Raw genomic sequence first — 72,089 nt, forward strand, 5'->3', positions numbered from 1 at the left:
AAGTCTTCTTTGTCGACATAGCTTTGGACATGAAGCCTTAACTTCCCAATCAAGGGAGTAACGGAGGCTTGCTGTCTCTGGAAAGAGACATCGGCAGTTACAACATCTCCCATCTCAAAAGTTTGAATGCCCAACTTGGTGGCCAACTCCATTAATATGAAGTTGAGAGTAGAACCAGGGTCAAACAAGATGAAGGCATCATGCTCCCTTACCTTTCCCCAAGCATAGGAGAGAGGTGATCCTTTGCAATGAGTATCCTCTTTTGGAGCTTTGATAGTGGAAGCTCTAGGAGTCTCATTGCGAGCATTTCTTTTGGGGCAAGAACGATAGCCATGTCCTTGCTCCCCACACTTAAAACATTTGTGATCCTTGCGAAAAGTTTCAAGCTCTTCAAGAGAGAGTTTATTTTTATCTTTGTAAACTCCTTTCTCCTTGAACCGATTGTTGTTGTTGTTGTTGGAATGGCCGTGGGAAAAATTTTGGGCATTAATTTTTTCCTTTGCATCACTTTTGTCTTTATTTTTCATGGGTTTGACATTCCGTCTAACCCCTTGTTGGAAATTGATGCCTTAAGCAACCATGGTATGGTGGTTTACTTCAATGATAGAGTCAGGCGGTTGAGAGTTGACATACTCGGCCATCTCTTCAGGTAATCCCACACAGAATTGTTGTTTTTGCTCAGCAAAGTCTATCTTTTGAAAGAGAGTAGCCTTGAGATGTAAATCCCAAAACTTGTCCACATATTTGTGGATAGACTCATCAGAGAGAAGCCTTAAACTCCGCCATTCGGTGAGTACTTTGTCCTTTGCATGCTTGCCAAGAATTGCTTCATGATGGAAACTCGTAGTTTTCCATGTCTTTGGGGCTTCGCCATTGCCACAAAGGCTAGCCCACCATTGACGAGCCAATTTTTGAAAGTGCATAGCTAAATGGCGTAGCTTGGAGGACTCCGTGAAGCCCTCGTCTCCAAAGGCCGCATCAAATTATTGGATGAAGGCCAATATTTTGTCGGTAGCACCAAAGGTGCCATCATAGGTGAGAAAAGAGATACTTTTTCCTTCCACTTTGAACTTCTTGAGCTTTTGTGACCTTCGCCATGAAGGGTAAGATTTGGGATGTCCTCCCCTCTTATATTCTCTAGGAGAATAGCTATAGCTTTCATCGGTAGAGGAGGAAGGTGAAGAAGAAAGAGAAGAGGATGACCTCTTTCTTGCCCTTTTCTTCCTTGGTTTCCTCTCTTCCCCTTTGGAGTGACGAGGAGAAGGACTATGGGTTAACCGTTTCCTCTTGGGAGGAGTGGGCGATCTTTTAGTCCGCCTTCTTCGTGGAGCCACATCTTCGGAGGAATTTAAGGATTCATTGCTTTCTTAATCTTTGGATTTCTCCTCTCGTATGGGAGAGAGTCTTCTTTTGGGGGTCTCTTCAAGAGGCCTCGTAAGGAAGAGAGTCTTCTTTTGGGGGTCTCTTCTTTGGGGGTCTCTTCAAGAGGCCTCGTAAGCTCTCTCTCCTCTTGGAGAGGAAAGGAAATCCCATAAGCACGAAGTTGTTGAGTAACTTTGGCTTGCAAAGTGGAGTTGCCCATAGCTTGTTGCAACATAGTGACAAGATAATTAACAAACATGGGGACATCATCATTGGCACCTTCATGTGCAAAATCAAAGTTATTAATGTTCCTTCTACTCTCTTGGTTATTGTCAACCATGTTAATTAAACTTATGTGTTTACTTAGTACATGCTTTGGCACTTCAAAACCTTAGTTGCTACTCCTCTTAGCCTTTGCAAATAGGCCTTGAGTATCTACACCCACGGCTCGAATTGGTTAATTATAGAGAGTAGTGGAGTGAGTCTAACATAGCGAAGTTGTCGAGGGGTAGCTCCTTTCGGACTTCTTATGGCTCAACAATGATAAAGCCGTAGGCAAATCTAAAAAGATTCCATTATTGAAACCAAAGCTCCCGAGGTGTGCACCATATCCCACATAGTGGGCTCAACAAAACCGATAATAGATCCCAGTCTCACTTACCCTAATATAATTAACAAATCAACCATTAATAGGCTACTTAAGGACCTCTCTCTTAAGCACAAAAAAAAAGAAACCAAATGCTCTGATACCAATGTAATGGAAATGGCCTATGAACTTTGAGAGTAGCGGAATTAAGAAATCAAGTGAAGCACTTTTGAGAGATTACTTTGTGAGCATAGCGGGTGAACTTAATTGATGGTAGCAACATAAACATGGTACTTAGTTAACTTGGCATGAACAATACTTTTGCAAGAGAGAGAGAGAGTTTAGAGAACAGGACAATAGTTGAGGACCGGATTCATATGGATCCGGTCCCCCCTCCAATAGGCATTTGTAGCCGGTCCCCCCTCCAATAGGCATTTGTATTATAGTTTCTCCCATCAAGAGAGACTTGGTACAATACAATCTTTGTGTTCCTTGTGACCTACATGATGCAATGAAGATGGAAAGCTTCATGCATCACAAGCATAACATAAACTTGTAGAAAGCATTAACTATCCCAAGCCTCAGTCCTAAGGCCTCAAACACCTTCAAAGGTGGAGAGAGCTAGCGGGGAATGCGGGTAGGGAAGAGAAAGAAGAAACATTCCCTAGGAGAAAGAAATAGTTCTTCACTTATCATTACTCTTCTTGCTAGCATACATAATAGCATAGTAATGGAAATAGAGAAGATGGAAAGCTTAAGCATTGAAGCATGGCTCTTTGTTGGATTTGCATTCCATAGCCAAGAGTGTTCCTCAACTTTCACCACGTGAGAATCCCTTGCAAGTGAGTGTGTGTGTGGAGTATATCCCCCTAGCACTCCCCTCTCCTTGCTTTGGGCGAGTGGTGACTTTTCTAATGCTGCAAGCTCATTGGACCCCCCTCCCCCTAGCCAATCACATGCAGCATGCAATCAAGTACATAGGTAGTCTTTTGACAAGTGTACTCCTTACCCTTTAGAGAGAGAGAGAGAGAGAGAGAGAGAGAGATTAAAAATATATAGATATTTGTTGGATGGAAGTAGAAGCTCATTGGACCTCTCTTTAGCCCAACCAATAGCATTCAAGTACACCATGTGGTTAAGCTTAGTGAAAATCTGACATGTGTCCCATGTGCTCTTTGAAAAAGGGTGCCCCTTGGGTGAGTGGAAGGTTAGGTCAGAGATTTTTCTAACTTTGGAACTTTTATGCATAAGAAGCTTCTTAAGCAACTTCCTCATTAAGTGTGTAGGGCCTCTTTTTGACTCAAGCATCTTACCCCCGATGCATAGGAAGCTTCTCAAGCAACTTCCTCATTAAGTGTGTAGGGTCTCTTTTTTACTCAATCATCTTACTCCCCATGCATAGGATACTTCTCAAGCAACTTTCTCATTAAGTATGACGAGTATCTGAAGTACCTTAGTCATCAAGCATGACAAGCACCTTAGGTGGAGTTTTCACCTCAAGCTCAGCCTTAGCTTGCCTAAGGTCAAAAGGCAAGTTTAGATCGGGTTCCCACCTCAAGCACATTGTGGCTCGCACACAGTGTATCGGCAAGTTCCTTGCATTGACACGTGCGATAGACGTGCACAATTGACACCTATAAAACACATCCAAAGCTAACATATGTGATGTTTTGTTTGGATGCATGCAAGTGAGGACTCTATCCTTTCTTGGGTTTTTTTTCGCTTAAAGCAAATGCCTGTCCATGACTACACTTGCTCCTACTACTTGGGAAGTACTTCTACTACTTATCATGGCCTTTTCTCTAAAGCCAGTTGTCTTTTGAATGTTAAAGTTCAATTATGTCTTATTATTTAAGTAAAAACAACTACACACACGTCTTATACATAAGGTTTCTTCCATACTTTTTGGATAAACCAGGACGCTGGCTTTAGAAACTAGATTGAATCTTAGTTATAAGTTGGACCCACAGTCTATAATTCCTTCATTGGTTGGCTAATGTTAGGTGGTCCTTCATAGGCTAATGTTCTGGTTACCTGCTTATGGCTATAGTTTGCTTAAGATCAAAGACAAGTTTAGATCGGGTTCCCACCTCAGGCTCAACCCTAGCTTGCTTAAGGTCAAAGGACTTTGAACAATAACGATTGGAGATATTTAATGAAGCTAACCCTAAAGTCTTTTAAGCTCCATTAGTTAACCTTGCTCTTTGACATACCATCTCTCATTTGGGCCCCTTTACCATTAGTCCCGTGTTGAGATAGATCCGTAAACACATGTCCATATTCTAACCCTTGTTCTCGTTTATTATCCCACATTAAATGATCAGTTTAATATGAGAAAATCATTTGGGTTGGTTAGATATTAGATATTTAATGACATGCTCTTCACTCACTACTTTAAACCATGCTTTGATGTTTTGGTGCGATTAAGGTGCATAATTTGAATATCCAAAGACAATACCAAGGGTAGTAGTCATGAAAATTAGTAACTTTATCAAATACCGTGTGTCATGTATAGTCATATGTAACTATGCATTTCTTTGCAACTATGCTGAATTTGGTATAGTTGCACAAGGTATATGTACCGGCTACCAAATGTTCGCATGACCACATTCAAAGATGTGAGCACTATACTCACTACACATTTAAAAAGTTTAGCCACACCAGCTACATTTATTCCTTTCAAATGGAGCTCAGCAGTGAACGAACAATGCAATGGTACACACGTATTCACTCAAAAACCCACACTACTACAATACCAACCTTAGTAAACAGAGGTAGAAAACCTCATTGAATGCTTTATTATGCATGCAATGATCTAAAAGTATCCATTAACATATTGCAAAGAGCACTAAATTATTAGGTCTACGAGATGTTACAGTGCTTGCCCAAGACCTACACACCGACATAGCTCCTTTACCACTGGGCTACATCCCTATTCTCAATTGGTTGCTCTTGTGTTTCTAATACTTACATAAGGACAGGTTTTAGATTTTAAGATAAAGTGAAATTAGACATCTTGACACACAAACAAAACGACTCCTTTCAATTTTGCAACAAGAATCCTTCCATAGTTATCACTTTTATGGTACAAACTACGGATCTCTCTCTACATTTCCTTGATTCAGATCCCTCACTAAGCTTTTTCTTTCTCAAAGGTAATCTATTCACATTTGTATAGACCCAATTGCAGCCCTTGCCAAATTCACACACCAACATGCTACAACTTTCAAAACTCCTATGATAGACACTGCCACCTTGAATTACTTAAGAGGCAACTTGTTGACCCTCTGGAAACTTGGATGTGCGTGGGAGCTATGCCCATCTTATGATTGCTTATACATCACGTGAATCACTACTAGGAGCGATAGGCTTGACTCGGAGAATAAGACATATTCAGGTTAAAACATTTATAAGAGAAGAATTTTAGGTTTGCTGTGCTGCTATCAAATGAAGAAAAGCCAAAAATTATTCCCTGCTAGAGAGCTAAGGCTTCCAGTCATGTCTTCTCTTCCCTCAGTTTACACACATTTCTTCCCTTAGGGCATTGGAGCATTTCCAAAGCTCTTGATTACCCAACACAAAAAAGCCTGTTAGGCAAAGCATCTGGCTATGATTTGGAGTCTCCAAAAAATTTGAAGACTTGTGCTCTTTGATAAGCTAACTCACATGCCTAGACCAACAATCCTGTTAACATACACAAATTGCAGAGAAGAAATGATGCATTTGCCCTATCTCCAAACTTGACCTTTCACATCGCGCTCAAATACCTAGACTTCTGGCTCCAAACCAAAAAACATTACTATCTTCAATACACAACCCATATGAGCTCTACCGGAAAACCATTGTTATTTGGGTAAAGCATACAAGCACCAAAGCTTCCCTTCTCTTGTGAGTCAAAGACGACAACTCATTCAGGTTTCACAGCTTCTTCAATGCTTTCTTTGGACTTGTGCTTCTCAAAATCTATGCCTTCAAATGTAAGTTTCGAGTCCACATAATGTGCACCATGTGCAGCTCCAAATCCCCAGCCCAGGCCTACACCGACGCCACAACCTCCACCTACAACAAGCAGACAGATCCGGCAAGATCTAATTTATAGAGAGAAAACAACAGATAAAATAAGATACCTGATATGTGTGAGTGTAGATGCATGAAGCTTACCAACACCAAGACCAAGAAATTGCACAGAAGACCCTGCAAAAGCAAAAAATTACTCAATTTTTGGCAAGCACATGTGGTGCAAGAGTGAGATAACTCCGATGCCCCAAGTCTTTTTTACCTCCAAAGCCCCACCCGAACCCAAATCCACAGCCAACTCCGAATCCTACAACACAAGGCAGACCTTCAGAGCACCAAGCAATATAGTAACATGCTTAACACGCAACCATGTCCCAAGTGATTAAGGCTTACCAAATCCAACACCAGAGCCCTTGAAATTGGTGAGCACCATGACTACTTGAACTGGCTGTCCTCTCCTATGTGTTTAGTGTGTCCAACAGGCTGCTACAAACATCATGGCAGAATGACTATTGCATTTACATCATCTATACAAAGGAAGATGCAAGCATTGCGAGACAAAAGCAATTGCTATTGAAAGGTGGAGTATAAAGCGAAATTTTGAAGTCTTCATTGATTTATTACCGCAAACTTTGCCCAAGCAGTATCCACTCTATGGAAAACTATCGTAAGCCTGACACATAAACATGAGGACGAGGATGAAGGAATGAAGAGAGGAGAGCAGATAGAGGAGACAAACATTGAGAGAAGAAGAAGAAGAAGAGAGAGAGAGAGAGAGAGACATGAAAATGAAATGAAATGTAATATTAACGTCTTCAAAAGGCCAAAATGACCTATGAGACCAAAAGGTTGCATGTGGTGAATCTAATACCAGGTCTGGGTACAAAAAGTACAAAGAACTGAAAAGAAAATAGTGGGTAGGGGTGGGGTGAAAGCTGATACAAAGGGAATACAAAGGGTGAGCTGATACAATGGAGCTCTCTGGCAATTTGCAAAGGTGACCTAGAGGTGGGCAAAAAGTGGGGGGCCCTAAACTGAGACCAGATCTGAGGCGGCGCCCAACTAATAAGCCACCTCATCTAAACATGGGGCAATTGGACCAAAAAAAGTCAATTCACTAATAAAAGGTCCAAGACAATGATAATGGACCAGCATGGACTAAAATGCATATGCAAGGCCAATCTGGCCATGCATGACATGCAACCTAGAATGCCGCCAATTAGCGATGACATATTTGCAACATTTCCTCTGCAACGCCATATGGGTCATGCAACTCCACATGGCTAAAGAAAATAATCCACTCTAGGGCAAAGAAGAGGTTTGGTCAGAAGATGTCGATGGTGAGACAATAGTCCAATCTGTCCAACCATGCTGAGTGCAATCCCGAACAAAGTGGTAATGAACATCAATCGCTTAGTCGATGGTGAGACAATAGTCCAATCTGTCCAACCATGCTGAGTGCAATCCCGAACAAAGTGATAACGAACATCAATGTGCTTAGTCCGTCCACGAACACGACTCTGAGATTCTGAATAAATAGTTGCAGGAGTTGAAGGTGCAGTAGCAAGATGGTTTTACATGAAAGGGTTGGTCCACATGAAGATCCTCCTCTATATATCTAAGTGATAAATGCTCCAAACTATGAGTTTCCTCAATAGAAGACATCATAGCCACTATCCACTGAGGTTGAAACGTAGCCTCCTCTCCAAAATTGGGCTCAACAACCTGTGACATCAAACAATACTTCACCTCCACTGCACTTCCAGTAACACAACCAGTAGATTGTTGTCAAGTGCAACGGAATTGAAATGGTGAAGATCTAGGTTATACACTTCCACAAATCCTTTCCTTTCTTTCCTTGCGTTAACGATTCCTTTTAGCTTGAATGATGGTTCCTTTTCCCTTTGCCTGAAGAGAGGGAATGAGACAGTGCGGTAGAGATGTGGAGAGAGAGAGAGAGAGAGAGAGAGAGAAGAGGAGAATGACACCAGATGGGGTCCCAACCAACCCTCTCAAGGGCCCCCCACACCGTTTCTGATGTGGTATTAGCTTTAGATTGCGTAAATGGAGTGTACACACATGCAATATCTCAAGTGTAGACTCTCCAGACTTGAATGGTGAATGTCGCCGCGGTAACTCCTCAAGACCAGGCACCTCCGAGGCTAATTTGATGCACCTTTGGATCCTTCTCGATGTGGGATTGCTCTCAAGTGTTGTTGGTTTTGAAGAAACACAGATCTTGGAGGATGTGCATCGATTATAGAGCTCTCAACAAAATCACCATCAAGAATAGATTTCCGATTCCTAGGATCGATGATATACTCGACAGGTTACAAGGATCCTCGTGTTTTAGCAAGATTGACTTGAAGAGTGGATATCATCAGATCCGAATCGCGCCGAGAGACGTCTACAAAACAGCCTTTCGGACTACTTTTGGGTTATTTGAGTTTTTGGTGATGCCTTTCGGCTTAACCAATGCTCCTGCGACATTTAACCGGATGATGGACAGGATTTTTCGAGAGTACAAGCTATTTGTTGGCACTTTCTTTGACGACATCATTGTTATCTCCAAGAATGAGGCAGAACACAAAGATCATCTGCTTCAGGTCCTTTAGGCATTACGAGATCACAAGTTAGTGATTAATGCAAAGAAAAGTGAATTTTTCCTACCAGAGATGCACTTTTTGGGACACTGTCTTAGCAGCAAGAGTGCAAATGGTTCCGGCCAAGATAGAGACTATACATGATTTGCCCGATTTGAAGAATGTCCAGAGGTTGCTTCCCCTTTGCATGTCTTGACACAGAAAGGAGTCCCTTTCTCGTGGGAATCCACAGAGGTGACTGCCTTTCAAACATTGAAAGAGAAATTGACTACGGGACCAGTTTTGACTTTGCCAGATTTGCAGAAGTCATTTGAAGTATATTGTGATGCTTGTGGTCGTAGTCTGGGTGCGGTCTTGATGCAAGAAGGCCATGTCATTGCTTACGAGAGCCGATTGTTCTCTAGGCCGGAGATGACAGCACAGATATATGAGAAAGAGCTTTTGGCGGTTATCCATGCTCTTACTCAGTGGCGGCATTACCTACTCGGAGCGGAGTTTACTGTCTTTACAGACCATCAGAGTTTGCGCTACTTCTTGTCACAGAAGCAGCTTTCGGAAAAGCAAATGCGGTGGGCGAACATCTTGTCACAGTTTCACTTCCAGATTGTCCATGTGCAAGGACAGAAGAATGTGGTGGCAGATGCTTTGTCTCGGAAGCCGTTGGTTCTGGCTATTTCTACGATACATCATAGGAGCTTCGAGGATATAGTCGATCAGTATGCCACAGATACAAATTTTGCAGATATTTTCACGAGGATACGGGATGGGGAGACAGTAGCAGGATACTCCATTCGGGAAGGCTACTTGATGAGAAAGACTGTTGTGCGTTACACAACCATTGAGGGAAAAGGTTATGACTGAATGCCACTGTCCACCTTTTACGAGTCATCGTGGCATTGCTACCACCATGAAGGGGGTAGAGAGATACTTCTTTTGGCCGAGACTCAAAAAGAATGTGGAAGAGTTTGTGCGTAGTTGCTTAGTATGCCAGAAGGTCAAGTTCGACAGGCATAAGGCACAAGGATTGTTACAACCTTTACCCATACCCACCCGCCCCCGGGAAAGTATTGCGATGGATTTCATTTTTGATCTCCCAAGAACACAAAGTGGTCACGATGGTATCTCGACTGTTATTGACAGATTTAGCAAACAGGCTCATTTCATTCCAATGAAGAAAATAGTCAAGCCGGATCACTTAGCGAGACTGTTTGTGGCCTAGATCTTCAGATTCCATGGCATACCTGAGACGATTGTCTCCGACAAAGACCCCAGATTTACGAGTTTGTTTTGGAAGGCAATTTGAGAGAACATTGGCACGCCGTTGCAGTTCTCGTCATCGTTCCACCCGCAGACTGATGGGCAATCTGAGATTGCAAATTCAATGGTTCTAGATTTATTGAAGTCTTATATCTCTGATTAGAAGACTCAATGGGAAAAGTACTTACCTTTGGTGGAATTTGCCTACAATAACACAATACACTCTTCGACGGGGAAGGCGCCATTTGAGATTGTTGAAGGTGTTGCGAAGGTTCCACCCTTCCTAAGCACAAAAGATAAGATCTTTGAAGCGGATGAATATACGAGAGATTTGGATACGGCTTTTGCCAAGGTTCGCGAGACTTTGCACAAGTCTCAAGAACGACAGAAAAAGGTAGCGGATCGCCATCGTCGCGACTTGAAATGATTGGGTGCTCTTACGTTTTGAGAAGGCATGCCTAAGAAAGAAAAAGGGAAAGGAGAGGCTTTTTCCAAAGCTTAGTATGCGATACTACGGACCTTTCCAGATCACTGAAATGATAAATGATGTCTCCTTCCGATTGAAACTGCCAGATACTTGGAGGATTCACAATGTATTCCATGTGAGTCTCTTGAAACCTTTTTAAGGGTGATGTGCCTGATGATGGGGAGCCTGATGAGCAACCCGAAGTGGAAGAAAACGAGGAGATCCTTGTTCTTGAACAGATTTTGGTACATAAAGATACGAAGACAAAAGGTAAAGTCCGAAGGCGGTTCTTGGTTAAGTTCAAGAACTATCCTGCATTGGATGCGTAGTGGATGGAGGAGGAGGACCTAGCAGATACTCCTCAGATTATGAAACTTTACCTCGATGCTTTTGGTTTAGAATAGTCGACTCCAAACTGAACCCAGAATTCAGCTTGGCCGGAGATCTGGTGCAGTGGGATGCACAAGAGGGGAGTCGCTCCGCTCCTTTGTCAACAGATGCCTTGATTTAGATACTAGAGTCACTGATGTCTCTTTGAGCTTCAGGGATACTGAAAGCTGACAGTATTCTGCTGTATGACTTTAATGAAATGGAATTCCTGATTATGATACTGATTTGTTCTTGACTTCTCGTAAGTGCAGGAATTGATAGACGAAATGACTACAGCATTTTGGTCTGATTGATCTCAAATAGACATGGTTGCAATAGGGGTTAGTCAATCGGACATCGATGAGGTCCCGATTGGACCTAGATGAGATTGCTAGCTACATTGCCGATAAATCATGGTCTAAGATCCGAATGAATGTTGAATGTCCTGTGATGTCTAGTGATATCCTGTGATGTCGTGTGATGTGACTGTCGATTTGGTACATGTGCTAGATGTGCGTTCCTAGTATGTAGGTACTAACAGTCAGTGTCTGCTAAGACGGTTTATGGCTTTTGTCGGTTTTGCAGGCGTAATCGTGGTCGACCACAATGCTTTCAAGAGGGGGGTATGTCACAAAGTGATGACGTGGCTACCGACAACAAAAACCCTAATTTCTGCCAAAAGCCCTAATTTTCAGAAAACCCTAATTTCTGAAAACCCTAACCCTAACTGTTGGCTGGAAACCCTAATCAGGCGGGAAATGCCACGTGGCAACAGTTCCGGGATTTGCGGCGTGATTGACGGAAGTGGGAAAAAAGCCAGCGACGCAATTCTTGCTTTTTCCTTTACGCCTTGGCAAGAGAGAGAGAGAGAGAGAGAGAGAGAGAGAGAGAGAGAGAGAGATCAATTGCTTTATTTTGCTCTCATTGAGAGAGAGAGAGAGAGAAACTGCTTTTGACTGAAAGCTTTTGGGGCTCTGCTTTTGGGCATCGCTTGTAATTTTTATATACGCGGTGAGGGCCTCACTTCTCAGAGAATCTGGACACAGAGTCTGAGAGGGAAACCCTAACTTTGACATTGATTTAATACAAAAAGAAATACCGAAAGGGACGCCAGTCTATGGGGCCAATATCTCTAGGCACGGAACTCTACCGGGCCAGGCCAGTGCAAATCTATTGTGATCTGTGAAATTTTTTGAAGTGGTTATTTGGTGCTGTCGCGATTGATTCTTGACTTGGAGTATCCAAGTCTGTTACAAATAGCTCTAGGTCTGAGCATGTGCCTTTTATCAAATCTGTCCTTATTCTTCAACCTTGCATCTTTTAATCGTGCTATTGCAATCTCAATATCTTGAGGTCTTCTTACTAATTGTTGTATGCAAAGCAAGAAGGTCTTCCCTACTCATTCCATTTTCCCAAGACAATACATTCCATGTGGGAATTACATCCTCAATTGGCATTATAGGTTTCTGACCATACATCAACTCAAAAGGCATATAACCAGTTACTGAGCTATGAGTTGTGCGATCAGCCCATAAAGCATAAGGCAATAACCTAGGCCACTCTCCCATTTTACCTTTGCATGCCTTAGCCACAGCTTTAATGATAGGAGGATGCCCACGTTCTGATTTACCATTCCCTTCAGGATTGTATGCAGTAGTGAGAGCGAGTTTAATGCCCAATCTAGAGAAAAAATCCCTTGCTTTGTCACCATCCAACTCACCCTTATCCGCTGTTATTTTCCCAACACAACCATAACGGCTAGTTACATCATCCAAGAGGAACTTACATATCCCTTCTGTGCTTTTTGTTCTTAGAGCACGACCTTCAACCTGATCAGTTAAGTCTCCTCGTGCAAACACTATGTATCTCATTTGCCATAAACCCAATGGCATTGTAACCAGATCTACTACCCACTTGTAGTGCATGGCCAATGGGTAAGTAGGGTGCAACCCATCACGATGACGTACATTTTAATACATTTGACAAGTTTCACAAGACTCCACAAAGTGAGATACATCTTTATACATACCTTTCCACCAATACCTCTCTTTCATTTTAAATAAGGTGGCCCATACACCTCTACGTCCAGCATAAAGACTCTCATGAAACTTTTTCATAAGCTCATTTTGAGCATCCTTATCATTCACAACTCTAAACGGCATCCCATTTCTTTGTTTCAGATGTTTCCACAAGTATCCATCTTTCAAAAAGTATCCATAGGCTTCTCTGCGTATTCTTTTGAACTCTTGATCTGTCCACCCTTCTTGCTTTGTCAAAGTTCTCAAATAGCGTCCAATGAGCAACCAGTCACCTTGATATAGGTCCTCTGTAAATGACTCAAGTGCATTTGACAAGCAAACATGATCACCCTTTGCATAAGAGCTACAATAAAACCTTGTGCCTACATCATCACCCTCAATAACCATTTCTTCTTCATTTTCATACCTTGCTCTTGAAAGCATATCCGCAACTGGATTATCTTTCCCTGCAATATGCTTAAATTCTAGATTTAAGGACTTTATGTAGGCAATCTATCTCAATATAGCAATATCAGGAGTTGAGCAGCTTGTGATCATTCCAAGAAGAGGTAGACAATCAGTCTCCACTATTACATTTGCACCTATCAAATACTCTTTATCGCATTTCAGGGCCGTAATTGCTCCCCATAATTCCCTTTTCACCTGTGGATAATTGCGTTGACGAGCACTTAGGACTTTTGCTCCAAATATCACTACATATCGTTTACCATCTTCATCATCTTGGTCAATCGCCCATCCAATTCCTGTGGGGCTAGTGTCTACTGTCACAATCACATGTCTTCCACAATCATAGTTTACTTTCCTAAAAGTTGGTGACATAAGCAACAACGTCTTTAATTTCCTCATGGCATGTGTATGCATTTCTTCCCATTGAAACTTTTGGTTCTTTCTCAAAAGTTGATACAAAGGCTCTGCTACATGTGCATAATGTGGAATCCAGATAACATAAAACACGCATGTACCCAAGAACCTTCGAACCTCAGTGAATTTATGCATTTCTCTTTCATTCTTTGAATTACATCAATCTTTGCAGGACAAGGCCTTCTACCATATGGCCCACACATATGTCCTACAATAAGAACTTCATTCACACCAAACACTAACTTTTGGCCAGACAAGGTAAGGTTCACTTCTTCCAACCTTGACAAGATCTTATCACAATCATTGATATGGTTTGCCACATACTTGCGACACCCCCTCGAGTCCAGAGCCACATCTATATCACCTACATCACATCCTTTGATTGGCACATCATCAAGGAAAGGCATTGTAGTTTGAAGTATGAAGTTATGTAAGACTTTGTTCATACCATTCATCATATGTGCAATTGAATTAGTTGCTCCCTGAGGTAGGGTGCACAACCTTACCAGGCCCAAAGGTGTCCTCATGGTAGTCAGGTCCATGCTTTCCATTGCTAGTTGGAACTGATTATACCCTGAGTACAAATCTCCCATAGAATATATTGCCCTTCCTGCAAATGCCTCTGCAAATTCATCTACAACTGGCCCTGTATCCACATTTCTGATTGTCACCTTATTTACAAGTTGCATATCTTGAATAAAGCGTAAAGAACCATTTTTCTTTGGAACTATGAACCACCTGTTTGAATATGGAGCACAAGAAGGCTCCAAAATACCCATCTTCATCTTTTCATTAAGCAGCTCAATGAGTTTTGGCAAATGAGCCTTTGGAATTGGAATAGGCCTCAAGTTCCAAGGTACATGAGGGATAGTGAAGATCACCATTGGAGCAACAATGGATGGATCAACACATCCTATCTCATGCGCCTCGAATGCAAAAGCCTTTCCATGTTTGGCAAGCATTTCTTCAAAGCATACTCTTTCAACATTTGTCAAACTGTCCTTGCAACCAATTTTTAACTCCTTCAAAGTATCATGTGTAAACGTATGTCCAATCTTGCTCGGCTCACGAAGACTAGGTTGCAAAGCAGCTTGATCCATCTTATCCGTACAGTCTTTTGGTAGAGGTAATGCCACTACTCGTACATCAACACCTTGAGCATTTTTGAAATCCTCAATGACTTTATACATTTCTATTGAGCAAACTTTCACAACCTCACTTTCCATACGCAAATTGCAATCCGCTAAAGACTCCAAGTCTTGCATAGTATCCACAAACGAACACTCATCAAATACTCCTGTAATGCATTCATCATTTTCTAGCAAACCATTCATCTTCAAACCTCTTTGTACACTATTTACATATTGTCGTTCACCCCGCTTTAAGTCCTCACACTTTGTAAAAGCAATAGATCCATAGTCTGTTAATCCTACAAAACCTGAAGAAAATGTTTCCTTTGCATTACATCATGCGAGAACTTTTCTCTTCTTGTACCACTGCAATCCCGATCTACAATGGTACATGGCCAAAACCCTCATATCCCTGTAATCCTTGAATTCTTTGTTTGTCTTTGGCAAGGATTGCTCTCTAAGACTTTCACGGTTCCTTTCATGGTCCACACAAATAGTAAGGAATTGTACTACAGGCTTCCCATCCCTGCTCCTTATCCTAGCATAAGCTGACCCATCGTCCATTACCTTGGTTTCCATGCGAGTAGCAATGATGTATAGCTGCCCAAGGATAAGAGGGTATGTAGACATCTCCTGTACAAAGAAATTTTGGTAATCTTTCACATCTCCTATAGTCACCTTTACATTTGGACAAGCTCCGTACAACTCTCCTAATGAGTTGTTTGCTGCACAGATCATCCATCCATGATTTATATCAATTAGCCATTTTCCCTTTTGATATAAACTCTTTGACATAAGATTAATTTCTGACCCATGATCTATCAGCGCAATGTATGGCTCTTCTAAGTCTCCCACTTTCACTAGGGTCTCAGTAGTTGCTCTTGCCCAGTGACTCTTCAAGTAGTAACTCTTGTGAGTGGTCTCGACTTCATCTTCCTCATCCAAGAAGTGAACCTATTATACTCCTCCCCTAGACTTGTAACATCCAACAATAGTTTGGTCACCTTGCTCACCATAGACCTGTACTCCTTGTGTATTTAAAGTCTCTTCTTCACCCTATACATGGATAGATTCAGTAAGAGACTGTCGCTTCCTCTTGATGATATCCATTATCTCTTCATGGAACTCCCTTTTCATTATTGCAAGGACCTCACCCAACGTAAATTCCACCTTACTGTTCAAAATCCTCTCTTCCAAAATCTTTTTGAGGTCTGTTGCCACCTCTATTTCAGATTGGAGCTTGTAGGCCGGACCCTTTGCTTTGGATTTTGTTGCATCCTTCTTCTTTTCTTTAGAGGCTTCTTGCATAGGCACTTCGGGGACAGGCATCTGTTGCGGGGAAAGTGATCTAGGAGGCACTGTGTCATTTTTTCCCCCACTCCTCGTCGCCTGTTTTGAAGGCCCTTCATCCCCATTCTCACGCCTACATTTCTCTTCGACAACGGTCTCATTGGCTTGACATTTGGCAATGTATGCATGCATTGACAAAGAGTAATAGGGTCGTTCCAACCTGTTTCTAGCCGAATGCAGTCTCCAGCTTCATGTAAAACCTCTTTAGTCATTTTACCTTTCACAGTAGACTCTATTGCCCATGGCCACAGTTCTCCAATCCCATTAGATGCTTCTTCTCCAACCTTGACTCCTTTCTACTTAACAGGTTCCACCTTTAACCCATAGGCAGCTGCCTCAACCATTGAGATGGCACGGCTAGTAGCCATGTCCTCGATTAGCTTCTTCATTCCACCTTTGCCAAAGTTTGTACCCAAGAGCTTACCTCTTTCACTTAAATGAATTTTGCCATCTTTAAAGAAAACAAGCTCCTTTGTAAAAGCATCTTTGAAACTTTCACAATCCCTCCTTCCATGGTCAGTACTATCACACCATATGCATCTATTCACAAAACCTTCTCTGCTTTGAGGTCGTTGCACTGTAGATTGACCTGATGGTTGCCCCTTCTCTTCTAACCTTGTAAGCTTTAACTTCAATTCTTGCATTCCCTTAACAATATCATCGAGGATGGATTTGTCACTCTTTGGAACCACAATCACAGGCTTCATGGGACTCTTGGGAACACTTGGGACTTGACTAGGGTTGATGATCATCTTGTCTCTTCGTCGTTGTCGCTTGGCTAGCAATGAAATTGCATCTTCGACCTCATTCCAATCAGTCTTTAATCCCTGTTCCGCATCCTTATCCTCAAGCAGTAACTCTAACTTCTCTTGAATCTCTTTGCCTGCAGCTTGCAAAAAGAGCTCTGTCTTCTTTGAGTTTAGGGTAGCCTTGTCAGTCCTTGAAAGTTGATCATAGCGGCGTTCAAATTCCCTTTGCAGTTCGGTAGGCGAAAGTCCCTCTTTTGGCCGAACTACCCACTCTAGAAAAGTCCTCTTTGTCACCCTTTCGGAGTCTTCCATGAAATAATCTTCTTTCAAGGCTAATTTGAATGCTTCCCAAGTTGCCCCATGCTCATTTCTAATTCCCCTTACATGCTCTCTAATTTCGGGAACCACAGCTAGTTCAAAACTTTGCACCATCTCTGCTTCGGGCACTCGATGAAGCTCCATCTCCTTTTATATATCCACAAAGATACTTTGTTACATCTTTACCTTTAAATTGGTCCATTTTCTTCACCACAGATTGAAGCGCTTTAGTTGAGGAAAGCTCCCTCCTTTCTGCAGCTTGCTGCTGCTGCATAAACATCGCAAAAGCTTGAAACATTTGCATTGTGACAGGATCAAACAGAACCCCATGTTGCTCTTGTTGCTTCATAGCTTTAAAACTTTCTTTTGATAACTTCAATGAAGCTTTTGAACCCTCACCCTAGCCTACTTCGCGTCGGGTTCACCAAACTTTTGTCAAGAAGTGCGGAGTGCAGCTAGGAAAGCGCCGGATCTCTGACTGTGAGAGTTCACAGCAAAATCAAGCAAGGCGTAGATGATTTGAAGCCAAAAACACACTAAAAAAGAACAAAACTCCAACCATAAAAGCTTCTTTTTGAAAAAGAACTAAGATCAACTCAAAACTCTTGTGTGTGTGATGATTTGGTGTAGCCTCACTGCCAATTACACAATTGCAATGCTCTTTCGCCTTGATAAAAACCCTATGCAAACGCTTCAATTCTCCGTCGTAGCCATTCCATGGAAGCTTCAGAACTTCATTATTCATTCCCAAGTGGTTATTTGAAGAGGGGAAACCCTAATTGGTGGCCTCACAGCCTCGAATACAGGGTTGGAACAGCACGGGACTGCACTAGCATACCTTAGGTGCAGGCTTTGTATCCCTTCACAGAGGAGCTTGTAGTGTTGATCTTCATGTTTCAAAATGCTCCCTTACTACTCATAGTCACAGCACCGTGAGTGATGTGGCATTTTGAGCCATTTTTACCAATTTTGGGTCTTTTTTTACCATTTTTGATCATTTTTAGCCCAAAAATGCCCTTTTTTGCCCATAAAAAGCCCAAACGAGCTGGGGAAAATCCCTAAAATTGTGGAAAAATCCCATTGGCCTTAAATTTCATCTCGAACCTCATTTTACCACTTGACAAGCACTTTGGATGCATCTCTTCCGCCTGCGCATGAAACCTACTATTTTTAACCGAGATCGCCCACATTGAACTTTCTAGACAAAACGAACGTGCCACTTCAATACACTTGACATTTGTACATTTATAAAGCAAAATAGGAATATATGTATGTGAAAAAGCATGCCATAGTGCCACGTCGAGGGACTCGCTATGCTCGCAAGGTATATACAGAGCTGCAACCGTGACATCTATTTTCGCATATATCACACTATGTACATCATAGCATTTGGTCCCATATAGAAAAAGCATTGAGAGTGAGGTAGATAATTTAGTTTCACATTATGCATGTGCCACGGCACGACATCGCACGATACTTGAACTTCAGGAAAGTCTGCAATGCTTGCTTCTTTGAGACGAACCAAAAGCGACACATAGTAATCTGTTGCGGCTCCATGTGTCTTCAACTTAGTCTACGATCTCGGGTTCACCTTCTTCAAGAATCTCCTCTGAGGAATATCACTGAAACCACTTCAAACAAAAAATCATAAAAATATATGTTCCTTGTTGAGTGACTGAAAAAAAACTATTCTTCCTAAATGAATGTGCATGAAATGCAGATGAACAATGTGACGGAGTGTCAAATCGTTCACCAAACACGTGCCAATAGTGTGACTGAAACTTGACTTTTCGAACTAAAGCTATCGACTATGACAAACCACAGAAATGCCAATGCTTGATGGACAATCGTGCTCGTGCTTTTGCTGTGACTGTGTCATGCCAAGGAATGAACATGCAAAACCAATCGACATGATCTACAATGGTGAAACATCGTGAAGTCCTTGAAAGCAAACTCTTTATCTTTTCTGGAGTGATCTGCATACATCCGTGCTCCTCCGTGGGTGAATCATGTGCATTGTGCAATATGGAGTTCCTATGAGAAGGTAACACATAAAGACGGTGACAAAAGTACAAGAGACCGTCACGAATGAGAGACTCGGACAATGCATACTGACTAATCATGCAAACACAAAATACTTCATCAGTGGGTTCTTTGGACCTCGACTCGAGAGCCAAGATCGGTCCTGCTTGACTGATCGTATCTGCAATGAGGTTAGCTTTACGAGAAACACAATCGTTCAAACCACCAAATTGCTCACAAGATTGGAACCATCTAGCTTGACGGTCACCCCAAGGTGTACTCAATACAGACTGGAGCAACGTGAAGGCTTGATGATCCTGACGAACAATCACAGTTTTATCATGCAAAAAATGTGTGTCGTGCATAGGAGAAGGAATGACAGAAAGAGATTCCTTTTCATGCAATGACTCATTCTTTCTGGAATGTGGGACTGTATACTGAGAGAAACTATAAGACTAAGTGTTTTATCCTCTTTCGAAACATGAGAGTGATCAATTAATGGCAAAGACTGAATGTTGGTGTCACAACGAAGAACCATGGGAGGTGCTCCTTCAACTGTGAGAGAGAGTGTAATTTCTTTTCAATCAATTCGTGGATTGAAACCTTTAAACCAATTGATGCCAAAAATCAAATCACGTCTTTTGAGAGGAGAAACCACAAGCTTACGACGAAAACCGACATTTTGAACTGACACTCACATCAAGACATTCATGCATGAAAGAAGAGTGCATGTCGGAAGCAAATCCAAAGATCATAATCGGATCTATGGGAAGAGCTCCTAAACGTGAGCTCTTCACGAGAGTCACTAATCACATCATGCATACTACCCGAAATCAAACAAGATCACAATGTGTTGACTATTCACATAACCATAACACTGCATGAGAGACTCATCTACATGATCATGAGAAACTTGGGACACGTTAGTGTTCTCACTAAGTGCATTAACAGACGATGTGAATTATGTGGGTTCTTTAGGTACTTTCTTAGGACAAATTGTTTTATGTAACCTTTAGTGTGACATTCAAAACATCTTCCTTCTCTTGCATATTCGGCTCGTTCTTCAAGAGTTAACCGACCTCCTAAGATTCCTTGAGCAGATGTTTCATCAGGCGTCTGTAACCGGCCTGTACTTTCAAAAAGGGCGGTAGAACTTAAACCTTATTTGCTTTCACCCATTTAATTTGTCGCCCACTTTACCTGTACTTTCAAGACACAACAAAGGGGAGAGGGATACTGGCTGCTAGATTGCACCTGTATGAGTAGACCGACACCAGATTGGCCCCTAACTTAGGCGCCCCTTTCAGTATTTCTTTATTGATTAAAAGAGGGAATAAACGTTGTGGTTCCCTACAAGCTGCCCCGCACAAGCTTGGCTGAATTTCAACTGTTCCGGCCCGATTTCGACAGCATAACTGTACTAGGACACTTCACAGTCAGTATTCCCACGCATTGAATGACTTTCCCGACGCATACGGGCACTTTGCAAAACCTGGCGAGAATCTGCAGCACGCTGAATTCTATGTTTTCAGCCCCGAAAATGCGCCAGATCACCTGTACAACGGTCCCCTCGCGTCCCCGAACCTCCTGGGGGTATTAGGGACCGTTTAGGGCCAAAACCCTAAACCTGCAAAAATACACAGCAGGCTGTAATTTACTGTTTCGGGCTCCGTTTCGCGTGCCGGTCACATCTGTAGCAAGTCCTCGAGCTCCCGCACCTGTAGGGCTACTTGCCCTTTGAATTGGACGAGATTTTTGGCGTGAAACCTCTCCGAATTCACCTGTACCTGCGGGGGACTAGCTGCTAGCTAATCCAGTACACCTGTGCAAGAGGCTCTTGCCTCGGCAATCACGCATGAACCCACACAACTGTACATTGGTCAATTGAAAAGCCCACTAGAGGGGCATAACATACTGCCATAGGGGAGAGAGAGGGCAGTGCGTAGCGTGCAGGGCATCACTCCTGTCACCGCACTGTACATAGGAGGCAAAGGAAGCACTCCATAGCTCTTAACCTGTGGCAAAACTGAAAAATGAGCCTTCTTCCTCCTAAATTCAGTGCCACTTCTTGTTGCATGAGGAAAGTGCACCAGAAGGTGCCACTTGGCACATTTACAAGCATTTTTCCGTTTCGGGATTGCCGCCTAAAAATCTCCCAACCGGTTGCCCAGTTGACTTCACGGCAGAGTAAGAAAATGTTCCCCTTGTCATTCCGGAGGTCATTCTGGAGGTAATGACGCAAACACATTTTCAGGTCCCAAAATAGCAATTCCCTAAATTTTAGGAGATGCTGCCATTGTATCTTTCTAGGTCATCTGCCCCCCTTTGTACACTGCAGCCACACCCAAAACTGAAATATAGCCTCTGTAGCAAAGGATTCCACTTTGGCGAGTCAATGACCCCACTTTGGCTAACCATAGTCTTTGTCCAACCTTAGTGCTCTCTTGCCCTCACGCCTGGACTCCCTCTGGACAATTCCACACTAGCTATGCAATGCAGGGCAGTTAGATTTCCCAAGGGGTGTTTCCAAAAAGTGAAGGTGAATAAATAATAAGAAAGAAATAAACAAAAAGGATAGATAGTAGTCACACGCTGGTGACATACCCCCTTCTTGAAATCTCAAACGTCCTCGTTTGAATCTATGTCGTGCATGCTCACAATCAACACTGATGTATTCAACACCTGTCGACACATGTACGACACATACATGCTCATTGTCAACCCTGGTGTATTCAACACCTCGTCGACACATGTATTGCTTGCGTGTGAACCCTATCCCAATGACATAGTGGTAGCTTCGCACTCTGCCATTGCTTTGAGTCACTAACTTTCCAATGACAAAATGGTAGCTACACATTTTGCCATTGTCTTATAGTACACGTTGGATCCCGTAACACTTTGGAGCATACCCAAACCGACAGTTTAAGAATGCAGTTACACATGTACTCTTTAATAGAAGCAATTACTGTATTCTTGACAAACTGACAAGAAATACTCACTTCTATAGCACTAAGCACACTTTTGGACATTCCATAAGAGCAATTGCCAAACTGACAATCTGTACAGCTCTAACATTCATGTAACAGGTATTTGATTTGAGCTCACTTTAAATACCATGTACATCATTTCTTTCAAAAGCCATTGTCATAGTGACAATCCATGTAGCTTTGAAACTCAAGGGGTCAAGGTAGGTTGCAAATCGAAGGCTTCAAGGTAAAATGATAACACAGTTGGTGACTCTGCAAGTTCCCCTTCTTCCATCCACTTAGCATCCATTGGTGGATAGTTTCAGAACTTTACCAAGTAGCACCTAGCAACCTTGCCTTTCACTTTCCTTTCTTTGTGTGCCAAAATCTGTTCGGGGACCAAGATCTCGTCAAGTTCCTCGACTTCCGGCTGATCTTCAGCTGGCATATCCTCTGGCACATCACCCACATAGGTCTGAGAAGACTCACATGAAACGCATTATGAATCTTCCAACTGTCAGGCAATTTCAGCCTATATGCAACATCACTGATTATGTCGCACACTTGAAAAGGCCCATAGTAACGCATGCTGAGCTTTGGAAACAGTCTTTCCTTGCCCTTCATCTTCTTTAACCTTGCCTTTCCAAAGTGTAAAAGCACCCAATCACCAAGTGAATATACTACTTCACGACGGTGACAATCAGCTGCTTTCTTTTGCTTTGCCTAAGTCTTTTCCAGGGCCACTTTGACCTTCTTGTACATTTCATCCATGTCCTGAACATACTTATCTGCTTCAAATATCTTGTCCTTTGTATGCAGTATGGGAGGAACTTTCTTGCCACCTTCAACTATCTCAAAAGGTGCCTTGCCAGTTGATGAATGCACTGTATTATTGTATGCATACTTCACCAATGGCAAATACTGCTCCCACTTTCCTTTATGCTCTGACACATAGCACTTCAAGAGATCTAGGACAGTAGAATTTGCCTCTTCTGACTGCCCATCTGTTTGAGGATGAAATGACGAAGAGAATTTGAGCGTGGTGCCCATATTCTCAAACAAGCCTCTCCAGAACAAACTTGTCATGCGTGGATCACGATCGCTAACAATCGACTGTGGCATGCCATGATACTTGAAAATATTGCTCATAAACAAGCGTGCCATCTGATCTGGCTTTATCTTCTTCCTGACAAGAATAAAATGAGCCTGCTTGCTGAATCTGCAAATGATGGTCCAAATACTATCATTTCCTGTCTGCGTTCTCGGAAGATCAAAGATAAAATCCATAGCAATACTTTCCCATGGTTTGTCTGGAATAGGTAGTGGTTGCAATAACCCTGGTGCCTTTTGCCTGTCAAACTTGACCTTCTGGCAAATTAGGCATTCTCGCACAAAGGCATCCACATCTCTTCTCAATGTAGGCCAATAGAAGAATGTCTCAACCGCTTTAACTGTAGCATCGATACCACGATGCCCTGCATACGGTGGGACATGACTCTCTTCCATAACTTTGCGTCACAATGGCTTTGTGACACACAATCTGCCATGCATCATCATGAACCCATCTTTGAGAAAATAGTGTTCATGACGTTGTCCATCCATTAGTTGCTCAAACACCCTTGCAAAATCTTCATCATTTGCATACTGTTCTCTCATATCATCAAGTTCATGATGATAAGGAATTGACACGGCTGAAATTTGTGGCTTCCTTGACAAGGCATCAGCCACAACGTTCTTCTTGCCTTCCACATGCACAATCTGAAAATGGAACATGGACAAGATATTGTTGAGCGCGCGGCGGTGTATGCAAGTGATAGAGCACGCGAAGATGTGCAGTGTGTGTGCAGAGAGGGGTGGCGAAAGCCAGTAGGAGAGGAAGCGCTAGCAGAACGAAGAGGGAGAGAGAGAGAGCTCACGTTTTTGGGGAAAACTCAATAAGTGAGTTTTTGGTTTTCCCACTTTCATTATAAGTGAGCTTTAAAAAATGTGTCCAGGTTCAATATGAACCTGGTTCAATATGAACCTGGTTCAATATGAACCTGGACAAAGTATAAAAATGTACAAAAAGGGGTTATTTAGGCCTTTAACCCAACAACCTCCCACTTAAAGGCATAAATGACGCCTTTAAGTTAACCAATTCCCACCAGCTGTATGCAATGCTCATGTTGAGCCTTAGCAAGACTCTTTGTGAGAACATCTGCAAGGTTATCCTGTGTGTGAATCTTAGTCAAGGTGACTAGACCATCCTCCAATACCTGTCGTATGAAGTGGTATCGCACATCAATGTGCTTTGTCCGTGCATGAAACATGGCATTCTTGGCCAAATAGACAGCACTTTGGCTATCACATCCCAAGATAGGAGTACTAGCAGGCATACCAAGCTCTTTGACAAGTCTGCCCAGCCATATGGCCTCTTTAGAAGCCTCAGTGGCTGAAATATATTCAGCCTCAATAGTACTCAATGCCACAATTTTCTGCAGTCGTGAACACCAAGAGACAGCACCACCAGCAATAGCAAACACATAGCCACTAGTGGACTTCCTGGTATCCAAGTCACCTGCCATATCTGCATCACAATAGCCCTGCAACTTCAGGTCACTTTTGCCATAGCATATACACCTAGATTGTGTACCTGACAAGTATCTCAGAATGCATTTCACAGCTTCCCAATGTGCTTTGCCGGGATTGGACATGTATCTACTAACAACTCCCACCGCATGGGCAATGTCAGGACAAGTGGCAACCATAGCATACATAAGAGAACCACAAGCTGATGCGTAAGGGATTCCCTTCATAGCATTCACTGCCACGTCATCCTTTGGGCAATCGGCTTTGCTAAGTTTTGTGTGTGGAGGTAAAGGTACTCCGAGTGACTTAGCTTCAGCCATGTCAAGTACTTTAGCAATGTACTTTTCTTGAGATAAGAAGAGCAATTTCAGCTTTCTATCTCTCTTGATTCTCATGCCCAAGATGTGCTCAGCATCACCTAAATCCTTCATTGCAAAAGCTGAATTCAGCTGACGTTTAAGAGCATCAATGGTAAACTTATGCTTCCCAGCAATCAACATATCATCTACATATAGCACAAGGATTATAGGACTTCCATCATTATCCTTCTTTGTATACAAACAATGGTCTGAATGACCCCGTTTAAAGCCTTGAGACAGCATAAAAGTATCAAACTTTTTGTACCACTGACGTGATGACTGCCTCAAACCATACAATGCCCTTCTTAGTTTGCATACAAGTTCCTTTCTATCAGGAACTACAAAACCCTCAGGTTGCTTCATGTAGATATCTTCATCAATGTCACCATGAAGAAAAGATGTTTTTACATCCATTTGATTCAATTCTAAGTCAAGCACTGCAGCGAGAGCAAAAAGGACACGCAATGTCGTAAGCTTTACAACAGGAGAAAAGATCTCTTGAAAGTCAATCCCCTCTTTCTGTGCATACCCTTTGGCAGCTAACCTTGCTTTATACTTGGGCTTTCCATCAACACATTTGACCTTGTAAACCCATTTGTTAGGAAGAGCCTTTCTCCCTTTAGGCAATGGCACAAGATCCCAAGTATCATTTGCATACAAGGATTTCATTTCCTCTTGCATTGCAAGCTCCCACTTACTGCTGACTCACATGTCTTTGCCTCTTTATACGTAAGAGTCTCTCCCTCATCTGTCAACATAACATGATGCAAAGAGGGCTCAAAGCGCTGTATCAACCTTCTGACACGAGTAGACCTGCGTACCCAATGATCTACATTCTCAGGCACAGGTTCTACATCAGGAGGCAACTCATTTTCAGCATGCTCATGCTGCTGAAAATCATTTTCAGCCATGACAGGTGGCTGTCCATCCTCATTTGGAGCATCTAAATCATGTCCTACTTCTTCTGGCTCAAGGTTAACCGGCTGATTATCAATTTTAGCTTGCGGTAATGCATCCTGAGGCTCTTTTTCAACATCAATAGGTGGCAAGAGAGGCTGAAATTTGACCGATTTCTTGTCAATTTCATAAGATGTAGCATTTTTCAGCAATTTAGCCTCATTGAACACTACATCTCAGCTGCGTACAACCCTCTTAAACTGAGGCAACCATATCCTATAGGAAGAGTCCTTGGATGGACTTGGCATCTAGCTTTGTCCTCAAGTCATTACGAACATGGACAAAAGCCTCGCACCCAAACACTCTCAAATGATCATAAGAGGCAGGTTTGCTAGACCAAACCTCCTCTGGAATGTCATTTTTCAGCGTACTGTTAGGAGAGCGATTGCATACATGAACTGCACTTTTCAAAGCCTCTCCCCAAAACCCATGAGGGAGATTAACCGTGGACAACATGCAACGCACTCTCTCACATAAAGTACGCTCAACCACACCATTACAAGATGGATTATAAGGGGCTGTCAACTCCCTTTTAATCCCATATTCTTCACAATAACGCTGAAATTCAACAGACATGTACTCCCCCCCATTGTCAGATCTCAGACATTTAAGCTTACTACCCTTTTGCGTGGTCACAAAAGCATGAAACCTCTTAAATGCATTAAATGTCTCACTCTTATTCTTTAACAAATATGCCCAGCCTTTCCTAGTGCAATCATCAATGAATGTAACAAAGTATAATGCACCACCAAAAGACTTAACAAGCATTGAACATACATTGGAGTGAATTAAATCAAGAGCATTAGCTTTGCGCGAGACACCAGAATAATAAGAAGACTTCTTTTGTTTACCATACAAACAGTCATTACAAAAATCTAACTTGGTGCCCTTTACATCAACCCTCTTCAAAGAGGAGAGCACATCAAGTCCCTTCTGGCTCATATAGCCAAGTCTTTTGTGCCACAACTCCAAATGAGAAGCAACTTCGGCCACTGCAAGAAACTTGCCAGGCAAACCTTTGCCATGTAAATAGTACAATGTACCACTCTTGCATCCCTTGACAATGAGCATTGATCCCTTAAGCAACTTCCATGAACCCCCAGCAAAAATGGCTGTATAACCCTGTGCATCCATCTGGCCAACAGACAATAGACTCTTCTTGATACCTGGTACATACCTTACATCTTTAAGCATAAACTCTTGGCCATTGTTTAATGCCAAGCGCACAGTGCCCATTCCTTCAATGTCACAAGCATGGTTATCCCCAAGGTAAACCTTGCCATACTTGCCTGCATGATAAGAAGCAAAACACTCCACAGATGGAGTCACATGAAATGAGGCACCCGAATACCCGAATCTACTATCCAAGACTGTGTAAGGCCATCATTTGCACTTAGCAATGCATCAATGACATCTCTACATGAGATAAGCATGTCTTCTGCATTTGCTACAACAAAATCTGAGGGGTATGAAGCTGCAACCAAGATCTCCTCACTGTCGGATAACTCTGTGATAACCACACTAGAGGATACATTGACAGTCTCCGAATCCTTGGAGGAGGTACAGGCTGATTTTTCCCCTTTCTTATCCTCTGTCTTCTTCTTCTCCTGTGATTCCTTCTTTCTTTCCTGCTCTTTCTTGAAATACCTGCAATCTAGCTTCTTATGGCCTTTTCTGCCACACTGGTAACAAGTCACATCCTTATCCCTAGACTTGCTTTTGCTCCTGCTTTGAGTCTTGGTACCTGTATTTTGCTTCTGACTTCTGCCTCTCGCATTGTAAGCAGAACTGCCACCTTCCCCACCACTAGACTTGCGTCTAATTTCCTCATTTAAGATGGAGCCTCGCACTCCATCATATGTGAGGTTGGGGCTATTACTCAAAGAAACCACAAGCGTTTCCCAAGAGTCTGGCAAAGTCATCAACAAAAATATGGCTTTCAACTTGTCATCAAAAGGTTGAAGCCCAGTATCCTGTAGCTGACTCATAACACTGGTGAAAGCACTTAAGTGCTCAGAAGCCGACTTGGCTTCGTCAAGCATCATGTTCACCAGTTTGCGCATCAAATACACCTGATTCACAGGGGTGGCATTCTCATAAGTGGCCTTCAACTTATGCCAAATTGCATGTGCACTGTCCAAGCCCTTTATGTCCACCAGAATGTCATCGGTCACAGCCATTTTGATGTAGGCCTTTGCCCTCTTGTTGAGCTTGGCCCACCAATCCTCATCCGGCATATCCTCAGGCTTTACAGCCAAGAGGGCGTCCTCACAATCCTTGAGGAACAAAATCCCCTGCATCCTGTCCTGCCATAGGTCGAAACCTGTACCGTCAAATCGCTAGATTTCCATCAAGCTCTTGGCATCAGACGACGAGGAAGTAGAGGCCATTTGCACGGATAAAAATGCAACAGAAAGTGTCTACACAAAATCTAAAAATTTTCAGTGATCACAATGTACCGCACGTTGCACACAATGTGCTGAAAATTTCAGCAATTAACAAGTATCCCCAATGCGTACTTGCATAAACCCACAAAAGGCGTACATAAACCTCAATTTGTGTACATAAAAACAGTCCAATTCTGAATTTTCTGCAAATTTATTGTTTTGGCGCATCAATTTGCATCAAATGGACCTGTTTTGAGTGGGAAAAGCAAGGGGCATTCACGGGAATCGATTTAGAACACCTGCGTTTTTCTGTTTTGACCTGTAATTTTCTGGTTTTTACATGTTTTGACCTAATTTCAGCCTGTTTTAGGCTGTTTTGGAAACCCTAATCACCCTAGGCGACACCGGAAGCACGGGGCTTCGCGATGAAAGCGGAAATTTGACGCGAGAGAAGCCTTTCGCCTGCTGTCCAGCCACCTGCGCAAAGCTTCTGAAACCCTAATCTGGCTCTGATACCAGTTATTGAGCGCGCGGCGGTGTGTGCAAGTGATAGAGCACGCGAAGATGTGCAGTGTGTGTGCAGAGAGGGGTGGCGAAAGCCAGCAGGAGAGAAAGTGCTAGCAGAACGAAGAGGGAGAGAGAGAGAGCTCACGTTTTTGGGGAAAACTCAATAAGTGAGTTTTGAGTTTTCCCACTTTTATTATAAGTGACCTTTAAAAAATGTGTCCAGGTTCAATATGAACCTGGACAAAGTATAAAAATGTACAAAAAGGGGTTATTTAGGCCTTTAACCCAACAGATATTTGCCCATCGCATATGCTTCTCAGATAACTTTGTCTGTGTCAAGAAGTATCGCAAGGTCTGATGGTCCGTTTGAACAACGAAATCTGCACCTAGCAGGTAGTGTTTCCAACTTAAGAGCGCATGAATCACAACCAGTAACTCTTTCTCATAGACCTGCATGGTCATCTCTGGCCCTTGCAAAATTCTGCTCTCATAGGCTACTACCCTGCCATCTTGCATTAGCACTGCACCAATGCTACTACCACAGGCATCACACTGGACCACAAATGACTTCCTAAGATCTGGCAACACAATGACTGGATCTCAAGTCATCTTTTCCTTTAAGAGATTAAAAGTTGAAATCTCTTTCTGTGTCCATCTAAAGGTGACTGCCTTCTTTTGAAGAGCATCTAAAGGTGAAGCAATCTCAGCGAAATTTCGGATAAACCTTCTGTAAAAGGAGCATAGTCCCAAGAAACTTCAGACATCGTGCACCGTCTTCAAATCTGGCCATGACTTGATCGCTTCAACTTTAGCAGGATCCATTCTGACACCATCCTTTGAGACAATGTGTCCGAGAAAATGAATCTCTTCCAGAAAAAATTCACTTTTCTTTGCATTGATAAGCAACCTATGACTGCATAGCTCTTTGAACACAATGGCCAAGTGATGCCTATGCTCCTCTTCATTCTTTGAGTAGACTATCATGTCATCAAAGAATGTACCAACAAACTGCTGGTGTGGACGGAAAATTCTATCCATCATCCTATTGAATGTAGCAGGAGCATTTGTGAGACCAAAGGGCATCACTAAAAATTCGTAAAGGCCAAACGTTGTTCTAAAAGCAGTCTTGTGCACATCCTCTGATCTAATGCGGATCTGATGGTACCCACTCTTTAGATCTATCCTGCTAAACATAGCTGCTCCTTCTAATTTGTCCAGAATATCATCAATTCTAGGTATAGGAAACCTATTCTTGATGGTATTCTTGTTCAGTGCACAGTAGTCGATGCACATATGCCATGAGCCATCCTTTTTCTGCACCAACAACACTGGAGAACAGAATGGGGATAAACTGGGCTGAATCAGCCCCTTTTCTAATAGCTCCTGTACTTGGCCCATTATCTCTTTCTGCTGAGCCGCACTAACCCTGTACGGAGACTTATTTGGTGGGCTACTGCCTGGCACCAAATCTATCGCATGGTCCTCGGGTCTCTCTGGCGGTAATTGAGACGGTAATGAATCGGAAAAACAGTCACTATACTGTTGTAAAAACATTGACCTTTCTTTATCTAGCACAGATAAATTTGATTCATCACAATCTGACACTTCACGTGCAAAAACCAAGTACGCAGAAAGATGCTTTTTCATTACAGAAGTAATAGCAGAAGCTGATACAGTGGGAATAGACTCCCCTTTAAGCTTTACATCCAGAATGTGAGTCTTTCCCCTGCTCTGTACAGTGATCTTTTTGTTGTAGGCATCCATGATTCCCTGTACACGAAATAACCAAGGAACACCTAACAACACATCACATCCGTCCAGTGGCATGATGTAAAATTCTTTAGCATCTACATAGGACTAGATATGTAGGCGCAAGTTTCCAATGATAGGTGTCACAGCCTCTGTATGGCCAGGACATGCCAAACCTGTCTCTGTTGTATACCCCATCTCTTCAGGTCTGATTCCCAACTTTGAAGCCAATTCTGGGGAAATGAAGTTGGCTTTGGCACCGGGATCAAAGAAGATAAGCACTGTTTGATCCCTAACCTTTCCCCATGCTCTGCAAAGCTCACTTGCATCTGAATTTGGCTTGTCGCCCACCATATCTGGCACTAGACCAGCCATGGGCTTCTTTCCTTTCTTGTCCTCCTTGTCTTCAGAATCAGCTGGCCTTTTCTTTGTAGGACAATTGTAAGCAATGTGGCCAGGCTTCTCACAGATGAAGCATTTGTTCTCTGACCTTAGGACCTTCTTTTGCTCTTCCGACTTGCGAGGAAAACGTCTTTTCCATTTCTTCGTTGGTCCCTTTTCTGATTCAGCCGTAGCTTTGTCTTTCCCTGCGTTGGCTGGCTCCTGAGTCACTTTCGGAGTCTCCTTGGGAACATACTTCGCTGAATTTTTCTTGGTTGATCCTTCCTTGACGCCAGTATTGAATTCACAATCTTCTCCCTTGAGCAAACCATTGCCAGTGTTTGCTACCTCAATGAGCTGCGTCAAAGTAGTGACTTTGGTCTTCGTGCAATATTTTCTCAATCCTTTGGGTAGGCTATGGCAGCATTTTTCAATCTGTTCTGTCAATGGCACAAACCTATAGGAAGTTACTGGAAGTAGAGCTTTCCAAAACTTCCGATTATAGTCATCCAGATTCTTGCAAGTGACAGCATTAAGCTGGTGCCATTCTGTCATGACATTTGCTTCAAAGTCATCAAATAACCATGTTGTTGCAAAAATCTGCTTGAAGTAAATCCATGTGGACGGAGCTTGCCCTTGAGCAATAAAGTTGTCCACCATTGTCCCGCATTCCCGGTCAAGAAAGTGACTGCTTGGCGGACCTTTGAAGCCTCTGTAAAGTTTCCCCCTGCATAGGCCTTGTCAAATTGCTAGAGGAATGAGAGAGCCTTCTTCCTATCATCAAACCCTGTAAAGGTCGTGAATGTCACACCTTTGCCACCTTCTTTGTACGGAGTTGGCCTCTCCAGCGGCGTTAAATTGTCATATGGACGTGATTGAAACATGGGAACACTGTTAGGGTTCATTTGTGTTCCCTGACCGCAATTAAGTTGACCTGGAAATGCCATATTTGGCTGCTGATTTGTAATTCCAGACATACCAAAATTTGCCTGTGGCATCCCAAATTGGCCCCGAGTGCTCTGAAACCCTGGTAGCATGCCCGTGACACCATACATGGGGTTAGGCATCATTGGTTGAGCACCCCCAAACACTGTTCCTGGCGTGTAAAACTGATTTCCAGGTGCATGACCAGCCATGCTCTGGAATACCGATCCACCTCCAAAATAGCCAGGGTGTACCGAAGGTGGTGGGAAGACCTGTTGCATAGCCTGTAGGTTGCTTCCCTGCCCATTAGAACCAGCTATAAGCTGTTGAAAAGTGACTGGCTGAACTGGTACAGCTTGAAAGACTGGCATCTCAGCCACCTGTTCTTGCACCTTAAGCACAGGTTGTGGAGACTGCCTGTTCTCCGTAAAGCGTACAGGTGTTTCCATTGACTCTGCAGTATGAATCACCTGTGCTCGAGCCTTAACAGGCTTTTGAATATGATCCATTGACCCAACTTGCTGAGACGGAAGAGAAGGTTGCAGAAAGGTTAAAAACCTCGCGTTCTGCATTACTTGTGTGAACATAGCCACAGCAGTAGCCAACTGGGTCCTGAATATATCATAATCCGTCTGTGGTGGTCTTGAAGACTCACCCACTTCATGTGTCTGTTGACCCTGTGAAGAGGAAACCTCTTCAATCACATCATCTGGTCTGTCAGCCATAATTGCAATTACCTATGTCTGGTCTATGATCCCCTGTGTCTTCAAGCCCAACCTGACCAAGGCTCACTTCTATGGAAAAAAGTGATTTAATCCCGGCGATGGAACCATGTAACCGGCCTGTACTTTCAAAAAGGGCGGTAGACTTCAAACTTAAACCTTATTTGCTTTCACCCATTTAATGTCGCCCACTTTACCTGTACTTTCAAGACACAACAAAGGGGAGAGGGATACAGGCTGCTAGATTGCACCTGTATGAGTAGACCGACACCAGATTGGCCCCTAACTTAGGCGCCCCTTTCGGTATTTCTTTATTGATTAAAAGAGGGAATAAATGCTATGGTTCCCTACAAGCTGCCCCGCACAAGCTTGGCTGAATTTCAACTGTTCCGGCCCGATTTCGGCAGCATACTGTACTAGGACACTTCACAGTCAGTATTCCCACGCATTGAATGACTTTCCCGACACATATGGGCACTTTGCAAAACCTGGCGAGAATCTGCAGCACGCTGAATTCTCTGTTTTCAGCCCCGAAAATGCGCCAGATCACCTGTACAACGGTCCCCTCGCGTCCCCGAACCTCCTGGGGGTATTAGGGACCGTTTAGGGCTAAAACCCTAAACCTGCAAAAATACACAGCAAGCTGTAATTTACTGTTTCGGGCTCCATTTCGCATGCCGGTCGCATCCGTAGCAAGTCCTCGAGCTCCCGCACCTGTAGGGCTACTTGCCCTTTGAATCGGACAAGATTTTTGGCGTGAAACCTCTCCGAATTCACCTGTACCTGCGGGGGATTAGCCGCTAGCTAATCCAGTACACCTATGCAAGAGGCTCTTGCCTCGGCAATCGCGCATGAACCCACACAATTGTACATTGGTCAATCGAAAAGCCCACTAGAGGGGCATAACATACTGCCATAGGGGAGAGAGAGGGCAGTGCGTAGCGTGCAGGGCATCACTCCTGTCACCGCATTGTACATAGGAGGGAAAGGAAGCACTCCATAGCTCTTAACCTGTGACAAAACTGAAAAATGAGCCTTCTTCCTCCTCAATTCAGCGCCACTTCTTGTTGCATGAGGAAAGTGCACCAGAAGGTGCCACTTGGCACATTTACAAGCATTTTCCCGTTTCGGGGTTGCCGCCTAAAAATCTCCCAACCGGTTGCGCAGTTGACTTCACGGCAGAGTAAGAAAATGTTCCCCTTGTCATTCCAGAGGTAATGACGCAAACACATTTTCAGGTCCCAAAATAGCAGTTCCCTAAATTTTAGGAGATGCTGCCATTGTATCTTTCTAGGTCATATAACCCCCTTTGTACACTGCAGCCACACCCAAAACTGAAATGTAGCCTCTGTAGCAAAGGATTCCACTTTGGCTAGTCAATGACCCCACTTTGGCTAACCATAGTCTTTGTCCAACCTTAGTGCTCTCTTGCCCTCACGCCTGGACTCCCTCTAGACAGTTCCACACTAGCTATGCAATGCAGGGCAGTTAGATTTCCCGAGGGGTGTTTCCAAAAAGTGAAGGTAAATAAATAATAAGAAAGAAATCAACAAAAAGGATAGATAGTAGTCACACGCTGGTGACAGCGTCAACTTAGGGGTGTCCTGAGTTTTAGCCTTTTCTTTAGTATCATTGTGAGAGTCTTGTGCTCCAGAGGAAGAAATTGTAGTGTAGAGCCAACCAGGTACTCACTTCTCCTTGCGACGTGGGGCCGCCGCCACTGCAGGAGAACCATCATCCGCATCAGGATCCGAATCCGACAAGGCATGATCGGGTGAAGTAACTAGCTGCTGTGTAGAGGGTACATGGATAGGTGTAGAGGTGGAATCAGGTGTGGGAGGTGGAGGAGGTGGGGAAGGTATAGGCTTGGATGCTGCCCCATCTACAGGTCTGCTGAAAGACTCCATGAATGTCACATCACGACTAACTGTGGTGGTCTTGGCATCAGGATCATAAAGCTGGTATCCGTCAGATTCCGGTGAATAGCCCATGAAAATGAGCTTCTTCGACTTGAAGTCTAACTTCTATCGCTTCTCCTTTGGCACATGGACAAAGGTCGGACACCCTAATACTCGAAAGTGTGAGACTAAGTGCTTGCGCCCGTAGTAAGCCTGATCGGGAGTCATGTCCTGCAAAGCATGAGTAGGGGAATGATTCTCGATGTAGACCGCCGTGTTGCATGCCTCCACTTAGTAAATCCGGGGTAAAAGAAGCGTGCGCCAACATCGCACGAGCCATCTCCATGATAGTCCGATTCTTCCGCTCAACAACTCCATTCTGGGAAGGAGTGTAAGGAGTAGTCAGCTGGCGTTGGATGCCCTTTGACTTGCACCACTGTGCAAAGTTCTTTGAAGTGAACTCACCCCCTCTGTAGAGCGAAAGCATTTGACGTGCAAGTCCTTCTTTTCAACCATCATCTTCCAATCCCAAATGGAACTAAAAGCCTCCGACTTGAGTTTCAAGAACAAAGCCCAAGTGTACCTGCTACAATCATCCACAAGCACAAGCATATACTCTGAGCCAGAAAATGAAGAAGTGTTGATCGGGCCACATAGATCAATGTGAATAAGTGCGAGTGGTGCCAAAGGTCTGTTGGATGCCTGCTTCTGAAAGGCAGCCTTGTGTTTCTTACCCAACTAGCAAGCCTCGCACACGCCTTGCGAAGAGCGTATCGTGGGTAAACCCTCTACGATAGAGGTCCTAGCAGCCTGTTGGAGATGATGATAGCATAAATGTCCAAATCACGCATGCCATAGAGAAGAAGACTCCGAGGTGCGAGACAGAAGAGCATTGAGGCAGTACAAGGATCCATCGCGCTCACAGCGTGCAAGAACAGTTATTGTCGTAGAATCAGTAATCATCACCTTGCCACTCCCATAGTGTATGTCAGCTCCTTGAGAGTCCAAACTCGACACAAAGAGGAGGTTGAAGGCCATGTCTGGAACGTAGAGCGCCTCCACTGAACTGAACTTCGGGTTTGTGGTAGAGCGGAAGAGGGTGATCTGGCTTGCACCAGACACTAGAATCTCATGGTTGTCACTCATAGTGACGGTCTGCCCATGAGTCTCTCGAAGAGAGCTAAACCAAGACTGTTAAGGAGTCATGTGAGTGGTAGCTCCACTATCGACAACCCAAGTATCTGACTGCAATGTAGGAAGAGCGTGGTACGTGTCACAAACTGGTGACATGGTTGACCCCCCGACACACTCACAAACTGCTGACGTGGTTGTCCCTTTGATTTTGCGCTGACAAGCTGACATGGCTGTGCTGTACGGAAATCCTTGATTTTGCCCTGGCTGCTGACGTGGCAGTACTGTACGGAATTCCGTAATTTGCGCTGGCTGCTTTTTGCCAGTTTTTGAGGATCAGTTGCTTTTAGAACTTTTGCTTTTTCTTTGATGGAGGAGCCAAGGCCAACTTCTTTTCACTTGAATTGGCGGCTCGACTAGGAATTACGCCCGACAGGCTGAGGCCACAAGCGGAGGTAGTTCTAGCGACACTCGGACGGGATGTTGCCATTACACCGGTCATTGGAAAACTTTGTTTGCAATGTCAGGGGTGTTTAGGGCACGAGGACTTCTACATAATGCCCTTGGCAGGTTGTGAAGTCCTCCTAGGAATCCCTTGGTACCACAAGAAGAACGCCGTGGTTGACTATCGGGGTACGAAAGCGACTTTTGACAAATGCAGGGCAAGAGAGACTGTACTTGATGAATTCAGTTTCTTTACTCGATTTTTTCGTGAAAGAACTGAATGATGATTGAAGGTCGAATATGGTTGATCTCGACAAGAAACGACAAGATTTTTCTGCAATAGAGACTGACTGTTTCTCGGAAGACGTACAAAGCGAGTTACCTCCTTTACGTCGTGAAGATCACACCATTGATTCGTGGTAGTACACCACCGAACCGGCCACCTTACAGCGTTAGCCGAGGCCAAGATAAAGAAACAATGAACCAGAACAGATTTCCACATTACACGGATCAATGATATACTCGACAGACTTCAGAATTCTGCTTGCCGAATTGATATAAAGAAGTGATTATCATCAGATCTGTATTGCTCCTGGAGACGTCTACAAGATAGCTTTCAGGAAAACTTTTTGAATTTTTAGAAAAATACCGATCATTTGTGGGCTTTCCAGACACTGAGGAAGCATAAATTGCTTATAAATATGAAAAACAGCGAATTTTTTTTGCCGGAGATACACTTTATGAGACACATCGTCTCGGTGGCAGGAGTATAGATGGACCCAGCCAAGATTGAAACTATACGTGATTGGCCCGATCTGAAGAATGTTCATGAAGTTAGAAGCTTCTTGGACTTATGGCGGTTCATTAGAAAATTTGCAGAGGTTGCTTACCCTTTGCACATTCTAACACAGAAAGGAGTCCCTTTCTTGTGGAGACCCACAAAGGTGACTACCTTTCAGACTTTGAAAGAGAAATTGACTACAGGACCAGTTTTGACTTTGCCAGATTTACAAAAGTCATTCGAAGTATATTCTGATGCTTGTGGTCGTAGTCTGGGTGCGGTCTTAATGCAAGAAGGCCATGTGATTGCCTATGAGAGCCGATTGTTTCAAGGCCGGAATTGACAGCACAGATTTATGAGAAAGAGCTTTTGGCGATTATCCATGCTCTTACTCAGTGGCAAGATTACCTACTCGGAGTCGATTTTACAGTCTTCTCACTGAACATCAGAGTTTACGTTACTTCTTGTCGCAGAAGCAGCTTTCGGAAAAGCAAATGCAGTGGGCTAACATCTTGTCACAGTTTCACTTCCAGATTGTCCATGTACAGGGACAGAAGAGCTTGGTGGCAGATGCTTTGTCCCGGAAGCCGTTAGTCTTGGCTATTTCCGCGATTCATCATAGAAGCTTCGAGGATATGGTCGATCAGTACGCCACAAATCCAGATTTTTCGGATGTATTCACACGAATACAGAATGGGGAGGTAGTAGCGCGTACGGGATGGCTACTTGATGAAGAAAACGATGTTGTACGTTACACAGCTGTTGAGGAAAAAGGTTCTAACCGAATGCCACTGTCCACCATTTACGGGTCACCACGGCATTGATACCACCTTGAAAGGTGTGGAGCGTTACTTCTTTTGGCTGAGACTCAAGGACGTGGACGATTTTGTACGCAGTTGCTTGGTATGCCAGAAGGTCAAGTTTGACAGGCATAAAGCACAGGAATTGTTACAGCTTTTATCCATTCCCACCCGCCCTTGGGAAAGTATAGCTATGGATTTCCTTTTTGATCTCCCGAAGACACAGAGTGGGCATGATGGCATTTGGACTGTCGTCAACAGATTTAGCAAGCAAGCTCACTTCGTTCCAATGAAGAAAACAGTCAAGCCGGATCATTTAGTGAGACTGTTCATTTCACATATTTTCAGATTACATGGCATGCCTGAGACAATAGTCTCTGACAGAAATTCCCGATTCACGAGTTTGTTTTGGAAGGCTATTTGGGAGAACATTGGCACACGGTTGCAATTCTCGTCATCTTTCCACCCGCAGACAGATGAGCAATCCGAGATTGCAAATTCAGTTGTACTGGATTTGTTGAAGTCGTCTTCTTTGGATCAGAAGACTACATGGGAAAAGTATTTGCCCTTGGTGGAGTTTGCCTACAACACACGGGAAAGATGCCAATTGAAGTGTTTGAGGGTGCTAAGAAGCTTCTTCAATTTCTATCACCTAAGACAAGATTCTTTTGAAGACGATTTTTGAAACAAAGTCTAGAAGGCATAGAAGGCCATCTAGCCGTTTAAAGGAGGAGAGGTTGTCCTCTTTTGACAATGACCAGATCACCAAGAAAACCAAGGAGTTCAAGGGAGGGAGTCATGCCAGGACACCCATCGAGCCCTTGAATTGAACAACAGTTTGACGTTGCCTTCTCTGGAGCGTGGTTCTCAAAACATTCCAGGGAGCAAAAGGCGGCATCTTACTTGAAAAGAACGATGAATATGCAAGAGATGTCATCATGCCTTGGCATCACTTTGAAAATGGCTGAGAAAGATACATTGGATGACTATTGCCAGAGATTTTGGGATACTTTTCATAGATTCTTTTAAAAGACCAAATTGATCGGTTTTGCGATGATTTGCTAAAGAGATTCAAGACTATGCTTTAAACCAGAAGTCTGACTCCATGTGACATGACTAAGCAACGATTTGGAATGCATGCCAGCTCATTGACTTATGCGACGGGCAGGATAGTATCTAAAGGGCAAGAGTCTTCCAGTGAAGAGAATGAATCAAGGGAACCAGATGATAGCTCATCACAGGATTCTGGTGAATCAGAGGGTTCCGACGAACTAAGGAAACCAGATGCAAGTTCATCAAAGGATTCCAAAGCAAGAGGAATCAGATGATAGTGCGTCTTAGGGTTTCGATGATTGACTCTAACATGCCAATGGACAGGGAAGTGAAAGACGCTACCCACAGGTCCCAGGGCACAAGGAAAGAAAGGAAAAAGGGAATCAACCGGTAGATAAAACATTTCCCAAACCCACGATAAGATTTTTGAAGCCGACCAATACACACGGGACGTGGACACCGCTTTTGTCAAGGTCCGGAAGGCTTTAGAGAAATCTCAAGAAAGACATAAGAAGGCAGCAGATCGACATCATCACGATTAGAAATTAGAGGAGAACAATCGGGTGCTCTTACGTTTTGAGAAGCCACGCCTAAGAAAACGAAAAGAAAAGGAGCGGTTTTTTCCAAAGCTTAGCATGAGATACTATGGACCTTTCAAGATAAATGATGTCTCCTTTACACTGAAGCTGCCCAATACTTGGAGAATTCACAATGCTTTTCATGTGAGTCTCTTTAAGCCTTTTAGAGGCGATGCGCCCGATGATGGGGCGACAGATGAGCAACCCGAAGTGTAGGAAAGCGAGGAGCTACTGGTTCCAGAACAGATATTGGCATATAAAGATAGAAAGATTTAAGGTAAAGTGATTAGGCGGTTCTTGGTTAAATTCAAGAACTATCCTGCATTGGATGCGAAGTGGATGGAGGAGGACCTAGCAGATACTCCTCAAATTTTGAAACTTTACCTTGAAGCATTCGGTTTAGCATACATAGTCTACTCCGATAGAACCCTGATTTCAGCTGGGTGAATCTAGTGCAACGGGCTTGCACAAGAGGGGAGTCGCTCCGCTCCTTTGTCAACGGATTACCCGATTTTTGATATAGAGTCACTCATGTCCCTTTGGGTTTCAGGGATACTGTTGGGCTGATAGTATTCTGCTGAATGACTTTATGAAGTGGAATTCCCGAAAATGATACTGATTGATTTATACTTGACTTGTTTGAGTGCAGGAACTGATAGACGAAATGACTGCAGCATTTCGCTCTCATAAATCTCTATAGACATGATTGCAATAAGGATTAGTTAATCGGGCATCTGTGAGGTCCCGTCTAAATCTAGATGAGATTATTAAATACGTTGCAGATTAATCATGGTCTAAGATTTGGAATGAATTTGAATATTTATCATGTGATGTCCTATGATGTCAAGTGATGTCCTATGATGTCAAGTGATGTGACTCTTGTTTGGTACATGTGCTAGATGTGTTGTGCCTAGTGCGTCATACTAACAGTCAGTGTCTACTAAGACAGTTTATGGCCTCTGTCTGTTTTTGCAGGCGTAATCGAGGGCGATTACAATTCTTTCAAGAAGGGGTATGTCACAAACTGGTGATGTGGCTGAGACCCCCGGACACACTCACAAACTATTGACGTGGCTGTCCCCCTGATTTTGCGCCGACAAGCTTACGTGGCAGTGTTGTATGGAAATCCCTGATTTTGTGCTGGCTGCTGACGTGACAGTGTTGTACGGAATTCCGTAATTTGCGTTGGGTGCTTTTTGCTAGTTTTTGAGGATCAGTTGCTTTTGGATCTTTTGCTTTTGAGTTTGAATAATTTTGGGGCTCTACTTTTGGCATTGTAAGAATAAAAGAGCCCTAAGGGCCTCACTCTTCAGGGCATTTGGACGCAAAGCCTGAGAGCGGAGGACCCTGCGGGAGTTGTACTTTTGCTCAAAGATTAATATAAAAAAGAAATACCGAAAGGGGTGTCAGTCTTTGGGGCCAATACCTCTTGGCACAGAACTATGTCGGGCCGTGTCGACTCTGTTTTGGACTGTGATTTGAAGTGGTGAAGTATTTTTGAAGTGAATCTCTGTTGTGTCGCGGTAGAATCTAGACTTGGGGTGTCCAAGTTTGTTACAGTACATCGTCCATGGTCCGTCGTCACAACAAGAGCAATCCCCGCCGTTTCGTGAGATGCTGTAACCGTGGTTGAGGCTGTCTGTTTCTCCTTGTTGACCTCTTCTCGCTTCTTCTTTCTGCATTCTAATTCTTTGTGCCCTTTCTTGTGGCAGTAGTAGCATTCGATGTCCTTGTTCTTCTTCTTCTTCTTACCTTTGCCTTCTTGTTGCCTCCTTGAGCGACTAAAGCTCCTTCAGCATCAACAACACCTCCAGCTCTCAATGCGGCGTGCCCCTCGATCTGTCTGAGGGAAGGGAGAATCTCGTCCCATGTGGGAAAAGAGATACGTCTGGATGTGAGCAAGCTCAGAAAGTAGGGATCAAAGCGTGCAAGAAGCTTGAATAGTAAGAGGCCAGCCATGCATGCCAAGGTGATATCGCCTCTGGCAGAGACAAGGTCGTCCCAGAGCTCCCGCATGCGACGGGTCAACCCATCAATCGAGTTGAAATCCTTGAACTGGATGTTGTACAACTCCCATTCAAGTGTGATCTGCCTGGCGAACGAGGTCTCCTCAAACTGGTCAAGTATCCGTCTCCACAATGGATGTGCATGCTCCTCTTTGGAAACTTCCTTCATGATGCGGTGCAAGAGGTTCATCATAAGAAAGGTGAAGCCTCACATGTCCCGTTCCACCCACTCGTTGATTTGATCCCGAGTGGCGGTGGCAAGGGTAGGCTTGGTAACCGAATTGTTGAAATCATTCAACCATTCCCAGAGTCGATGGTAGGCAATGATTATGCGTACTCGTGTCCTCCATACAACATAATTGTGTAGGTCCAACTTCTTCTCCTCAACAAACTGTGGGAGGGCATAGTCGTTGGATGTTGCGTTGGCAGATGACGATGTAGCCACATAAGTGGAAGGCGCCGTTGTCGCAGTGGACATGGAGGCCGCCTTTTGGGATTGTTGTCCCTTCTGCTTTGGAGTCGACATGTCGCGTGCTCAGAGAATGGTCCAAGGGTCAATAGAGAAGATCTCAAGTCGCCGAAGAGGATCCCGGGGTAAGAGGCAATTAACAGAAGGTGTGTGCTGCTGTCCTACAAGAAAACGCAGGTATGAGGGGCTAAAAATCCCTGCAAGACAGAAAATTCAGCATGCTTGGAGTTGCCGGATCAGTACTGGAACGTATAGACCGCGTCCTTCGAGGATTCTCGATCTTGAGAGCCTTGGAAAAGGCTGAAAACAGAGAAAAAACAGCAAGCGCAAAGTGTCCAGAAATGCCCAAAGCGCACTTGTTCCTTCACCGGATGAAGGGAAACGCTGGATCGAAGTTAAAGAAAAACCTTGCTGGGTAGCTAACCGTAAATCCTCAAGGGTCCAACAGGCTGAAAAACGCAGCCAATAGATGATGAAGCAATTTTTCTTCTGAGGATTCTTCGCGACGGGATGGGCACCAAGAGAGATCGCTGGCCCTAGATGATGACGTATCTGCCTCCTGATTGAAGATAAACGCAGCCAAGTGCAGAAAATGCAGCACTTGCAGAAAACGTTGATCCCAAAGATGGAGCGCTGAGTTCGTAGGCTGATTCTTTGCGATGGAGGGGGCTGACGTGTGATCGCCTAGGCCTTGGGAGGGGGGCGCCTGATGTTTGATACCATGTGAGAGAGCAACAGAGAGGGAGAGAGCCCACGCGTGCCAAAACGCTGGAGGAAGAGAGAGGAAAATGCTAGATGCTCAGATAGAGTTTGAAACGCTACAATCAAACACTCTCAATACACAATGTGTCAATACATAAACCCAAGCAATCCTTTTATAGGATGTTGGGTTGAGGTAGGGCAAAATGTGTAACCGGGTCAAAAATATAAAAGCTCATAAAATGGCTTTAATATATGTGCACCCAGCCAGGCTCAAAAAATGACCGGCCGAACACATCTAAACTGCCCGGCCATGCAACCTACGTGATGTACAACGGGTGGCCAACCCCGGACAGTCACTAGCCGTACAAGATGTCGAAGCAACGGTGGCGTAACTCTAACATTAATCCCCTGTCAGTCACATTTCATTAATGAAATTCCTCTCACGGCCATGTGCTAACAGAGGGGCTGCCATGTCCTCAAAGTGGCAGCTCTCAAGGACACCCTCATGCACCAACGGATATGGAGAGGAGTGAGACACACCCAGCAACCATGTGACAACCACTAGCATCAACCTCCACACACGGGAATCCATGTACAAAGCAAAGCAAAAAAAAAAAAGACAAAATCCTACCATAGACTCCCACCACCGGCTGGCATGTGTCCCCCTTGCTCTCCTCTCTTGCTAGTAGCATCCCATACCACCCTATGCAAGTGTAGAGAACTTGTCAGATTGGACCATCACGGTCCCATGAGATCTAATGTTTTGTGCACGTTGCCATGTCGTGTAAACGAGCAGGAAGAAGCTCTGATACCAATGTTAGTCCCCCACCGGGATCCATCCTGCATACAAGACATGACACAAGCCAAACTCACACATAGACAAGCATAGTGAGCGGACATCAGGCTCACCTCCTAGCCATAGAGCCAATATGGGCTCACCCCCGAGCCTGGCAGTGGCAGGTAGAGCTGCCTAGGGCCTTGAGTCCAAGTGTGGTGATCACACAAGATGTCTCACTAATGAGACCTCAGTCCTATTTATAGGACTCACTTAAAAGATGGCCACGTTCACACTTGGCTGGACGTAGCTCAGGCCCCCATCCTGATGTCTAGAAACGTAATAGCGATGGTGGTGAAGGTGGAGGGATGTGAGTAGACGTGGTGGTGGAGGGGCAATATGGGTAGCGAGCGGTAAATGAGGGTGGATGAAGGCTGATCGTGGTGCACAAGCAGCAGAGAGAGCAGGCAGTGTAACAAACTTGGACATCCCAAGTCAAGATTCTACCGTGACACAGCAGAGATTCACTTCAAAACAGTTCACGCTTCACAATTAAGTCGACACGGCCCGGCGTAGTTCCGTGCCTAGAGATATTGGCCCCAAAGACTGGCGCCCCTTTTGGTATTTGTTTTGGTATTAATCTGTGTTCAAAGTACAAGAGAGTGGGTAGGTGCTCACTCTCAGACTCTGCGTCCAAATGCTCTGAGAAGTGAGGCCCTGCCCACTAATTTATAGATACAAGGGATGCCCAAAAGCAGAGCCCCAAAAGCAGTAGTTTAAAAGCTTCTCAAAATAAAGCAATAGTCTCCCAAAAGCATTGCTAAAATCAGCCAGCAAATTTCAGCCAGAGAGAATTCCGTATGCCATGCCACATTAGCACCTCCGTAATTTGCGAAAATTCCGTACGGATGCCACGTCGGCCTGTCAGCGTGTTTTGTGCCGCTTTCTTCGGAATTTCCGTACCAGCCTGCCACGTGTCTCTGTCCGGGCAGTGTGTGTGTCCAGGGTCTGCTGCCACGTCATCCCATTTGTGACATACCCCCCTCTTGAAAGCATTGTAATTGCCCTCGATTACGCCTGCAAATCAGACAGAGGCCATAAATTGTCTTAGCAAATACTGACTGTTAGTACCGACGCACTAGGCACAACACATCTAGCACATGTACCAATCGACAGTCACATCTCAGGACATCACTTGACATCACAGGACATCACTTGACGTCACAGGACATCAGATGACAAATCACATTCAAAATCATTCCACATCTCAGACCATGATTAATTAGCAACGTATTTAGCAATCGCATCTAGATCCAGTCGGGACCTCGCAGATGTCCGATTAACTAATCCATATTGCAATCATGTCTATAGAGATTTATGAGACCAAGATACTGCAATCATTTTGTCTATCAGTTCCTGCACTCAAACAAGTCAAGTATAAATCAATCAATATCATATTCATATTCGGGAATTCCAGTTCATAAAGTCATACAGTAGAATATTGTCAACTCCACAGTATCCCTGAAACCCAAAGGGACATCAGTGACTATATCAAAAATCGGGGCAATTTGTTGACAAAGGAGCGAGGTGACTCCCCTCTTATGCAAACCCGCTGCACTAGATTCACCCATGCTGAAATCGGGGTTCTATCGGAGTAGACTATGCTAAAGCGAATGCTTCAAGGTAACCACAATCTGAGGAGTATCTGCTAGGTACTCCTCCTTCATCCACTTCGCATCCAATGCAGAATAGTGCTTGAATTTAACCAAGAACCGCCTAATCACTTTACCTTTAATCTTTCTATCTTTATGTGCCAGTATCTGTTTTGAAACGAGTATCTCCTTGCTTTCATCCACTTCGGGTTGCTCATCTGGCTCCCCATCATCCGGCACATCGCCTTTAAAAGGCTTCAAGAGACTCACACGAAAAGCATTGTGAATTCTCCAAGTATCGGGCAGCTTCAATCTAAAGCAGACATCATTTATCTTTTCTTTTATATGGAAAGGTCCATAGTATCTCATGCTAAGCTTTGGAAAAAGCCGCTCCTTTCCCTTTTTCTTTCTCAGGCGTGCCTTCTCAAAACGTAAGAGCACCCAATCGTCTTCCTTTAATTTCAAATCGCGACGGTGTCAATATGCTGCCTTCTTGTGTCTTTCCTAAGATTTTTCTAAAGCGTCCCGAACCTTGGCAAAAACAGTGTCCAAGTTCCTCATGTACTGGTCAGCTTCAAAAATCTTATCTTTCGTGCTTAGGAAGGGTGGAACCTTCGTAGCACCTTCAATAATCTCAAATGGCACCTTCCCCGTCGAGAAGTGAATCGTGTTATTGTAGGCAAATTCACCAAGGGCAAAAACTTTTCCCATTGAATCTTCTGATCAGAAATGTAAGACTTCAATAAATCAAGTACAACTAAATTTGCAATCTCAATTTGCCCATCTGTCTGCAGATGGAGAGATGACGAGAACTGCAACCGAGTGCCAATGTTCTCCCAAATAGTCTTCCAAAACAAACTCGTGAATCGGGGATCTCTGTCAGAGACTAGGGTATAAGCATGCCATGTAATCTGAATATCTAGGCAATGAACAATCTCGCCAAATGATCCGACTTGACTGTTTTCTTCATTGGAATGAAATGAGCTTGCTTGCTAAATCTGTCAATAACAGTCCAGATACCATCGTGCCCACTCTGTGTCTTCGAGAGATCAAAAATGAAATCCATAGCAATACTTTCCCAGGGGCAAGTGGGAATGGGTAAAGGCTGTAACAATCCCTGTGCTTTATGCCTCTCACACTTGACCTTCTCGCATACCAAGCAACTACGTACAAAATCGTCCACATCCTTCTTGAGTCTCGGCCAAAAGAAGTATCGCTCCACACCTTTCAAGGTGGTATCAATGCCGCGATCACCCGTAAATGGTGGACAGTGGCATTCGGTTATGACCTTTTCCCTCAACGGCTGTGTAATGCACAACATCGTTTTCTTCATCAAGTAGCCATCCTGAATGGAATATCCCGCTACTATCTCCCCATTCTGTATTCAACTGAATACATCTGAAAAATCTAGATCTGTGGCGTACTGATCGACCATGTCCTCGAAGCTTCTATGATGAATCGCAGAAATAGCCAAGACTAACGGCTTCCCGGACAAAGCATCTGCCACCAATTTCTTTTGTCCCTGCACATGGACAATCTGGAAGGGAAACTGTGACAAGATGTTAGCCCACCGCATCTGCTTTTCCGATAGCTGCTTCTGTGACAAGAAGTAGCGTAAACTCTGATGATCAGTGAAGACCGTAAAATCAGCTCCGAGTAGGTAATGTAGCCATTGAGTAAGAGCATGGATAACCGCCAAAAGCTCTTTCTCATAAATCTGTGCTATTAATTCCAGCCTTGAAAACAATCGGCTCTCGTAGGCAATGACATGGCCTTCTTGCATTAAGACCGCACCTAGACTACGACCACAAGCATCACAATATACTTCGAATGACTTTTGCAAATCCGGCAAAGTCAAAACTGGTCCTGTAGTCAATTTCTCTTTCAAAGTCTAAAAGGCAGTCACCTTTGTGGGTCCCCACGAGAAAGGGACTCTTTTCTGTGTCAAATATGCAAAGGGGAAGCAACCTTTATAAACTTTCTAATGAACCGCCGGTAGTAAGAACATAAGCCCAAGAAGCTTCTAACTTCATGGACATTCTTCAAATCGGGCCAATCACGTATAGTCTCAATCTTGGCCGGGTCCATCTGCACTCTTGTTGCTGAGACGATGTGTTCCAAAAAGTGTATCTCTGATAAGAAAAAATCACTCTTCTTGGCATTGATCACCAACTTGTGATCGCGCAATGCCTGAAAGACCTGTAGCATATGTTGTCTATGTTCTGCCTCATCCTTGGAGAAGACTATAATGTCATCAAAGAAAGTGCCAACAAAGACTTGTACTCTCTGAAAATCATGTCCATCATTCGGTTAAAAGTCGCTGGAGAATTGGTAAGGCCAAAAGGCATCACCAAAAATTCACATAAACCGAAGCTCGTCCGAAAAGCTGTCTTGTAGACATCTCCTAGCACGATTCGGATCTAATGATATCCGCTCTTCAAATCGATCCTGCTCAAACAAGAGGATCCCTGTAATCTGTCAAGAATATTATCGATCTTCAAAATCGAAAATTTGTTCTTGATGGTGATTTTATTGAGAGCTCTTTAATCAATGCATATTCTCCAAGATCCGTCTTTCTTTAAAACCAACAACACCGGAGAGCAATAAGGTGAAGTACTCGGCTAGATAAGACCCTTTTCCAAGAGGTCTTTCACTTGGTTCATAATCTCTTCATTCTAGGCTCGGCTCTCACGGTAAGGTGGCCGGTTCGGTGGTGTGCTTCCAGGTATTAAATCAATAGTATGATCCTCAGGACGAGCTGGTGGCAACTCGTCTCGCGGGCCCTTAGAAAAGCAATCGGCATGAGTGTGAAGAAATTCTTGGCGTTCTTTATCAAGTTCAAATATATTTGTTATGTGTTCATCATTTAACTCTTTCAAAAAGATCGAGTAAACAAACAGATTGGATTTCATTAATTTCGAAACAGCCAAAGCCGATACAATAGGGACAGATTCACCCTTCAATTTCACATCAAGTACAATTTTTCGGCCCTTTTCATTAGTCAATGTCGCTTTCTTCGCCCGATAATCGACCATGGCATTGTTCTTATGGTACCAAGGGACTCCCAGGAGAACATCACAACCTTCCAAGGGCATTATGTAGAAGTCCTCGTGCCCAAATACCCCTGACAATGCAATCGAAGTTTGCCAATGATAGGTGTAATGGCCACGTCCCGTCCGCGTGTGCCAGAACTGCCTCTACTTGTGGTGCCATATGATCGGGTGTAATCTCGATCCGCGCCGCCAATTCACGCGAAATGAAGTTTGCCTTGGCTCCTCCATCAAAGAAAACCAAGGCTTCTTGATCTTTCACTTTGCCCCAAGCTCGGCAAAGTTCTGTACTTTCATCAATCGTGCTTGGGTCAGTGCCCATGCAATCTGGAACCAGTCCTGCTTTCATCTTGTCTTTTCGTCCACGTTCCTCAGCTGCTCTCAAACTCTCTGGCCTGTCTTCATCTTGTTCTTGTTGTGCCTTGAGACGTGCCCATGTTCCCCGCATCCGAAACACTTCCCCTCTTTGATGTAGTTGGCCCTCTCTCGAAGAGTGAGCCGGGGTCGTGAATCCTTGTCTTTCTTTTCCTGAGAACTTTTTCTCTTTCTACTTTCATTATTAGAAGTCTGTTGGGTTCTCTGAGTCAAGATCTCATCTTCGGGGTAAGTCACATTGCCCGAATGTATAGCAAAACCCCGTTTCGCATGACCCATCAATTCTTGAATAGAATTTGACTTTTGTTCCAAGCAGTAGTCTCGGATCTTTGTAGGAAGTCCGCAGCAAAACCATTCAATCTGTTCTTTAAATGAGACCTTCTTAAATGAAGAGGCTGGTAGAAAAGAGCTCCAAAATCTCTCGCAATACGCGTCCAGAGAATCTGCCTTGGTCATCCGAAGATGATTCCAAGCAGTTCGTATATCTCATTCGTACTCCCGAGTCAGCCAAGAAGAAATAAAAAGCCTTTTGATTTCAACCATTTAATCGGAGCTTCCTTTCTCAGTAAAAGGGTGGACCATGTTCGAGCATTTCCCTTGAAGAAAGAGGTAGCCCTCTGAATCTTGGAGTGCTCTGAGTAATGCCCTCCACAGAAAGCTATATCAAACTGCTGTATGAAGGCCAAAGCCCTCGCAGCATCTCGAAATCCAGAAAAAGAGTCAAACTTAATTGATTGTCCACCTTCTTTGAATTCTCTTACTTTCTTGTTTTTATCTTCGAGAAAGTCATATTGGTTGGCTTTATAAAAATGCTTCTTCTTTGCGTAAAACATGTGATCGTCGAAGTCCGAACTATCTGAGGATGAGTCCTCTGTAGAACTGTCAAAAATTGGGCGAAATTTAGGCTTCTTTGCCTTTTTCTTTCCCTTTCCGAAGCTTTGCTTTTTGCTTCACTTTTTCCCTTTTCTGTCTTCCTCGCTCGAGTCAGAAGAGCTAGAAGAACTAGAAGAAGAAGAACTGGGTAGTCCTTCAAATCGTACACGCTTCTTCTGCTTTCTTACCGATGCAAACTACATTGACGACCCAAATAACCCGGGAAGTCCGTTCCTTTCTTCTGCTTTTTGTTGTGTTTTTTGGCTTTGTTGTTCGCATCCAAAAGCCGGCTAATCTGTGTGTGAACCACCTCTTCTAATTCTTGCTCTGTAAACATCCTCGGAGAAGGAGGTTTCTTGAGTGTCGGTTTGATGGGTGACTCTGTGGCCTTCTGCCACTAGGTGTGCACTTCTTCAAAGGATTGCTGAGTCAAAAATTTTACAAGTTTTGGTCCTTCGCAATGTTAATCATCATCTTGTTGCGTCGTCAACCAATTGTCGACGTTCTATCTCTTCAATCTCAGCCCGAGTAGGCCGAGGTGGGCCCTACTCTTTCTCTGATTGCTCATGAGAATCTTCTCCGCGATCACCTCCCGTAGATGCAAAAGAAGTCGACTGATTTCTGTTGGAATCCATAAGTATCGCAAGAAAAGGATCGGATTTTTCGGTAGAACAGAAATCGGCCGCGCTCTGATACCACTGTAACAAACTTGGACCCCCAAGTCAAGATTCTACCGCGACGTAGCAGAGATTCACTTCAAAACAATTCACACTTCACAATTAAGTTGACACGGCCCGGCGTAGTTTCGTGCCTAGAGATATTGGCCCCAAAGACTAGCGCCCCTTTTGGTATTTCTTTTTGATTAACTTGTGTTCAAAGTACAAGAGAGTGGATAGGTGCTCACTCTCAGACTCTGGGTCTAGATGCTCTGAGAAGTGAAGCCTTGTCCACTAATTTATAGATCAAAGGGATGCCCAAAAGCAGAGCCCCAAAAGCAATAGTTTGAAAGCTTCTCAAAATAAAGCAATAGTCCCCCAAAAGCATTGCTAAAATCAGCCGGCAAATTTCAGCCAGCGTAAAAACGGGGAATTCCGTACACCATGCCACGTCAGCGCCTCCGTAATTTGCAAAAATTCTGTACAGATGCCACGTCAGCCTGTCATCGCATTTTGCGCCGCTTTTTCCGGAATTTCCGTACCAGCTTGCCACGTGTCTCTGTTTGGGCAGTGTGTGTGTCCAGGGTCTGCTGCCACGTCATCCCATTTGTGACAGGCGGAAGAGGAAGAGACATGGGGAGGATGGAAGAGATGGCAAATGCAAGGTAGTTGCTCAAGTGACGTGCCAAGCTATCTGTGGTACAAGTAGTGGATGCCGAGAGGTGGAAGGTCTATCCTCTATGGGTTGGTCCTATTAAGTAGTTGGAACTTGTGAGGCAGTAGGAGATGCCGCTTGCGGAGATGGTAGTGGTGGTGCAGAGGGAGGCTGCTGTAGAAGGAAGATATGAGGGCGAAGACCAAGAAAATGTCAAAACCCAATATGATGAGCTCCAATATACTATCACCAGAGCCTCCAAGTGCAGACGAAGCCACTCACAAACCGTGGCGCATGAGGAGAGCCCTACCATGCACCCAACTAGTCCACCCCAGATAGTGTCGAGTATCAATCTCTATGCTTGCAAGATCCTCTGGTGTCAGATCATAGAAGATGCAGGAGCAACCTTATTGGCGCCATGTACTGATATGATGGCAGCCATGGAATAAGTGTGATAGGAGGACCGTATTGAATCTGCGGACTGGAGGTCGGCTAGATCTTTAAGGTCTCTTGGGATAGTTTCCTACCACGTTAAAATTCTCTCTCTCTCTCTCTCTCTCTCTCTCTCAGAATTAAGAGGAAATTGCACCTGAAAAGAATCTGCACCCACGCTAAGCAACGGCCATTGAGCAGAGGAGAGGACAAGTACTGCTTGCAGAACGCAGCTGGGAGCCGTAAATCAAAATTTACAATGGTTGCAAAATTTGGGTTCAAACGAGCCCAGAGGAAGAAAAGCTTGGTATCAGTCTTCAGATGTTGGAAGAGGAAGAACGAAAAAGAGATAGAGGTTGAGAGAGTCGAGCGTTTGGAAGGGGGGGCGGGCCCAGTGGAAGAGAAACTACAGTTGCAGCGACTGGCTCATGTACCAAAATACCCCTCTTATTTGTGGAAATTCCCAAAATACCCCTCAAATTTCAAATCAAAATTCAAAATACCCTATGTTGGTTGGATTGTTGGGTTGATTGCTGAATGATGGCGTGCAAGGAGGTCGCCGGCATCTGTTTACGATTTGATTTTCTCTCTTTTTACAAAAATTGTAGAGACCTACTGGCTCAATGTTAAAGAAATTTGATCATTCTTCTATAGTCCTCTTTCCTCCACCCTTTACACCACGATTTGCCTCCCCCCACCCTTTGCATCTCGCCCTCTTCACTTGTGTCGTCGCTACTCCATACCCCCTCTCTAAGTGACATGAGTGGGGTGGGAGGGGATCAGGGGTGGGGGTGTATTTGGCAACCGTGGTGTCAGAAAATTTGCAGTGCGACTAGGAAAGCATCGAGTCTCTGACTGTGAGGGTTCGTAGGAAAATCAAGCCAATTGCAAATGATTCAAAGGACACTTAAAATGAACAAAACTCCATCCATGAAAGCTTCATTCTAGAAAAAAAAAGCCAAGATCAACTCAAAACTAGTGTGTGTGTGTGTGTGTGTGTGTGGTGATTTCATGTAATCTGAACCCCAATTACAAACATATAATGTGTGTTTGCCTTGTAGAAAACCCTATCTTCCTCCTTCAATTCTTCATCGAGTCCATTTCATGGAAGCTTGGACCCACACACCTTTTTGAAGAGGGAAACCCCTAATTGGAACCCCCACACACTCGAGTACAAGGCAGGAACAGGGCAGTGTTGGAATTAGGGTTGCAGAGAAACACACACAGCTTGGAGAAGACGAAGGAAGCTCGAGGCACACAATAGAGAGTGTGTAACTTAGTGTGCAATGGAAAAATAGATAGCTAGAATTAGGGTTGCAAAGAAACACACACAGCTTGGAGAAGACAAAGGAAGCTCGAGGCACACAATAGAGAGTGTGTTACTTAGTGTGCAATGGAAAGATAGATAGCCCTAGTGTGATGGGCGTATATACAATGCACGGGGGGAAAAACCTCCTAAAGAGGGAAAAAATGCCCCGGCGGTCCTAGTGTGTTCACACACATCACTACCACATGTGTATGGTAACAAATCCCCCCTGGAGTGATGCGGTGAACGAGAGCTAGCTCATGAGTAAAGCGAAGTGCCATGCCCTGAGGAAAGGATCAATCCACAAAGGGGAGTAAGCCCAAAGCTTTGCGGAAAGCTTCAAGCTTCTCACGAGACAATGCCTTTGTGAAAAGATCTGCAAGGTTGTTCTGTGTTGGCACATAAGCCAAGCTGATCTCTCCTGCTGAGAGCCTCTCCCTGACATAGTGGTAATGCACCTCAATGTGCTTTGTGCGAGCATGAAAAACTGGGTTCCTCGCAACTGCCAATGCGCTCTGACTGTCAGTGTAGATAGTGTTGGCAGTGTCCTGTCCAACACCCAAATCAGCCATAAGGCGTCTAAGCCATACACACTCAACCGTAGCTGTGAAGACTGCCCTGTACTCAGCCTCACAACTCGAAGTGGCCACAGTAGGTTGCTTCTTGCTCAACCATGATATACATGAACTGCCAAGCATGAAAAAAAAACCACTTGTGGACAATCGTGTGTCAAAACAACCAGCCCAATCTGAGTCCGAAAAAGCATGTAAGTCTGCCGGCAATGATCCCCCCTTGGGATAAAACAAGCCAAGATGTAAAGTGCCACTAAGGTAGCGAAAAATCCTCTTGACAGCCTGCCAATGCTTAGACCCTGGGCTATGCATAAATCTGCTGACCTGTGAGACTGCAAACTGAATATCCGGCCTCGTGTTGCATACATAAATGAGGCAGCCAACAGCAGTTTGGTAAAGAGTGACATCAGCAGGATCACCAGCATCATGTAGACTCAACTTCAAACCTGTTTCCATGGGAGTGGCAATAGGTTTGCAATCCTCAAGTCCAAACTTACATAGCAATGTCTCTATGTAACTTTTCTGACACAAGGCAATTCCACCATCACACTGCTTAAACTGTATACCCAAATAATGATGCAACAGCCCCAAATCTTTCATCTTGAAAGTAGCATTCAAATCAGCCTTAAATTCAGCAATATGTCTCTCATTTGGTCCAGTGATCAGCAAATCATCAACATAAAGAACCACAATGAGAAGTACATCACCCTCACGCTTTACATACAATGTGCTTTCTGTTGGACTGTTACGAAAGCCTTGTTTGACCAAATGAGTGTCAGCTTTCTCATACCAAGCACGAGGAGATTGCTTCAACCCATACAAAGCCTTCTTACATCTGCACACTTTGTCCTCTTGTCTTTTTATGACAAAACCGCGAGGCTATGTTACATAAACTTCCTCAAATATGTCACCATTCAAGAAAGCAATAACAATGTCTGATTGATGTACATCCCAACCAAAATGAGCTGCCAATGCACATAGAAAACGCACAGTAGTCATACGACAAGTGGGAGCAAAAGTCTCTTCATAATCTATGCCTTTTTGTTGTGCATAACCTTTTGCAACAAGTCGAGCCTTATGGCGATCGATCTCACCATCCGGCTTGCGTTTCAACTCGTAAACCCACTTCGTACCAATGGCCTTTTTGCCAGGAGGCAAATCACATAAAGTCCATGTGTCATTTTCTATAAGTGCATCATATTCTGATTGCATGGCAGCCATCCAGTTTTCTGAATTCTGTGCTTCATCAAAAGACAGAGGCTCCTCAACATCATGTAAACTAGACACAGCCAAAGCATAACAATCTGATGCATAAGATGCGTGGCGAGAGCCTGAACGAGTACGACTAGACAAAGGTGCATCCAATTTACTGTCACGCAAAGTGTGCACCAGCCATTTTGGCATACCTCTAGCCTGGTCATTTTCAACCCTTTCCTCATCAAGTATCATCATGTACATCTGCATCAGTAATAGGCTGATCTAAACATTTTCAGAAACCCCCATAGGCTGTACATTTGCCTCATTGGAACTTACATTCGTATTTCCACCACTGAAAAGAGGCAACAAAGTGTCATAAATGTCCTGTGAGCTTACATTACTGTCTCTAGTACATGACAGCAAGGGCTGAACAGAATCTTCCACAAACACTACATCCCGAGAAACCAGAATACGTTTTGTTTGCGGATGATACAACCTGTAACCTTTGCTTTCAGCACTATAACCAACAAAAATACATTTGACAACCTTATCATCCAATTTTCTGCGCTGCACTTGTGGCACCAAAGCATATGCAAAACAGCCAAAAACACGCATGTGCTCAATAGAAGGCTTTCTATCATGCCATGCTTCATATGGAGTAATAGACTGCAAAGCTTTCGTAGGACACCTGTTAAGTACATAAGTGGCACACATGATGGCCTCCAGCCAAAAAGAATGCGGTAAAGCTTGACTTTTGACCATACATCGTGCCATTTCCGTCAGTGACCTGTTTTTCCTCTCAGCAACACCATTTTGCTGAGGTGTATAAGGCACTGTACATTGGTGTTTTATCCCACGACTAGCCAAAAATGCATTAAATTCATGAGACATATACTCCCCCCCTCGATCGGAACGGAGGGTGCCCATAGTACATTTCGAGACATTTTCAGCCATAGCCAGAAATTGTTTGAAGCACATAAAAACTTCGGACTTTGCTTTAAGCGGAAATACCCATGCATGCCTGGAGTAATCATCAATGAAAGTCACGAAGTACAGGTAATTGCCCAAGGACGGAGTTTGCATGGGCCCACAAACATCACTATGCACAAGCTGCAACCTGCAGGTCGCCCGAACTGAACCATCCTTTGGAAACTTAGAACGCTGCATCTTACCCAAAATACAGCCTTCACAAACATGTTTGACAGGTGCTTCAAGAGGTGGCAAAGAAGCAACCATATCAGATTTCTGCAAACGCAGCAAACTGGCAAAATTCAGATGACCAAAACGTGCATGCCAAAGTTTTGCATCTGAAATAGCCCTTGAATCTGCAACAGCATTTGCAAAATTTTGTCCACACTTGTCATACAAAGTGAGCTTATACAGCCCACGACACAAAAGGCCAGATGCAACAATTTCATCACCAAAACTGAGATCATGAACTGTACATCTGTCATCCACAAATTTGACTACAAGTCCAAGTCTAGCAAGTGCGGATACAGACAAGAGACTCTTCTTGATCCCAGGTACATAAAGTGCATCAACAAGTGTGAAGGAATTGCCATTAGCAGCAGTGAGCACAATCTTTCCAACTCCCTGAACTGGATAAGACGCATTGTTGGCACAAGTGACTGAATTCCCATGAGGGACAGACTCGAGAGAGGTAAACAATTCACGATGTGAGGTAATGTGCTTTGTAGCACCACTGTCGAAATACCACACATGTGAATTTGCAGCAACTGACAAGCATGCATCATGGACAACAGGATTGTAAGTGCACTCTGCGCTAAAAGCCCATTCTGCATCAACATTAGCAACACAGTCTCCTTTCACAGAAGACTCAACAATGGCTGCATTTGTAGTGGAACCAGCATTTACAGTGGAACCACCCTCTTTCTTCTTAGTCTCTTTGGCCTTCAACTTAGGACACGACTTGATCAAGTGATCATTGGCTTTACAATAATGGCAACGCATCTTCTTTTTGCCCTTATCACCAGAATTGCCAGATGAAGTACTGCCAGCAGAAGCATTAGGAACAAAATTTTTGCCACTCGCAGCAGAACCATAAGAAGTGGTTGCATTATTGTTACCACCCTTTCTTTGAGAAGCAATAAAAGCCTGTTCAACTGCACGTTTCCTAGTCCTATTTTTTCTAGAAAGTGACTCTTGCAACAGCAATGTGCATAATGCATCAAACTTGACAACTTCACGATTTCCTTGGGTCATCAGTCTCCAAGTACTAGCAAAAGTCTGGTAGGAATCTGGTAAGGCATCAAGAATAGTCTGCACAAGGGAACTGTCTGAAATGACTTCACCTACAGAAATAAGCTGCTCATTGATATCCTTGACACTAGCAAGGAAAGTGTCCATATCATCTTCCTCATGCATAATCTTCGACTCCAGCTCTTTACGCAGCAAAGCAATTTTAGCCTCATTGCGGCTTTTGCATAAAGACCTGTTAGAATATCCCAAGCCAGTTTTGCAGATTTTGCTGAACGGATGTGAGGAACAATGGTGCGCTTCACAGACAACGCAATCAATGCATGAGCCTGCGCATCCTTTACATCCCAACGAGCTTGTTCTGCCGTAGGCAAAACAACTCTAACAGCTGCCATCCTGGCAGTAAGACCTGCAACATCCTCAACATCGCCTACATCCTTAGAACCAAGACGTACATCAATGCCCTGCACAATGTTCCAAACACCCTTTGACACAAGAACATGTTGCATCATATAAGCCCACATAGGGTAGTTGTCCCCATCCAACCTGTCCTCAGCAGCAAACATCTTGAACACATCTGTGTTGTTGTTGTCAGCCATGGTAAATGTTGCACCTGATGTGAAGACTGCCCGAAAATAGGAGAAATGGAGCGGGAACAACCTGTGCTATATAGCACAAACCGTAGAAGACTATAAGGCACCTGTTATGCAGAAAACCGCACTGACAGAAATTCTGCACAAAATGACGAAATAGCCTGTGCAGTACTGCCTGTAGTGGAAACAGAGGCCAAAATGAGCCCAAATCAAAATTCTGAGCAAACTAAGCTCTTCAAGCTCTCCCAAAATATTTGTCGACCTGCGAACTCTTGCCAAAGCTCACTGAAATCGAAGAAAGTGAGCAGGCATGTGCTGGAGCAGCTGGCGACTAAGCCCGGGAGGACGTGACCTGCTCTGATACCAATTGTTGGAATTAGGGTTGCAGAGAAACACACACAGCTTGGAGAAGACGAAGGAAGATCAAGGCACACAATAGAGAGTGTGTTACTTAGTGTGCAATGGAAAGATAGATAGCCCTAGTGTGATGGGCGTATATACAATGCACGGGGGAAAAAACCTCCTAAAGAGGGAAAAAATGCCCCGGCGGTCCTAGTGTGTTCACACACATCACTACCACATGTATATGGTAACAGGCAAGACTACAATAGTGTAAGACAAGGGGAAGTACAACCTGAGAGTCCACCACTCAACCACCCACTATATAGCATAGCCCCTGGCCCTTTACCCTAGTTGGACTCCCTTTCCACACTGCCTAGCCCGGCCCTGCCTTTGTCTAGTCCGGCCTTGCCGGTGTCCTGACATTACTCCCCCCCTAAGAAGAGTTTTCGTCCTCGAAAACAAAAGTGGGAAACTTCTTCTTAAGAACACTAATGTTTTCCCAAGTGGCACCTTCCTCGGGTCGGTTTTTCCACTTGATTAAGGCTTGTTGGCATACGTGATGACGTGTATGCAACTCATGATAATCGAGAACACGTTCAGGTTCATGCGGTAAGGTAGGAGGTTCAATGAAATCAACCAAAACCTGTTGGTCAATGACATTGTCATCCCCATGTAACCGCTTACGTAAACGGCTTATATGAAACACCGTATGAATGCGAGAATGTGAAGGTAGTAATAATTTGTAGGCACGATCACCTACACGCTTGAGTATTTTGAAAGGCCCACAATATCGGGGAGATAATTTAAGTGTTGGCCCAGTTTTCAGACTTTCTGAATGTTCTGGCACACGTAAAAATACTTTCTCCCTTTCTTCGAAGGTAACTTGGCGACATTTCTCATCAGCGTACTTCTTATACCGATCATGTGCTTGTCGGGACATTTTGACGAGCAAGTTTCAACATATCTATATGGTCTTGGAGAAAATCCTTAACCTGATGAAGTTTTTCGGTTGCCAACCCCACCGTAACTGGTGACCTAGGTTGAAACCCATACATGAGCATGAAAGGACTAAAGCCTGTTGTGACATGCTTAGCACTGTTGTAGGCAAACTCGAGAAAAGGTAAGTATTCTTTCCCAGTCTGACTGTTTTTTGCTGACGTATGCTCTTACCATATCCTCTAGCACCTGGTTAACTCGTTCTGTCTTACCATCTGTTTTTGGATGATCAGTTGTACTAAGATTCAGTTGTGTACCCAATCGTTTAAACACCGCTCTCCAAAAGTGGGTATTAAACTTGGGATCACGGTCACTGACAATGTTAGTTGGCAAACCATATAGTTTGTATAGATTGCCCACAAATAACTTGGCTAGTTCTGGTGTCTTAACCGTTGATTTGGTCGGAATAAACTTACATAGTTTAGTCAACCTATCTATGACCACCCATACCGAGTCATGACCTCGTACAGTGGTTGGTAAACCCACAATAAAATAAATAGAGATTCTTTTCCATTTTCCATTGGGAATCTCCAAAAGATGTAAGAGTCGTCCTGCTTTCAGGCGCTCTACTTTGTTAACTTGACATTTTTGGCAATGCAAGACATAAGCTTGAACAAAGCCATGTATACCTGGCCAGTAAAATTGTTGTCGTACGAGAGCATAAGCTTTTCTAATCCCCGCATGCCCTGCACTTGTACTATCATGACATTCATAAAGAATTTGACGCCGAATGTCTGTGTCCATCGGTACACAAACTCTCCCCTTATGGAGTAGGTACCCATTATCGATGGTGAAGTGCTTACATCGCTGTAGTTCATCACTTGATAAAGGAGAACTAAGTGTGGAGGTTAACTGTACACTATCGTCGTTGGAGTGAGAAGGATCCCTCTTTTGAACATGGCTCCACACTTTGGAATATGCGTCATCATGCTCATATTTGCCTTTGAGAGAATCTAAAAATTCACTACGAAGTTCCGTGAACAAGAGCGAATTGATCTCTAGCATGTGACTTAGAGCGTCCGCCACTACATTGTACCAGCCTTTGCGATACCTTAGTTTGGCATCATATTCCTAAAGAATCTCGGCCCACCTGGCTTTTTGACCCTTCAAATCCGTTTGTTGTGTAAACCATTTGATGCTTTCATGGTCAAACACAATCTCAAATTGAGCACCATACAGATAATGCTGCCATGTTTTTAAGGCAAACACTATTGCATAGAGTTCGCGTTCGTAAGCAGAGTAGTTCTGCTGAGCTGCATCAAGCTTCTTCCTTTCAAATGCAATCGCCCGTCCGTCTTGTAACAGGACTGCTCCAATAGCACGGTCACTGGCATCCGTTTCCAAAACGAATGGTTTCAAAGGATCTACAATAGCCAGTATAGGAGCTGTAGCTAATGCATCCTTGAGCATATCGAAACTGTGTTGTTGAGCGGATCCCCACTGAAAAGATTTGCCTTTGCCTTTTAGTTGATCCGTCATGGGAACAACAATTTGAGCATAGTTTTTAACGAACCTTCGGTAAAAACCTGCAAATCCTTTAAAAATCTGTAATCCTTCCAGATTTTTAGGAGAAGGCCATTTCCGGATGGTATCCACTTTGGATTGATCCATATATAGCTCTAAATAATGAATTTCGTCTTTTAAAAAATCACATTTAGATTCCTTGGCATATAATTTGTTTGTGCGTAACAACTCAAACACCTGTCTGAAATGTTGTAAGTGTTCTTCTTCAGAAGCACTATAGACTAGGATGTCATTGAGGAAAACAATGACAAATTTGCCCAAATATGGCTTCAAGACACTATCCATAAGTGTCATCAATGTTGCGGGCGCATTGGTTAACCCAAAGGGCATCACCAAGAACTCGTAGTGTCCAAACCGTGTTCGGAATGCAGTTTTGGGTATATCGGCAAGTCGAATGCGGACTTGGTGATATTCGATCGCAAGTCTATTTTCGTAAAAATGCGAGCATGAGTGAGCTTGTCAAACAACTCATCTACTCTAGGCAATGGGTATTTGTTCTTAACTGTAATCGCATTTAAGCCACGGTAGTCTATGCACATGCGCATACTGCCGTCTTTTTTTCTCACTAAGAGGATAGGCAAAGCCCATGGCGAAGAACTGGGTTGTATAAACCCTCTGCTAACGTAGTCAGCAAGCTAACGTTCCACCTTAGCAGCTTCTGAATAACTCATACGGTAAGGTGGTTTACTAACAGGTTTACAGCCTACAGCCATGTCAATGCTATGTTGTACTAATCGTGTCGGCGGTAATCCTAATGGCAAATCATTAGGAAATACATCTTGAAATTCCTTTAATAATTTTTGTAATTGACTAGCAACGTTTGCTTGTTTAGAATTAGCAATTGGTGGAATAGAAGAGAGAGAAGCATGCGGCGTTGAAGAATGTCCAATAGACTCAATGTTAGAAAGAAAATGAGATAGTGAGTAACATAAGAAAACCTGATCTATTTCATTATCAGAAACGAGCTGCATAAGCTCAGTGGTACAAATCAGTGATGAAGGTATATCTTGTTCTCCTAACAACAACACATGTGCGCCATGGGATTAAAACATCAAGTTGTTGTGCTCATAGCTACGCTTCAGTGATGGCCCTAGGCTATGCAACCACTCACTACCAAGAACCACATCAGCCCTTTCCATGTTCATAACCTGAAAATCCAAACATGTGGAGTACCCTTGTACTTCCAATGGAACAGCTCGGCATTGAGTATCCCAGATTTCAGTATCATGTCCATTCATCATTGCTACCTTGTAGCGGTGGGTACTCGGAGTTTGAAGCAATTTGAGTTTTTTCACCAATCCGTAATTGATGAAATTGTGAGTAGCACCGTCATCTACCAGGATGCACACCTTGTGCCCTTGCAAATGTATGTGCATACTTACTAACTCATGTGATCCAAAGGTTGGTTGCCACATGGAAGCTGTGAGACAGCATTCATGCACCACCTCAGTGTGTGTTACTTCCACTGTAGAGAATCGTGAGGAAGACTCAAGAGGCAGCAACTGCACCGTGTGCACTGCTTTCTCCTTGCCCTGAGCAGTAGATTTCCCCTTGGGACAATCCTTTTTGCCATGAACTCTTCCTAAACATTGAAAACATAATTTTTCGTTCTTGGCTTTATCAAAGTCCTCGAGAGAGAGAGGACCCCTGGACCCCTTGGGTTTTTTAGATGCATCTGAATTGGCAACTATAAATTTTCTTTTATTGTGCCCATAATGAGTGCATGTATTACCATGTATATTAGCAGGTACGTGACTATTATGTGTTTTCTTTTCATCTAGATCATCATGAATATGTGCTTTCACTATGGCTTCCTCAAGTGTTTTATGGTCTTGGGTCTTGACATACTTCTTAAGCTCGGGTGTCAGACCTCGTATGAATCCCCGTACTTGTTGAAAGGTATCTAAGCCTTCCAACTTGAGGATAACATCCCGATAGTGAGAGATATATTGAAGTAGTGATGGGTATTGGCGCATGGAACATGTGTCCCAAGCTATCCAATTCCGATTGGCCTCGTTTTTAGGCAAAAATTCCTTGCTAAACATTGCTTCAAAAGCTACCCAACTCTATGGTATGATATTCTTCTCCTTGAGAGACATTCACCATTTGTAGGCCTTGCCTTCCAGAGTTAAGCTTGTTTGCAGAGCTCTGATTGCGTATGGAGTACGCCGTAAGGTGTGAAGTCCATCTCACTTGCTGAGAAAGATATTCACTGCATCCTTATTGTGGTTTCGGTCTTCTCCCTTAAAAATCGATGGTTTGGTGTTTTTCAACAATTCATCCACCTCTTTTGCAGTGAGAGTCTGCAACGTATCAGCATGTGGGGCTTGCCCTAGATTAGAAGTGCCCTGCCCTTGTGTAGCAACTGAAGGAGTACGAGCGGAAGTGTGACGCGAGAGAGAGTGCGAGAAGAAGAGCACGACGATATGGTGAACTCGCTCTACTGTAATGTGTAGAGCATAGTGAGTTCTTATTAGGTTTTTACAAAAGAATATGTGTACATACCTGGCGGCCTGCCCACTTACCTGGGCGACCACATTGGGCTTTATACCCCAACAACCTCCCACTTAAAGTCCAATGTGGTACTTTAAGTGTGAGAGAAGCTACTATACAAGCTAATATACAAGAGATGTAGAGAAGTGATGTACTATCCTACACCTAACTGCTTGCAAAAATGCGCAAAGCTCTCTGAGGGAAGTCCTTTTGTAAGTAGATCAGCAGGATTTTCTGTGGTGTGAACTTTGACAAGCTGAAGTTGCTTATCCTCGAGCATTTCCCTGATGAAATGATACTTCACATCCACATGCTTTGTCTTTGAGTGATAAACTGGATTGCGAGCCAATTGTATAGCACTTTGACTATCACAATATAACACAGGCATATCTTCTTTGATTCCCAAATCTGTTACTAGTCGATTAAGACAAATTGATTCTTTGCATGCCTCTGATGCTGCAACATATTCAGCCTCTGTAGTAGACTGAGTAACACAATCTTGTAATCTAGAACGCCATGATACTGCTCCACCAGCCAATGTAAAGACATACCCTGACGTAGACCTTCGGTTGTCTAAGTCACCTGCATAATCTGAGTCTGTAAAACCCTTTACACTTAGCTCCTGACTCCCATAGCATATACACATACTCTTTGTAGCTTTCAGGTATCTCAATATTCCTTTCACTGCCTTCGAATGTTTCTTGCCTGGGTTTGACATGTATCGACTTACTACTCCCACTGCAAATGCAATTTCTGGGTGAGTAGCAATCATTGCATACATCAAACTACCCAATGCGGACGCATATGGAATCTTATCCATTTCAGCCTGTTCTTCCTCAGACACAGGACAATCTTGTTTGCTCAGTTTCACATATGGTGGCAATGGAACACTCAGTGCCTTTCCCTTCTCCATATTGAAACGTTGCAAAACCTTGTCAATATACTCTGTTTGAGATAACCAAATCAACTTCTTTGATCTGTCTCTCTCAATGCGCATACCAAGTATATGACTTGCCTCACCCATGTCTTTCATGTCAAACGATTTTGCCATCTTTGACTTCAAAGCTGAAATTTCTTCCAAGTGCTTGCCAGCAATCAACATGTCATCCACATACAAAATAAGGATCGGCCAACTACCATCCTTAGCCTTCTTTGTATATAGACAGTGATTGAACTCACTACGTTTGTAGCCTTGAGAAAGCATAAACTTGTGGAATTTATGGTACCATGCCCTCGGTGATTGTTTTAAGCCATAAAGACTCTTTAACAACTGGCATACCCAATCTTCCTTGCCTTTCTCAACAAACCCTTCTGGCTGCTGCATGTAAATTTCCACATCTAAATCACCATGCAAGAACGCTGTCTTGACATCCATTTGGTGCAACACCAAATCTAATATGGCAACCAATGCAAGAAAGCATCTCAATGTAGTCATCTTGACCACCGGAGAGAAGACTTCATCAAAGTCAATGCCTTGTTCTTGCTTAAAGCCCTTGGCAACAAGCCTTGCTTTGTACTTTGGCTGACTATCATGAGCAGTGATCTTATACCTGTAAACCCATTTACAAGGTAGAGACTTTTTGCCCTGTGGTAATTTAACTAGCTTCCATGTCTTGTTTTTATGTAGAGCTGTCATCTCTGACTGCATGGCCAACTGCCAATTCCCGGAGTCCTTCATTTGCACTGCTGCCTTGTAACATGAAGGCTCATTGCAATCAGTCAACATGACATAGTTCATAGATGGAACAAACCTATCAGGCGGTCGCGTGACACGTCCAGATCTACGCACAATAGGTGGCTCAGGCTCAGCCACAACCTGTGGTTCCACTCTATCCTGTCCTTGCTCCTCTTGAGCCCTGACATTTTGTCTTGCACGTGCAGGTCCATCTTCTTGGAAGACAACTCTTCTAATCTCCTCAACCCTCTCTAGTTTAGAATGATATTTGGATTCATTAAAGTGAACATCATTGCTGCGGACAACCTTTCTGGATTCGGGATCCCAAAGTCTGTACCCCATCTCACCAGAATTACCATAGCCTAGAAAGATGCACTTTCTACTCTTTGGCTCAAGTTTGTTCCTAAATTCCTTTGGAACGTGAGTATATGCCTCACAGCCAAAGACTCTGAGATGCTTGTATGAGGGCATTTTGCCTGACCATACCATCTCTGGCACTGAATCCTTCTGCAAAACCTTGCTAGGAGATCTATTTACAAGATGAACAGCTGTTGATACAGCTTCAACCCAAAACCCATTTGGCAGCTGTGCATTAGACAACATACTTCTGACCTTCTCTTGTATGGTCCTATTCATCCTCTCAGCAACACCATTTTGAGGAGGATTGTAAGGAGCAGTAAGTTCACGTTTTATACCTTTTGACTCACAAAAGTCCTGAAAGGCCTTTGAAACATACTCTCCACCATTGTCAGTGCGTAAGCATTTAAGCTTCTTGCACTCTGATTCTCCACAAGTGTCACAAACGTTTTGAAAACACTAAACGCTTCATCCTTGTGCTTGAGAAAGTAAACCCATACTTTCCTCGAGTAATCATCTATAAATGTCATAAAGTAAGAAGCTCCCCCTAGAGATAGGTTAGGCATAGGTCCACACAAATCACTATGAACAAGTGCCAACTGTGTATCTCTTCTACTGCTTTTATGCTTATGTGGCTGCTGTGTTTGCTTACCATACAGACAATGTTCACAGAATTCAAAATCATTAAATGAAAAGCCAGGCAAATAACCAGAACGAGACAAGATTTCCATTCCCTTCTTGGACATATGTCCTAACCGGCTATGCCACAAAGAAACGTTCGGCTGCTCGGTTACATTGATTACATTTTTAGAGACATTTGATACATAAATCATGTAAAGTCCTCCAGACTTTACTCCATGTGCTACTGTCATAGAACCCTTGGATATCTTCCACATGTTCTGTCCAAAAGTGGTGATGTAGCCAGCATCATCAAGTAAACCTGTGCTGATCAAGCTCTTTGTAATTGCGGGAACATGTCTCACATTCTTCAGCGTGAAAGAAGAGCCATTCTGAAACTTCAATTGAACATCTCCAACACCTAAGATCTCACATGTCTGCCCATTGCCTAGCCGAACATGATCTTTAGTGGTCACATAAGAGGTAAACCACTCCTTGTTTGGAGACACATGAAGTGATGCCTCTGGGTCTATAATCCAGTCACTCAGTGCATTTCCATCAGATGCTGTAAGAAGAGCTGAGTCCATTGTATTCTTCAAGAAGTAGATGTCTCCTGACACTAGACTGTCATCCTCTGCAACAGTGTTTGTCACATTTATTTCTTGAATCTTCACTGAGGACTTGTTCTTCTCACCATGGTCTTCAGCTTTCTCTTTGCCTTTTTCTGCTTTCCATTCTCCGCAGTCTCTTTTCATGTGACCCTTCTTGCCACAATGGTAGCATTCTATGTCACTCTTGCCTTTAGCATTGCGGGACTTGCTACGAGACTGATTCCTCTTTCCACCTTTGTACTTTTCTTTGGTCCTTCCCCTGACAACTAAGGCTGTTCCTTTGCCTTTGTCCATTGTCTTTCTATTGGTTTCTTCAGTGAGCAGACTTCCTTCTACACCTGCTATGTTCAAACCATCTGGAGGTGCAGAATTACTCAAAGCTGTGCGAAAAGTGTCCCAACTTTTCGGCAATGTGATCAACAGGAACATAGCTCTAACAGGTTCATCAAACTTGACACCTTGAGCTGACAACTGACTATAGATTGTGTTGAATTCATTCAGATGATTGGACATAGGTGTCCCTTCTTTCATCTTCAAGTCAACAAGCTTCTTAAGCCAGTATACCTGTGAAGCTGCACTCTGCTTCTCATAAAGATCACTTAGCTTTAACCATGCTTGATAAGCCGACATCTCGTCTGCTACATTGAAGTAAACGCTTTCTGCCAAAGTCAGCATAATGGTAGAAAGTGCCAATTCATCCATTTCGCTCCATTCATCTTCGTCCATATCTTCTGGTTTTATCCCCTTGAGCTTTATAGGTTTTATCTGCTTCTTTTGTACCAACACATGCCAAATCTGTTGCTTCCACAATGGTAAATTGGTTCCATCCAGCTTCTTGATATTGTAAAGAGCAGTGTCCTGTGATCCAGCCATAGCTACGATTCACAATAGTTTACTTTCCTGGGAAAAATTCGGCAGAGTTTCCCCTGTAAACTGACCTCTGAACCAATATCAACCTGTCAAATGAACCAAGAAAGCTTCAGATTCTGGAGAAATTTTGGCAGAGTCTCCTTTGTAAAATGGCTCTGGTGTACTCAAAAACAGACCAAAAACAACTCAAAAAACCACTCCTCTTTGACACTGTAAGCTGCGGGTAAATCTGTCCTGCACCTGTACTGTCTCTGACTGTCCTGTCACTGTCCTGTAAGCATAGACTGCGACAATGCCTCAACGGCAGTAAAGCAAAGATGCAATCCCAACTGTCTAACTCACAGTCAATACATCCTAGCTGCCTATCTAAGGGTGCTCGAGGGATCGCTCCAAGACCTGTATCACCGAAAGGATCTCAACATTCGAGAATCCCCCAGCTCAATAAAACCTCACTCGACCCTCAACAAAGGCTGCAGTAAATCTGACAGTACATAGACTTCCCACAAAGTCATACATCCACAAATTTCCCACTGTATGATGTAACCGCTGCGGCGGTTGTTTGCTGCGTGACTCACAGCCAGCAAACCCTCAACATACATACATCATCTCTGACAATACATCCCATGTGGAAGTACCTGCAATGTCAGGATGAAATTTGAAATATCAAGCAGCAAACACAAGCTACCTGATAAACTAGTGGATGTCGCCTACAGTCTGTGTGTAGATGCACCCGTGTCGTATGTGACACGCCTCCAAGAACTGTGAGCCGTCCTTCGATGTGTAGACAACCACAAATCAGCACTCTGGGAGTGTCGATATCCTCAGCACCTACAGTTGTAGGCCGAAAACCCCAAATTTGCAGAGTCGGATCTGCACCTGTCGAGACCACGTAGTCGAAAATGGCCTGCGCAGACCTTTGTCGAAGCCGAACGGTGGCCAAGATGACCTCAGAATGAAATTCTGAGCACACCACACCCTACGGGCTCTCCCACAAGATTTGGGGCCGTGTCTTTGCCTATCGAATTTCACTCCAATCTGAGCTGGTGACTCTAGCCTCCTGCAGTGCTGCCTCGAGCCTCGATCTGAGCTCTGATACCAGTTGAAGGAGTACGAGCGGAAGTGCGACGCGAGAGAGAGTGCGAGAAGAAGAGCACGACGATATGGTGAACTCGCTCTACTGTAATGTGTAGAGCATAGTGAGTTCTTATTAGGTTTTTACAAAAGAATATGTGTACATACCTGGCGGCCCGCCCACTTACCTGGGCGACCACATTGGGATTTATACCCCAACAACAACGTGCATGTGTGTGTCAGCAGGATTCTTGGACTGCTGATGCATTAATTGAATTACTAATGTGGATGGTTTAGTAACATTTTCATTTAAAGATTTATAATTTTCATCCATGATTGTCATGCGTGTCTGAAGTGCACGAAATTATCGAGCAATTCGTAAGTATCTTCACTTGCCGTAGCGTCGCGGGTACTCTCCTTGAGAGGATCCGGCCACGGGCCATCATTGGCAGGATCAGGCATACTTTGCTCAAAATCGAATGTCATATTGATATCCGAATCCATGGCGACACAGTGCGGTGCAAGGAGTAATCAAAAAAATTACCTGATATTGAGAGCACTCGCAAAGTATGATGAGCCTTGCTAATTCCGTCAAAATCAAGAGTATCCCGGTGGAGAGTGATTCAAATTGTCCGCCGTATATGGAATTCCACAAGTTCTTGATAGCCGAATCAATTAGACTTGAAAGCGGTAACTGATTTTACCAAAAAATTGTACTTGAACTTCGTCGAATTGGTGTTCTTGAAATCTCTGAGTTTCTGCGTAATACGCAAAAAATTTGTGTCGAAATTTGTGTCGGCTTCATCGATGCTATGCCGCACCTTCCGGCCTTGCCGAACCCACACGTGGAGTAGGGGGGTGGGGTACCCCACTGTGGGTACCACCCCTTATGTTTTAAGTTTTGTGTATGGCCACTAACCCCTATGGGGGTTGGGTGCCCTCAAGTGGGAAAAAAGACGTATACAGTCGGCTATGGCCACTTAATGCAGCGCGCAGGTAGTTGCCATCGCCATGGAGCTCAAGGCGTTGAGGTAGGGGCTCCGACCCAGTGATGTGAAGTCCCACCTTGCTCGGTGTGCAGCCGTAGAGCCCGCAAACGACGCGTTTTGTGCAAGTCTGCCCCGACGGCTCCTCTGTGGAAGGGGGGTTTCCCACGGCGCTTTCCTTGTCGTCCTCCTCACAGGAGGGATGCTCCATGCCCCCTTGACACCTACATGCACCAAAGCATGCACAATTGTGTGGCTCCCCTCCTCCACGGCTGTGCCTTTCCCAAAAAAGGAACCTTGCTCTGATGCCAATGTAAGACAAGGGGAACTAGAACCTGAGAGTCCACCACCCAACCACCCAGTATATAGCATAGCCCATGGCCCTTTGCCCTAGTCGGACTCCCTTTCCACACTGCCTAGCCCGGCCCTGCCCTTGTCTAGTCCGGCCTTGCCGGTGTCCTGACAAATAGCACACCATAGAAGAAGCTTGTTTATCCCTTCTCCAAGAGACTTAAAGTGCTGATATTCTTCTTCAAACAAGCTCCTCTCTACTTAGAGTCATGTCATCGTGAGTGATGTTGCATATTTTATTATTTTATGGCCTTTTTGGTCGCAAAAAGCCCAAACAACCTGGAAAAAATCCCTAAATTGTAGAAAATTTCCCTTGAGCTTAATTTACATGATGAAACCCATCTTTCCACTTGTCTTGACCTCTAGTCACATCATTGATGGTTACACATGCCAGCTGTTATTTTTGGACGGTGTTTATTCACATTGAGCATTCTCGACGAAGCAAAGGTGCCACCGTGATGCACTTGACATATGTACGTTTATAAACCAAAGTAAGTATGCTTTATTGTGATAAAACACATGATAGTTCCATGTCCAAGGCCTCACCTCCCCGGCAAGGTATGTACACAAATGCTATTGTGTCAACCGTTCTCACACATATGACATTATGTACATTGTAGTATTCAGTCCCACATATCAAAAGGCATTAAAAAGTGAGGTGAACATTCTAATGTCACATTGTAAACGTGCCATGGTATGACATCCACCCACTCTAAACCTTCACATCCTCTAGAATGTGCCACAATAATCTTTGGTAAGCATCAAAACTCATTGTAAGACATCATAACTTCACTTTCATCCTCACTTTGTACATAGTCACATCCATCAAAACTCATTGTCAGACAACATATCTTCACTTTCATCCTCACTTTGTACACAGTCACATCCATCATCTTCATAACTTGCTTGTGCATCAACTGGATTAACATCTCCTCTTCTTTTGAACACTTTAATCCTTTTTTTTTCACAACGAGAATTTTCATTTTTGTCCCATCTAACTCACACAAGGTATAAGTTGCATTCCCACACACATCCTTCACAACATAAGGACCAAACCATCTCTTTGCAAGCTTCCTTATTGTTAAGTTTTGGTATCAAGACTCTTGGCGTACACCAACATCCAATCACCTTCCTCAATATCTTTTGTCTTGAATTTGTGCCTCCTATCAAACCTATCTTTATTCTTTCCTCAATATCTTCATGCCTTCTTTCCAATTGTTGTATTTGTAAAGCAAGAATGTCTTCCGTACTCATTCCATCCTCCCAAGGTAGTATATTCCGTGTAGGAATCATGTCCCCAGTTTTGGCATTACAGGTTTCTAACCATACATTAACTCAAAAGGCATATAACTAATAACTAAGCTATGCATTGTACGATTGTCCACCCCATAAAGCATAAGTAAATAACCTAGGCCACACTTCCAATTTACCTTTGCAATGAAAGGTTATGGTGGATCGCACAATGAACCATTCATTAAGGAAATGAACATATTGATTGCATTAGACAACACTGTGAATACAGAGGGTTCTTTTATACAAATGTGTTACATGGACCTTGCCTTCTACACATGCTTCTCACACACACAAGCTTCTTGTTGACACACACTTCTTGCCTTTATTGATGGCACACACATATTCCACATGACTTCTAAGCTAGGGGGTTTTCCCATGCGTGTGAGGTGCTACAATGTTCGCACCCCAACAACCTTCCCCTTCTGGATATAGAACTCACACAAGTTGCCCCCCCTCAAAAAAAATGAGAATGAGGATATAGAACTCACACAAGTTTGCCTCCCCTTGACACATAGGGTGTAGGCACACAAATTCTCCCCTCACACAAAAGTAGGAAGGCAAACACAGGCCTCTCCTACTACACAAGGGTGAAGTACACAAATTCCCTAAACATAAGGGTGGATACACAAACTTCCCCTAGCACGCACAAGAGGGTATGGAGACACACAAACTAAACGCTTCACATATACACAATTTTATTCTAGTGGTTGGAGGATCCTTTCCTGTGAGTGTGTGAATGCAGTGCATGTGCTGAGAGAGAGAGAGAGAGAGAGAGAGAGAGAGAGAGAGAGAGGATGTGGGTGGAGTAGCTCACCACACCATCTATGAGAGATCCCCTTATTCTTTACTAGAAGGTGTGTACAAATGATGGGTGGTCGGACGTCTTTGGCATGTCTGGCCCAGGTAAGAGGCACACCACCTTTACCCCACCAATCTCCCACTTAAAGGCGAATCTGCCGATAAATGGTACTACTATTGGACCTAGTAATATGTACGGGGTATAGGGAGGAAGCTCATATCAACCTATGCCCACTAGCTCTCTCAAATTGGACATGTCGCTGTATAGGCTCTAACGATGTATAGAAGTGTAGATCCCTACTAGAATCATCATGTATACCCTACAAGTATCCTGTAATGACCAACGCTACTCCATGATCCAACATGCTAGTGTTAGTCATCGCACGACTAACAATCCCAACTACAAACGCTCCCATTGTAGCTGTTATGTTGGGTCTTGACACTAAGAGGTCATACATGAGAGTCCCGAAGGCTGATGATAAATGTGTAATCTCTCTCTCACAGCATATCCGTGGCAATCACATCAATGCCATGTGCAGTGATCTCTGCCAATTTATCCACAATAGGTATCTCAACACTCACTGCATCACTACTAGAACTAGTCATGCATGGATGTGTCAATCTTGACTCTAGGGTAGTCGCCACTCCCTCATCATCCATAGGGACTATATCCACATGTCCTAGCATAACCATATCAGCCTATAGCATGAGCATGTCAAAGAACTCCATATCTCTCATCTCCATGGTAGGAGGCATCTTGCCCTAAGAGGATCAATTTGTTGTGTCTCTCTAGAGCATGACCCCTCTAACTCTGTATCTACAGACATGTCGTGCACAACAATTTGGAGCTCATGCGTGAAAGATATGTGTCTAGTCTCTCATTGACATGACTGTAGTGTAATCAAGACTATGCGTCTTGCACCTTAGATACATGCATAGGGTACACAAAGCCAATCCTGGCTCCTCTCACAATGACTAGAGAATTGTAATGCATCTAGAAAGAGTGCTCTCTAAGCACTACCTGACATCCTTTGTCTCTCAAGTGTCTCACCAAGATCAAATTGTGTCTCAGCTGAAGAATATATCACACATGACGAAGTGTGTATAATGCGCCACTAGGCAATGACAAACATACGTCTCAAGCACCCTCTATGTCACATGCTAAACCATCAGCAATTCGCACACAACCAAGTGATCCCACTAGAGAAATTACTAAACCACTCACTACATGGTGTGAGGT

At 43.8% G+C, this 72,089-nt stretch overlaps 1 protein-coding gene across 3 annotated transcripts; it reads right to left on the bottom strand.

Moving 5' to 3' along the window:
* Positions 1–5,701: 5,701 nt before the first annotated feature.
* Positions 5,702–51,392, bottom strand: LOC147435979 (glycine-rich protein). Of its 3 annotated transcripts, none has more exons than XM_086488886.1 (5): positions 51,137–51,392; positions 6,359–6,448; positions 6,228–6,272; positions 6,076–6,142; positions 5,702–6,007 (listed from the first exon to the last, which is right to left on the bottom strand). In XM_086488886.1, the coding sequence occupies exons 2-5, from the start codon at positions 6,396–6,398 to the stop codon at positions 5,920–5,922; spliced, it is 240 nt and encodes a 79-aa protein (XP_086345012.1). In that variant the 5' UTR covers positions 6,399–6,448; positions 51,137–51,392; the 3' UTR covers positions 5,702–5,919. The 3 variants fall into 3 exon arrangements, with proteins under 3 accessions (XP_086345012.1, XP_086345011.1, XP_086345010.1); XM_086488885.1 differs by having other exon boundaries at positions 6,110–6,142; positions 6,359–6,451; positions 51,137–51,387; XM_086488884.1 differs by having other exon boundaries at positions 6,110–6,142; positions 51,137–51,380.
* Positions 51,393–72,089: the final 20,697 nt, after the last annotated feature.

This window comes from Adiantum capillus-veneris, chromosome 18 (genome assembly GCF_014529385.1).
Source record: "Adiantum capillus-veneris isolate H3 chromosome 18, ASM1452938v2, whole genome shotgun sequence".
Taxonomy (NCBI): domain Eukaryota; kingdom Viridiplantae; phylum Streptophyta; class Polypodiopsida; order Polypodiales; family Pteridaceae; genus Adiantum; species Adiantum capillus-veneris.

What these genes read in the sequence shown, in the direction of transcription:
- LOC147435979 (XM_086488885.1), bottom strand. Translation starts at nt 6,398, where the DNA reads ATGGTGCTCACCAATTTCAAGGGCTCTGGTGTTGGATTTG. An exon ending in GGGCTCTGGTGTTGGATTTG is followed by an intron (nt 6,273 to 6,358) that starts GTAAGCCTTAAT and finishes CTTGTGTTGTAG; the next exon opens with GATTCGGAGTTGGCTGTGGA. An exon ending in ATTTCTTGGTCTTGGTGTTG is followed by an intron (nt 6,008 to 6,109) that starts GTAAGCTTCATG and finishes TGCTTGTTGTAG; the next exon opens with GTGGAGGTTGTGGCGTCGGT.